Source organism: Schistocerca nitens, chromosome 9, assembly GCF_023898315.1.
Source record: "Schistocerca nitens isolate TAMUIC-IGC-003100 chromosome 9, iqSchNite1.1, whole genome shotgun sequence".
Taxonomy (NCBI): domain Eukaryota; kingdom Metazoa; phylum Arthropoda; class Insecta; order Orthoptera; family Acrididae; genus Schistocerca; species Schistocerca nitens.
The window spans coordinates 250,121,916-250,194,004 of NC_064622.1; the positions used below are offsets into that span (position 1 = coordinate 250,121,916).

Below are 72,089 nucleotides of genomic sequence, written 5' to 3' on the forward strand. Positions count from 1 at the left end.
CTTTAGGTATCATCAGCGGCACCCTTACAAAACATCGGTACGTCGACGATATTTTTCGACCTGTTTTGTTCCACTTCATGGGAGCCGTCCAGGGCTTACGTTTCACAAGAGAACGCCCGCTCGCAAACGGCGAGGGCTTTCCGCTGCTTGTCTTCGTGTTCTCCAAACCCTACCTTCCCCAGCCAGGTCGCCGGATCTCTCCCCAGTTAAAAGCGTTTGGAGCGTTATAGGCAGGGCCCTCCAATCATCTCGGGATTTTGACGATCTAACGCGCCAGTCAGGCAAAATCTGCCACGATATCTCTCAGTAGAACATCCAGCAGCTCTGTCAATCAATGTCAAGTCGAGTAATTGTTTATATAGGGGCCAGTTTGTGAAGCTCTTCGTCTTGAATAAATCGTCCAGTTTTTCTGAAATTGAAATCATTTCTTTGTCTGTACATGTACATCAAATCTACCCATTTCCGTCCCGTCCCGATAACATACTGGTTGTGCGTCTTTTTTCTCCTTTGTACTACAGCGAGAGAAAATATACACTGGCGGGAAAAAAATCGCAGCACCAAGGAGGAGTTGTGCGACATAAACGAAAGTTGGTAAGCAAGTTTCCACTTCTGGAAGATGATGTCTCTTCAGATTTTGTGCCAGTCGTATAATAGCGGCGCTAGTAGTGCCACTATGAGGATGGAAATCAGATTCGTTTTAAATACACCCTGTAACGGTCGTGAGCATTTGAGATTGGACGTGTTGAGTTGATGTTACTCAAGAACGCCTTTATGGTGACAAAAAACGCCTTATCAACACCTCACAGAGTTTAAACGAGGTTTTGTAATAGTGGAACGAGGAGTTGAATGTTCCTTCTGCGATACTACAGAAAGCCTTGCTTGGGATTTAGCCGCTATACATGATTTCTGGCTGCGGTGGTCACGAGAATACTGGCTGTCGCAAGAATATCAGGCTGTGGACGGCCACGTGGAAGACCATAGTGTTCGGTGAATGGCTCTGGCGCATCGTACTGCATCTGTGGCAGCAATCTGAGCAGGTGTTGGCACATCAATCACGTAATGAACTGCTACAAATCGGTTACTTCAAAGACAACTCCAAGCCAGACGGCCTGTAGTGTGCATGCTACTGACTCCAAACCACCGCCGTTTGCGACTTTAGTGGAGACAAGGATAGCTCATTGAAGGGTAGGGTGGATGACTGTTGTGATTTCTGACGAAATCTGGTTTCTGCCTCGGTGCCAGTGACGGCCGTGAGTTGGTTAGAAGGAGCCCATTTGAGGGCCTGCAACCAATCTGTCTCCGTGCTAGACACACTGGACGTATGCTTGGATTTATGGTCTGGTGTCCGATTTCGTATGATACCAGGAACACTCTCGTGGTTATCCCACTCACGTGACTGCGACTTTCTACGTCAGTCTGGTGATTCGACCTGTTGTGCTGTCATTCACGAAAGGCATGCCAGGGGGTGTTTTCCAACAGGATAACGCACGTCGACGCACCGCTGTTGTAACCCTACGTGTACAGCAGTGTGTTGACATGTTACCTTGCCCTGCTTGAACACCAGCTCTATCTCCAATCGATCGCTTGTGAAACATTATCGGACTACTAGAACGTCATTAACACAGTTCAGCATTAACCGTCCCTCGGTTGACGCACCAAGTGAACAGGCATAGAACTCCATCCCAGAAACTGTCGACCGCTTCGGTCGCAGGTTCGAATCCTGCCTCGGGCTTGGATGTGTGTGATGTCCTTAGGTTAGTTAGGTTTAATTAGTTCTAAGTTCTGGGCGACTGATGACCTCAGAAGTTAAGTCGCATAGTGCTCAGAGCCATTTGAACCATTTTTGAACCAGAAACTGTCACACGTCACCTGTAAAACAAAATGCATGCACGTTTGCATGCTTTCACCCAAAATTATAGTGGCTACATAATTTATTAGTGTACCAGCATTTCACATTTGCAATGGCTTATCTCGCCCTTACACTAACCTGTGACCTTGCAATGTTAATCATTTGCATATTTTACCTAGACGAATGTATTCCCGAAATTTCATTACTCTACATTAGTTACTTATTGATGTTACTGTTTTTTTCTCTCAGTATATATGTCTTGTGAGAGCGTAACTCACGGAGCGAAAATTACCCAGACTATATTCGGCCAGTATTTGAGAATGAGAGCATTTACAGACTTCCAACAAATTTTACACATGAAACTTCCTGGCAGATTAAAACTGTGTGCCCGACCGAGACTCGAACTCGGGACCTTTGCCTTTCGCGGGCAAGTGCTCTACCATCTGAGCTACCGAAGTACGACTCACGCCCGGTCCTCACAACTTTACCTCTGCCAGTATCTCGTCTCCTACCGGGCGTGAGTCGTGCTTCGGTAGCTCAGATGGTAGAGCACTTTCCCGCGAAAGGCAAAGGTCCCGAGTTCTAGTCTCGGTCGGGCACACAGTTTTAATCTGACAGGAAGTTTCATATCAGCGCACACTCCGCTGCAGAGTGAAAATCTCGTTCTGGAAATTTTACACATACTTTCAAACCTTTAAGAAACATTCTCTCTCTAGAACACATCACGCAATGATGAAAGGCAAAATGTTTCTCGCTTACTACATTTCAATTTATTATTTCTTTACTACTAACTCCATCCGCAACGCATTTTGGAGATGGCACCCACACGTGTCTACAAAGTTATGGAGACAGGACATTTTATATGTGGGAGATCGATTCTTTAATGTCGAGGGTAGGGGTTTACTGGTGGTTTGCTGATGAGCACTGATAAATATGAAGAAAAATTTAGCTGATAATCACTTTTATTGACACTTTGAACAATTATGTACAGTTTAGGGTATAAGAGAGAAAAGAAGATGGAGGGTTAGATGAGATTGCTGGCAGCCCCTCGTCGTGCGAGATGGAAGGAACTCTGTCGGCGGCTCCCCGCGGCGGTCGCCCCCTCAGCCCCCCACGCCCCCCAGCGCCGCGGTGCCGGTCGTCGTGGGCGGGTCAGTCTGGAGGCTCGGAGGGCGCGAGCGCCTACTGCGTGTACTGCGGCTGGAAGCCGTTCTCGTCGGCGATGAAGTTGATGCTGTAGTCCTTGCCGTCGGCGCCCTTCCACGTGATGGTGCCGCGCACCTCGAGCGCCTCGTTCTCCGTGCCCTGGTTCTTCACCACTCCCTGCTCCTGCCGGATCAGCCCGTCGCTCGTCTTGAACCTGCGGCACAGCAGAGAAAGCCGTCTCATCACCTGCCCTGTAGGGCCACATCAGTACGACTATTTCCTAGGCGTGACGTACCCACACGACTACGTCGTAAGCCAGCTTAGATGGTGCTTGGCGGAGGATACTTCTGGCACCACCGTCTTTTTCCCGTTCCATTCACGACTGACGCATGAGAAGAATGACTGACGATATACACTACTAGCCATTAAAATTGCTACACCACAAAGGTGCCGTGCTACAGACGCGAAATTTAGCCGACAGGAAGAAGATGCTGTGATATGTGAATGATTAGCTTTTCAGATCATTCACACAAGGTTGGCGCCGGTGGCGACACCTACAACGCCCTGACACGAGGAAAGTTTCCAACCGATTTCTCATTGGCTGGTGAAACGTTGTTGTGATGCCTCTTGTAAGGAGGTGAAATGCGTACCATCACGTTTCCGAATTTGATAAAGGTCGGATTGTAACCTATCGCGATTGCGGTTTATCGTATCGCGATATTGCTGCTCGCGTTGGTCGAGATTCAATGACTGTTAGCAGAATATGGAATAGGTCGGTTCAGGAGCCTAATACAGAACGCCGTGCTGGAACCCAACGGCCTCGTATCACTAGCAGTCGAGATGACAGGCATCTTATCCGCATGGCTGTAACGGATCGTGCAGCCACGTCTGGATCCCTGAGTCAACAGATGGGGACGTTTGCAAGACAACAACCGTCTGTACGAACAGTTCGACGACGTCTGATGCAGCATGAACTATCAGCTCGGAGACCATGGCTGTGGTTACCCTTGACGCTGCATCACAGACAGGAGCGCCTGAGAATGGTGTACTCAACGACGAACCTGGGTGCACGAATGGCAAAACGTCATTTTTTTTCGGATAAATCCGGGTTCTATTTACAGCATCATGATGGTCGCATCCGTGTTTGGCGACATCGCGGTGAACGCACATTGGAAGCGTGTATTCGTCATCGCCATACTGGCGTATCACCCGGCGTGATGGTATGGGGTGCCATTGGTTACACGTCTCGGTCACCTCTTGTTCGCATTGACGGCACTTTGAACAGTGGACGTTACATTTCAGATGTGTTACTACCCGTGGCTCTACCCTACATTGGATCCCTGCGAAACCCTACATTTCAGCAGGATAATGCACGAGCGCATGTTGCAGGTCCTGTACGGACCTTTCTGGAAACAGAAAATGTTCGACTGCTGCCCTGGCCAGCACATTCTCCAGATCTCTCACCAAGTGAAAACGTCTGGTCAATGGTGGCCAAGCAACTGGCTCGTCACAAAACGCCAGTCACTTCTCTTGATGAACTGTGGTATCGTGTTGAAGCTGCATGGACAGCTGTACACGCCATCCAAGCTCTGTTTGACTCAATGCCCAGGCGTATCAAGGCCGTTATTACGGCCAGAGGTAGTTGCTCTGGGTACTGGTTTCTCAGGATCTATGCACCCAAATAGCTTGAAAATGTAATCACATGTCAGTTCCAGTATAATGTATTTGTCCAATGAATACCCGTTTATCATCTGCATTTCTCCTTGGTGTAATAATTTTAATGGTCAGTAGTGTAGCTCCGTATACGCTCTAATTTCTCGTCGTGGACGTACGAGGAAGAGAGAAGTTGCTGGACTCCTCTTGAAATGTTCGCTCTCTCCAGTAAACATTTACTTTACGCTTAACGCCTCTCTTGTAGTGTGTGCCACTGAAGTTTGTTTATCATCTCCGCAACGCTTTCGCACCGAGCAAACTATCCCTTGGTATCGCTTTTCTTTGGATCTTCTCTCTGTCTCTCCTGTTAATCTTAGTTTGTATGGGTCCCACACTGATAAAAAAGTACTCAAGACTCAATCAAACAAGTGTTTTTGGAAGCCATTTGTTTCGTGGATGAATTTAATTCCTCCGAGTGAATCTCAATCTGGCATGTACTTTTCCTACCATTTGCTTTATGTGCTCAGCCCCGTTCAGGTCATCCCAAATGGTTACTCCTATGTATCAAATGGCTCTGAGCACTATGGGACTTAACATCTGAGGTCATCAGTCCCCTAGACTTAGAACTACTGAAACCTAACTAACCTATGGACAGCACACACATCCATGCGCGAGGCAGGATTCGAACCTGCGACCGTAGCAGCAGCGCGGTTCCGGACTGACGCGCCTATAACCTCTCGGTCACAAAGGCCGGCTCCTATGTATCTAACGGCAGTTACTGTTTCCATTGATTTACCACCAACTGCGTCATCGAACAGTAACGGATCTCTTCACCTATTTAAAGGCGGCACGTTAATTTTATTTACGTGGAGACTTAACACATGCCGTTTCAAGCTTAGACCATTGGCCAAGAGGAGCGTTTCAGTCTCAGAAGAGAGTACGTTCGGCGTTCCACGCAGACATAATTCTGCTGTTATATAGACAACAGGCTCTTGACAATGTGCGACTGAAATAGTGCGACTACTGGAAACGTACACCAAAGTTCAAGTTCGCGGGCAGTACGATTCTTGTGGCTAAAACCTCTAAATTGCTCATAAATTCACTGTGGAATTCTGGCAGCATATGGAATAAATGCAGTGTCACGTTACCACAGTGAAATGGTGCCCACTATTTGACCAAGGCCGCACAGACGTGTGTGATGCCCGTCTTGTAGGTCAGATTCTGCGCTATGCGAATTCCATCTTTTCGGCAAGCTGAAAGAACATCTGAGGGGAAAGACATTTTCTAACGACGAGGACGTTCACACAGCGGTTCACCAAATGGTCCGCGAGAAAGGAACGGTTTTCTGCTGTCGAACAATTCGTAGACCGTACCGACTATTTTTTAAAGAGACTTCGTGACTGTGTTAAAAAATAGTGCCATGTATCTGTTTCGCTTTGAAATATCAAGCAGCACTCAATAAAAATTACTTGGCCTGCCATAATAACATGTAGCTTATTTTTTGAAGTTCCCCGTACTTTCAGGGTGAACTGCTGGTACCTCAACTAAAATATCCTGCGCATTGCTCATTACGTGTGTCGGTTGATGGCGTCGGTGACATAGCTAAACGTAGACAGGTTCTATGTACTCATTCCGCTCTCTGGACTCATACTTAAAAAGGGTGCATTATTCGGAGATAGGAAAAAACCGCTCTTGCTAAAAAGGAAAATAAGGAGGTTAGTAGAGTTGGAAAATACGCTCTGATTGGGGAGGGGTGGGAAACGAAATCGACCTAACTTTTTCAAAAGAACTGTCCCGGTATTTTCCTTAAAGGATTTACGGAAACCACGATATACCTTAATCTACATGGCCAGACATGGACTTGAGCCACCATGTTGCCGAGTATGAGGCCAATGTGGTAATCATTTCATTACATCGCACACCAAGAGTAGAATGATACGGAAACTGTAAACCTAGTATGGTGTTTATGTGTCCGGAGGAACGTTGAATGGAACGTTGCCTGACGGCAACTGTGTGTTTTCCATCCTAACAGTGTTCGGTATAGGACACTGGGAAGCGTCTACACTTTCGCTAACGATGGTGCATCGACGAAAAAGAGTTGAATTTCATTGAAAATTTTGAGACTGGGCAACTGCTGACTGATAATTGTTAGTTTTCTCTGATGAGTAATATTTCCTACTATGTAGAATAATTGACGACAGTCGACAAATAAAGAATATAAAAGGCAAACAAGCAATAGGAAGTATAGTGTTACTGTAGAAAGAAAACTAGTATGTACAGAAATATATGTAATTTAAAGTCCCCACATCTTTTTTACTCTGTGTGTGAACGTGTGCAGGGGTAAAATACAAGGAGCAAAAGGGTATTTATAATTTGTACAGAAACCAGATGGCAGTTTTAAGAGTCGAGGGGCATGAAAGGGAAGCAGTGGTTGGGAAAGGAGTGAGACAGGGTTGTAGCCTCTCCCCGATGTTATTCAATCTGTATATTGAGCAAGCAGTAAAGGAAACAAAAGAAAAATTCGGAGTAGGTATTAAAATTCATGGAGAAGAAGTAAAAACTTTGAGGTTCGCCGATGACATTGTAATTCTGTCAGAGACAGCAAAGGACTTGGAAGAGCAGTTGAACGGAATGGACAGTGTCTTGACAGGAGGATATAAGATGAACATCAACAAAAGCAAAACGAGGATAATGGAATGTAGTCAAATAAAATCGGGTGATGCTGAGGGGATTAGATTAGGAAATGAGACACTTAAAGTAGTAAAGGAGTTTTGCTATTTAGGGAGTAAAATAACTGATGATGGTCGAAGCAGAGAGGATATAAAATGTAGACTGGAAATGGCAAGGGAATCTTTTCTGAAGAAGAGAAATTTGTTAACATCGAGTATAGATTTAAGTGTCAGGAAGTCGTTTCTGAAAGTATTTGTATGGAGTGGAGCCATGTATGGAAGTGAAACATGGACGATAAATAGTTTGGACAAGAAGAGAATAGAAGCTTTCGAAATGTGGTGCTACAGAAGAATACTGAAGATAAGGTGGGTAGATCACGTAACTAATGAGGAGGTATTGAATAGGATTGGGGAGAAGAGAAGTTTGTGGCACAACTTGACTAGAAGAAGGGATCGGTTGGTAGGACATGTTTTGAGGCATCAAGGGATCACAAATTTAGCATTGGAGGGCAGCGTGGAGGGTAAAAATCGTAGGGGGAGACCAAGAGATGAATACAGTAAGCAGATTCAGAAGGATGTAGATTGCAGCAGGTACTGGGAGATGAAGAAGCTTGCACAGGATAGGGTAGCATGGAGAGCTGCATCAAACCAGTCTCAGGACTGAGGACCACAACAACAACAACATGTGAACGTATATCTCAGGAATTGCTGTAGCGATTTTGACACGGTTTTACTCGTACTAGCACACGCGGAAGGTTTTTGTATGTAATTTTTAACTACATGATTTGAAGCCCCTGGCGCGTTTTTCTACCTGTACGTGAACAACATCATAAACTTCTGTAGGTATTTAGATACCGTTTGCTATTAAGAGACGGACATTTATGATTCAGGTTTGTGTATACAATTTAATACTGCTACCCCAAACAAGACGTCTGGCCGTAGATAGCGCTTCCCGTGCGAAGCAGGAGCGGGTGCCTAGTAGAATATAAAATTAAATGTTGGGAAGTCGTTTCTGGAGGTATTTCTCTGGCGTATAGCATGTACGGAAGTGGAAATGTGGGAGATGATGATGATGTTTGGTTTGTGAGGCGCTCAACTGCGGCGTCATCAGCGCGAGTACAAAGTCCCAATTTTTACACAGTCCAAATTTTTTACACAATTCAATGTAGCCAATGTCACGAATGATGATGATGATGTTTGGTTTGTGAGGCGCTCAACTGTAGGGTCATCAGCGCGAGTACAAAGTCCCAATTTTTACACAGACCAAACTTTTTACACAATTCAATGTGGCTAATGTCACGAATGATGATGATGATAACACAAACACCCAGTCCCCGGGCAGAGAAAAGTCCTCGACCTGGTCGGGAATTGAACCCGGGGCCCCGTGATCCACCGGCAGCGACGGTAGCCACTAGACCACGAGCTGCGGACGGAAATGTGGAAGATGAACAGTTCACACAAGAAGAAAAGGAAAAAGGAGCTTTTGAAATGTGGTGTGGCAGTAAAATGGTGAAGTCTGTGTGGTTACATCTAATAGAAGGGAAAAGGAATCGGGGAGACAAGAAATTTATGGCACAACTAAATTAAAATTAGAGATCCGTTAATAGAGCACATCTTGAAACATGAAGGAATCGTCAATTTGGTAATGGAGGTAAGTGCCTATGGGAGTAGTTATGCAGAGATGAACAGCCATGCACAGAGTAGATAAATGTGGGAAAAAGAAGCTGTTACAAAAATATGCCGACCTCGTCAAGGTGCTGTGATACAAGGTGCCGTAAAAGGTGTCTCGAGGAACAAATTGAGCATAAGAACGCATCTATGAAACCGTCGTTCAACGATGGTACAGACTGTCGAAAGTGTAGAGGCCACTGCCTGCTTCTGGGCATCTCTTTGAGTAGCATGCGCGTGTCTGTACGCCGAACGAACACATGCGGAATTTCATGCAATTGAACTGAATGCAATCAGGATGTCGTGTGGTGCCGAATGCGTCCGCACATGTACAACAACAGCGCAGACACCGATTTGCGCGATAGCGGCAGAGAGGTCGACGACTGAGCTCATATTTGCAGCCAAAGGGGCTGCCTAGCCTCAGGCGTTGGCCTCTATAACTTCAACGCTCCGTGGTGTTGTTTGGTGTCATTTCCAGAGACGGGTTCCTGTCCTCAGACTGTTCCTCAAGACACCCTGTACAACCACTCGAAATTCGTTCGTATACATTTTTATTGTACCCTGTATACCTAGTTGCCCTATTCCGCCGAACTACATCAGATTGAACTTGTGTGAATTATGTTTGCAGAGTGATCCTCTATACCAAACCCTTCAACAAATCCAGGAAGCAGTGAGAACAGCATGGCTACTCCTCAGTCACTTTCAGAATGTCTAGCTGTTTTGTGTGCTGGAAACGACAGTAATTCTGAATACTAAGTTGTACCAATGTGGTATTAGTAGCTGCTTCAGTCCTTCCTCTGACGAAGGAGTAGTGTGAGGAATTCTGGCTGACTAGCAATCGAAAAGAAATGATTTTTACTGGTTGCTGTTATAACCCCAGGCATTAGCAGTGTCTGTAATGAACTTTATTTCTGTAATTATGTTTCTGAAGGTAAATATTAATCAAGAATATAGACTCAGAGACTCTGGTTCGCTCCTCCCAGATGCGTGAAGCTGGACGTTTGTGAGAACTTTCGCTTCAAATAAGGCGGAAAAGTAACTGTTTTCAGATCTTCACCTAAAAAAATGTGGTTACGTAGTACCAGGCTATTTTTAAGAATTCAACAGTGAAAACAACGAAATAGAACGTGGCTGAAGACAGATTAAAAGCAATTCCTACGTAACGAGCTTTGCTCAGAAACAAATTTGTTTCAATACTCTACTATTTCTGAGGCAGGAATGAAGTCTGGTTACAAACACCAGCGCTGAGCAATGAAGAGAAGTCGATATGGATTCTTCAGTACAGTCCAGACTGTGCGTTTCAAGTCACGACAGTCCACCCTGTTTTAGCTTATGGTTTCTGAGGTATTCTCTACGGTGATTTATAGACGGTACAGTTAAAAGAGTCCAGCCCAGCTGAAGATTATATTCTAATGCAAATTATTTCCACTACTCGCCTAGACGTCATCATTATGTGCTTATAAACTTCCGTGTTCTTGTCCTGGATTCCACAGGTTTCCTTTTTATTTTTGAGATAATAAGTTACTGGGCGCCTCGACCTTTACTTCGCACGGTATCGCTGAAAATTTGCAGAATTTTGATTAAACAGTTACTCGTCATCTTCAGACTACGATGTCTATTATAGGTAAATGTTTCCGACGTGGTGTTAATTACCGGACAGAAAGTTAACTTTGACATGCGAAGTAGGTTTTACCGTACATTGCTATGTCATTTCCACTGTCAATGTATCGAAAGAACTGGTGGCGTCTAAATGTTTTCGCTAGTAGCGTAGCGTGTCGGAGGGAACGTCCTATCATCAATACTCGTTTTATCTCCTGGTCCACTCATGTATATAGCAAGAGACAAATGACTGTTTCTGCACGCCTGGGCGCGCCTCTCTTGTCTTCCTTGTACGGTGGCAGTACAACAGTTTGAGAACCTTTCTGAATCAGCTTATCTCTAAATTTGTGCAAAGCCTTTCGCGGGAACAACGTCACCTTTCTCACTAAGATTTCTGTTTACGTTGCCTGAACATGTCTTTAACACTACTTTCGAAAGAACTAAACCGACCGGTTACAAGACAGGTCGTCTCGCATTTCCGACAACCTTCTCCTGCAGGTCCACTTCGTGAGGATCGTAAACACTTGTGTAGTTCTCACGAGTACTCCCACACGAATTCTGTCCGTCGTCTCTTCTCTTCTTGCCTTTTTTTGCAGCCGACTACTGACATTTTAATAGAATTCTGCTAGGTTTGTGAAATCGTAATGTTGAAAAATGCTTCAATGTTTGGGAGACTCTTGGTGGAGGATTACGATGTAAGCTAGCATTGATACACTGTTGCCTTTGTTTTCTCTATAAAACGACGAAACCCTTAGATACGACCTCCATATTTGAAAAAAGAAATATCTCGTCGGGAATGGATATCCAGAATGATTTACGATAGCTTCATACGGGTTGCCGGACCATGTCCTGAACCCAGAAAGATGAGCTCTACCATTCGTGGCAACTATGCACGTCTTTTATATGGACTCGACGCTTTAACTTGCTCGGACAACAACGTAGCGCATCCTACATCAGGAGTAAAACAATGGGGACGGTGAGCTGGCCAGCCCAGATGCGGCTTTTAGGCAGTTTTCCACATCCCACCAGGGAAATACGGGGCTGTTATCCACGTGCCGCCTCAGTTGCAGGCTACGCAAACATGCACAAACGTTATCACGCTTGCACATGGAGATCTACTCTAGACGCAGATAGACACGGGGTATGCAGATGAACAAAAGCCTGGTGACAGTAGATGTTTAGACTCTTTAAATTCCGTAATCACATATATAAACTTTCTGGCCGAATATGCCATACTTAATGGTCGAATAAATTTGTTGGGGAAAACTCAACGTTTGATCCCCATTTGTGGAGTATATGTTCAAAGAGGTTTGCGGTGGAGCATATAAGGCCGCGCTTGGCGTCTTGTCGTGTCTTGTGACTCACTCTGAGGTTTGTAGCTTCTTTGCAGGTTCGATTCACATGTTGACTCACTGTTGACTGAAGTAAGATTTCATTTCCGTGTGCTGCCGCGCAGAGGTGTGACGTCATGTGTTTACGAAATCGAACAAAATTGGCTGTTGGATGCGCTGTTGTGATCGCCCCACTGTGGAAGGCCCTAGTCTTATCAGATTGGTCTGACGGTATCTTGGCTGCAAAGGATATTCCGCAGCACTTGATCTATCTGTTTTTCCTCTTTCTACAGTTGCCCTTATGTTCTTTAGTGAATTGTCCACCGTTCATTTTGTAATAACCGCATAGAAGAGCCGATAGGTGCAGCGTATCCTTTTCCACAGCGAACAATGATTCACAATGTTAGAAAGTCCTCTGCAGCTCTTCATGTGTACTTTGCATGCAACATGGCGATCAGTTTTACCACTTGAGACACAGGGCTGTAATTTGAGAAGGGTGGAGCTCAAGCATTTGAAATCATCAGTCAGTTTTGTAAATCACATCACGTGATTGTGTGAATTTTCGTTCGTCAAAGTCACAGATGGTTTCTGCCTCCGCCCTCGTTCAGTCGCACCCGAGAATCCATCTGTAATAATCTCGATGTGAACGAAATATTAATTTCTGCACTTCTTTTCCCTCTTGTCTGCATAGTCAGTTTTTCGTGATTTGGCAGAGATGTCTACATGGCATCCCAGTTACAACGCCAGTAGTGAGATTCTATGTCAACGGCTTCAGAATCTTTGGGCCCCCTCCCTCCCAGTTTCTCCTCCACGGCTACCCACGTTTCGTATGTTGTTGTTGTTGTGGTCTTCAGTCCTGAGACTGGTTTGATGCAGCTCTCCATGCTACTCTATCCTGTGCAAGCTGCTTCATCTTCCAGTACCTACTGCAGCCTACATCCTTCTGAATCTGCTTAGTGTAGTCATCTCTTGGTCTTCCTCTACGATTTTTAACCTCCGCCCTGCCCTCCAATACTAAATTGGTGGTCCCTTGATGCCTCAGAACATGTCCTACCAACCGATCCCTTCTTCTAGTCAAGTTGTGGCACAAACTCCTCTTCTCCCCAATCCTCTTCAATACCTCCTCATTAGTTATTTGATCTACCCATCTAATCTTCATCATTCTTCTGTAGCACCACATTTCGAAAGCTTCTATTCTCTTCTTGTCCAAACTATTTATCGTCCATGTTTCACTTCCATACACGGCTACGCTCTATACAAATAATTTCAGAAACGACTTCCTGACACTTAAATCTATACTCGATGTTAACAAATTTCTCTTCTTCAGAAACGCTTTCCTTGCCATTGCCAGTCTACATTTTATATCCTCTCTGCTGCGACCATCATCAGTTATTTTGCTCCCCAAATAGCAAAACTCCTTTACTACTTTAAGCGTCTCATTTCCTAACCTAATTCCCTCAGCATCACCCGACTTAATTCGACTACATTCCATTATCCTCGTTTTGCTTTTGTTGATGTTCATCTTATATCCCCCTTTCAAGACACTGTCCATTCCGTTCAACTGCTCTTCCAAGTCCTTTGCTGTCTCTGACAGAATTACAATGTCATCGGCGAACCTCAAAGTTTTTATTTCTTCTCCATGGATACGTTTCGTATAGGTTGTGGTAATCGGATTCGCAGATACTCACCCAAAGGTGTACTGGCCGAGTCCATCGTTGTCAATGCTCTGCTCTAGGATGACGGCCTCACCAGGCTTCTGGGGGCGCGCGGCGACAACGGCGATGAGGGCGGCGGCAACGAGCAGCTGAAACACAGGGCGGCAACGGTAATCAGCGGCGGAATGTGGCGCCAAATACCACACAACACAGCCCCTGGGTCTGATAACGGCCTCAGTTCAGCGAGGAGGAGGTATGTCTTATCTAGTTGAACATAATAACTGATGATTAGATCCAGTAGAGCTATCAAACTGGGGGACCTTGATTACTAAGTTTCACACGGTGTTGCAAATAGCTCCCGACGCTTTCCGGGGGATTACAATCGGACAGTTAGCGGGCCAGTCGAGTTGCTACATGGTGCCTGAGTGTTCGTCAAACTAGGAACGTCTGTCGGCAATCTGCTAAATACGACTGTTGTTATGTGGGAAGGCAGGAGCGTCCACAGCACATCAATCGTCAAGACGTAGAAACGAAACACCTTGGCTCTTGTTCACGGCTCGAGATGACTGGGTGTCTGTGTTGTCCTTATCATCTCATCATCATTCATGAAAGTGGCGAGTCTGGACTGAGCAAAGGTTGGGAATCTGTACGAGCGCTGATAACCGCGCAATTGAGCGACCAACAAACCAAACCATCAAAACATCATCATCTTGTTCATGGTAGCCTGAATGAGTGGACCCAAGTCATGATACGTCTCCCTCTCGACTCATTTTACAGTGTTGATACCATACAGCTGATCGGCACATGCACACTGTTTCACTGAAGTGACTTAACACCAGCGGTGGAAGGCCACATGAGCACCTTGTACCAGTTCTAGACCACCAAAGTGCTCTTTTTAAGGGGACAACTTTTATTTGGTCCAATGAGATTCTGGCTAAAGTTGACACCACGTCTGAACTGTACGTCTCTTCTCGCCACGCAAGCCTGATACGGTTTTACTCTTTACACAGTTCCTCCCATACCAGTGCATTGTGCTGATAAACTATCCCCGTGTATTCAAATTGTTAACTAGAGAGAGGTACCTGCTGCCGACTGATACTTTCAGTTGAACTGTGAGGCCTAGCAAGGTAGCTCAGCTGGTGGCACAATTGTACACCAATGGCGAGAGCCTGGTTTCGATTACCTGCCAGGTACACAGTTATATCCTGTCTTCACAAAGCGTGCACTCTGCTGCTGAGTGAAACGTGCGAGTGAATTGACCGTAGACTTCTTGAAAGGACAATCCTAGGGAGCGATAGAAGACACTTTTTTACAAAATTTACGATAGTCATAGGCCAGAATTACCCTTCAGGGATTTAAATCCGGCTCCTCCAAACCAGAACAGTGTCTCAGTCAAATCGCCAATATACTAAGGATCAGTAAGAAAAGGCTAAATTTCACTCATAACTCTGTAGATCTCCGTGACGGCCATAACGAGATGTTGGATCATAGCTACAGATGATTGATTCATTATTTAATTGATGTTCTAGAATACCTTAGATGGCAGAACGGACTTACATTTCTGTTTCTAAACGGATGCAGAACGATGTAGATAAAGTAGGTTGCTACAAAGGCTTTGATAATGCTCGAGGAATAGGACAAACGTGATTATTAGACCAGAAGGAAGCTAGTTGAAATAGTAATCTTGTCTATGTAGTATCAGCTCAGCATCACTTCATCACTTCACACTTGAAAGACACTGGCCGTTAAAGTGATTTGCAGTCTCGTTTGACGTATGAACTGATTTAGAGCAGCCACAGAGTGAAAGAGGATTTCATTATAGTGTCTAACGCATATAACTTCAAAACATCTTAACATCGGCCCAACCTTACTAATCTTTAGCCCACTACACAGGTTTAAAGGGTGTATTTTATTCCACTATTCATATAGGTCATACATAATGCTGTAGCCCCGCATCTCGTGGTCGTGCGGTAGCGTTCTCGCTTCCCACACCCGGGTTCCCGGGTTCGATTCCCGGCGGGGTCAGGGATTTTCCCTGCCTCGTGATGGCTGGGTGTTGTGTGCTGTCCTTCGGTTAGTTAGGTTTAAGTAGTTCTAAGTTCTAGGGGACTGATGACCATAGATGTTAAGTCCCATAGTGCTCAGAGTCATTTGAACCATTTGAACCATAATGCTGTAGCACCGTAAGCCTACAGTATACACACCGCAGCGATTTTTAAATAGCTGGAAGAAAAATCAGGAAACAAACGTACATAAAAAAGCACAAGAAATGAGCGGGATGTGCTATTTCCAGCGGGACCAATAGTGTAAGGATAACAAGTGGAGGAGAATATCATATTTCAATATAACGGAAGCTCGTTTGGTACTAAAGTGTAATTGACATTACACAGAGAAAGAATATGAGATGCATCTGATACTTTGGCAGGGGTCAGACCATGTAGCAGAAAGTCAGTAAATGAAATACAGTTATTATTTGTTCTGACAAGATGTCATCTTCCTTCCACTCATTGCCTCGTATACGACGTTAATGTTTTTGTGTGAGCCGTGGTATTAGATTCACCACAGTGGAGAAGTATGCTTGAAGTACACTTCCTTTTATTTTCAGTTTTTAAGTTCAGTTGGAACACCGACTGAAGATTACACGTTCCCTTCAAACTCTGCTTCTGCCAGGACAAAGGTGTCCGCAGATTGGCGGCAACAAAACCATAATTAGAAAGTCAGTGCGGTCATACCTTTTATTTAAGCGAAGGTAAAAAACGTGGAAGCAACGAAAGTGTGCGTTCTGGTAGGGGGGAGACTCGTGAATGAGGTGTAAACGTTATTCCCAAGTTTCGCAACCAGGGGCTCCTATCGGTTATTAAGAGTCGTTAAATTCGAAACTGACGCGGCGAAAATGTGTATTGAAGAAGCGACTGCGATTTTAACGTAACTCTTAGGAGAAGCCTTTCTGAGGGAGTTCATTCTCGCCGTTAAATGGTTTTATATTTGAGTCTCTGTTCCTTTGGCTGGTTTCATTATGCCTCGCATATGTTACCATCATATGGCAATCTTATTTAATCTACCAGGAAGTGTCATATGGTAATCTGTTCACTGCAATAAATACATGAAATAAATTAATTTATGTATTTTAATCTGGTTATGGTTTTGCATAGAATTGTTTCTCCACCTGTACTTTGTAATACCTCTTCGTTTAGTACCTTATCTCTCTACATTATTTAAATACTTTTTGTGTGGTAAGAAATCTACATTTTGTTTTCTATGACTTACCTCAGAGCCAAGTTACATTACAATACATAGCACTGCTCCAGAAATACGTCTTCCTCAGTTGCAAGCCAGTTCTTTGTGTAAGTATACCGTTTATGTTGAAGAAAGTTTTCTTTGCATGTCTCAGTCGGCCTCCCATGTTTTTGCTTTAACTAATTTCGCATGTTCTATTACGTCTTCCTCAGTTTTGATATTAACAACTTCCGCTTCAGTTTTCTATCATTCTTCATCATTTCGACTCAGTTCCGTCTAAAGTATGTCCTAGATAGTCTATCCATTCATGATTTTAGATGAGAAGTCTTATGGTTAGCATTTCTATCGGTTTCACTTGTAGTTATTTCATTCTCTTCATTGTTTCTTCGACGTAGCGAAACTTGCGATACTTACTCCCAATTCGTATATATTCTACTATATATTCTTATAAATTTCTCTGCATTTTCAAAATCAATTGATTTGATATCATAAGATGGTTTATCTGCCCCGAAAAATGCTGTGAAGTCACTCTTTTCTTTATTCTGTCAGATTCACCTTTCTGGTACATTTGCCTCCTTTGGAAACACACTACCCTGCAATGTTTATATTTATTCTTTTTTTTCACTTCAAGATCTTATGAACTTGTGAGACATGTCAACTACAAGTTTTCACATTTATCTGATAGTTTTGTTTTAGGCAATGTTACCAGAGTTGTTTTCATGAAATCTGACAGCCACTAAACTGATCCAAAAGTATTAGATATCAAATCAGTTAGCCTTACGTGCTAGTGATTTTAATTCTTTCCTATATCATCTGCCCACACTTCTTTTGTTACTCAGCGTGCTGTCAAAATTGGAAAAAGCACAGAAGCATCTATTTCTTCCACGTCAACGTTTTCCTTTAACGTTCTACGACAGGCTTTCTGTACTTAGTGGAGTCTATCTGTTTCCTTTTGCACTCAACACATGCTTCCAGCTGCATAAATATATACTCGTAAAATGACCCTTAGTTCAGACTACAGTATTTATAATCTTAGCGGCCAGTATCGTAGACTAACGACGGCTACCTACAACAAGGAATTGCTCTATTCGGAGTGACTACATGCAGAACATGGAGGTGATCATTTGGAACAAACAGTTACCAACAAATAAATGTTGTTGAGGTTCCTTCTTTGTGTCTGTATCTTTCATTACAGTTCAGCATGCAGTATAACCACTTACATTTAACCGCTAGTTTCCACTCGTATTTGTTTTGTAGGGAAGACGCAAAATCGACGTTGTCAACAGATTCAGTTTTAGTGGATAATTTTCACGTTCATCGTTTGTTAATTATAGATCTAAATGCTTTTATGCTAATAAAATTTCAACGATTAGCTATGATAAATATACGAGTTGTTGCTTTCTCACAATGAATAAATCCTAAGTAAGAAACTGGTATTTAAACCGTATCAGTATTTTCATGTTCTTTTGAGAACGCTTAGTTGCATGGACTAATTTCGCTTCGGCTTGGGAGGCGTGTATTTCAAAACTATTCGTTGAAATCAATACAGAAGGTAGGGAACATCGAAACAAATATATTTCAAAGAGGAACATATAGTCTCTGACTTCAGCTTGCGACGTTAGGGAGCATTTTGCAAGTGGCGCTGATCTAAGCAGTTGTCTTAGAGTCGCTGACAGTATACGTGTACTGACATCCTACTATCCAGAGTTGAAATGTTTGGACACTTCTGAATCCATGTGGTACTCGACCTGGTATTCATTAACAGCGATTCGGTGTTAATGTGTGGGCCGGCACTCCTGGTGATAGGTTGACTGGACCACACATTCTTCCACGGACAGAAACATCTCATTTGCATGAAATATGTGTTGCGAGAACTGCTGGTGGTTGTACTTCTGAATTTTAGACATAGGGTGTACTTGTAACATGACAGGACGCCAGCTCATTTCAGCCGTGGCGTTAGGAATCATCAGAGAACCATCCTCGGAAATCGATGAACCAACGTAGGTGGCTCTGTACCGTAGGCATCCACGTCAGCTGACCTTACATGGGTGGGTTTCTTCCTCTGGGAATCATATGAAGCAGCAGGCGTATGAAACCGTCGTGGGAACAGAAGATAACGTCTCTAGAATTGCCGTCCTGCTGGTACCATAGCGGAGATGCAAGGAATCTTCGAACGGACACGGCAGTCAACGGTCCGATGCTGTACTGCGTGGATACAGGCCAATGGTCGCACATTCGAGCAGTTCCTGTGAATGTCATTGCTGTAATTGTTCACCTGTCTAAACAGGAAAGTGTGTTCTATTCCCATCTATATGGGAGTCTTCCATTTCAAAATGGGAATGGTTAAGCCTTATGTGTAACTATTCCATGTACGTCAGAGCGTGTCTGTGGTTGAGTTTTCCATGACAATGAAAAACGGAAAGGACGTTCAAATTACCACAAATAGTGACATCTCAGAACTCGAAACATTGCGATGAGTTTATGGGTGATCAAATTACCGACTGGCTACGGGTGATGGTTATGCCTTCGCCTAACAATATTCGAATCAGATACTACTAGATTTGGCACAATCTCGCTCGTGGGTTCGGGTGAGTTAGATGGTTGTGAAATGGTAAACCTACTTACTACAGCTGACAAAGATATACATTTACTAGTGAGAGGTTTTGCTGATCATGGAATCATTTCCTATAGAAATGTGATGCAGTCATATCAGATTCCGCAGTATCCAGTGGCGTTATTTTCATTAGCCTGATAACTTCTTCCATAAGCAACTAATAACCTACTGTCGAGAGAAGTAATGACACATTTAAATTCTCTTTGTAAACATGAAAATGAGATGGTTGGACAATAATACGAACATTCGAAGGAAAGTGAATAATGCAGTATCAAATCAACCAGACGATTCTTACATTGGGGCCATGTGATGAAAAAATAAGCTACGATTCACTCATTGTTGTTCCCAAATGCTTTAGTTTCAAACAAGAAAATCAAACATTGTGAAGTTTTAATGCTGACAGGAAGAGGCTTCGCTGAAAATGTATGCACCGTGTAAAGAAAACGATGAAATACTCGTATACGTATATCGACCAGCTGACAACAAAAAAAAAAAAAAAAGAAAGGTTGCTGGGCCCACAAGTAAGTTAATGCATCGTTTTCTACCCAGAGGTGCAGAATTTGGTCTCTAGTCAGGTGTATAACTTTATCCTAACTCTTCTCTTTTGACAATGGAGAATAATTACTCTGGTGCGGTTTCTACGTTAATCTCTCCTTAGAACTGGTTACGCTACCCCGTTCTTAGGTTAGCGAATAGGAAGAGCATTGAACCAACAGTAAGTGTCGTAGCACTGTGGTCTTTAGCGACTAAGATTTTCTGACTTCGATATTCAGTAAGTGTTAATTAGACGGGATCTAGTAAAACTGAGGTCAAGAAAGAACACTGTCTATATCTATGTTAGGACAAGTGAGCTCTAAAGTTACCTTCCGTAAGTGGTAACCAGTTGGGACAAAGATATTTGGAGGTGAGGAAAACGCAGTCGGAAGTACATCTTTGTTAGACCAACTGCGATCCAAAATTATATTTAGCAAGCAGTAACCAGGTGGAATACAGTAGGAGTGTGGTGAGGAAAGCACAGTATCTGAAGTACATCGATATTACACCAACTGCAATACAAATTTAACTTTAGTAAGTGGTATCCAGATGGGACCTAGGAACAGTGAAGTGAGGAAAGCACAGTACCTGACGATCAAAAATTATCTTCAGTGAGTGGTAACGAGATGTTATGGTCAGATCCCGATGAAGAAAGCACAATATCTGGAGTATAACAAAGTTAGACCTACTGCAAATCTAATTATCATGAGTTTTGCTCACTTAGTACAGTTGAATGTCAAAAGGCACTTTCTTTGCTCTAAATAGGTAATAAAAGCCTTGGAACTCACCAGCTTCATGTTGGTTGTTGGCTGGGGAGAGTTGTGCAGCAGACGAGTCAGATTGCAGAGTGCAGAAGTGTGACGGTACCCCGTACAGCCAGGTTTATATAGCGGGCGCTCTGGCGACCCCACCAGGATCGTCTTCCTGTCCCGTCGCGCCCAGAGCCGCGACATTCCCCTTCCACCAGGTCCCGATCCATCCCATAACAGTGCGCGACCGCCTCCGCCGTGAATCAGGGCCTGGGCCTTAAAGCTGACACTTTTAGAATGTTGTCCACTTTTTCTCCCAGATCCGCACGCATCTGCCGCTGAGTTACGCTCCGGGCAGGACTGCGCTCGCGGCGTGGGATAGGTGAACCGCGAAGGACGCCCTGGCTGTAAAGCAGTCCGCCGTGGCAATTCGTGGCTGCCGGCTGTTCATGTCAACAGGTGAATCTGAAGTATCGCAATGTGCGGTGGTTCTAAAGAACTCTGTAGGTGGTACTAAAGTATTTCTTTTCTTTGAAGAAATGAATGACTTTGCAGTGAGTTGTTCAATAACCGTGTGTTGCAGCAATGCGGACTTTCTATGTACATTCTCAGGAAACCACTGTAAAGTGCACGGCAGAGGTTGCTTAGCATTGTAACACGTATTAGGGTTTCTTCCCGTCACAATTGTGTGTGGGCGTGGAAGGATGGAACATGAAAGAAAGATTAGGGTTTATGTCCCGTCAACAGCGCGGTCGTTAGAGGCGGGGCACAAGCTCTGATTACGAAATGATCGGGAAGAAAATCAGCTGTGGCCTTTTCAAAGAAACTACCACGTTATTTGTCTGGAGCGATGTAGGGAAATCACTTAATACTTAAATCAGGATGGCTGGAGGAGGATTTAACCTGTCATCCTGCCGAATGAGAGTCTAGTGTGCTAACTACTGCGCCACCTCGCTCACTACAGTGCAAAGAATGATAGTTTAAAGGTCCCCTTGTACTCTGTAAATACTCTGATCATGTCTTCACAGCCCCTACTGTAGTGATGTCTAGGGTTTTGAAAAATTTCACAGACTCCTTGGCCCTATACAAAACGGCAAAGTGGATCTACGGCTTCCATTCAGTCCCCTGTTGGCCATTCTGGTGTGGTAGTTGGAGATAGGAAAACGAAAGTCGAAGTTTTAAATTTCACGTTCAACAAATCGTGCACACAGGAAAACCGTGCAAACATAAAGTAATTTGATCATCGGACAGATTGCTTTATGGACGACATGGTAATAACTACCTCTGACGGAGAGAAACAACGGAAATATTTCAAAGCAAACAAATCACTAGTCAGGATGGAATCCCAATTCGGTTTTACAAAGAGTACTCTAAGCACTGGACTCTTACCTAGCTTGCATTTATCGTGAATCTCTCTCCCAGCACAAAGTCCTACACGACTGGAAGAAAGCACAGGTGACTGCATTATATAAGTAGGTCAAAATAACGGACCTGCAGAATTACAAACCAATATCAGTAACTTTGTTTTGCAACAGAATCCTTGAACATATTCTCAGTTCGAATATGAGAAACCCTCTTGAGACTGAGAAGTTTATATTCACGAATCAGAATGGTTTTAGAAAGCATGACTCGTGCGAAACTCAGCTTGTCCTTTCCTCACACGATATGCTGCTGACTGTGGATGAAGTCCTATAGGACGATTCCACATTTCTACGTAGATTTCCGGAAAGCATTTGACACTGTGGTCTTTTGCAGGCTGTCAACGAAGGAATAATTTCACTGATATGTGAGTAGCTCGAAAACTAGAAAAATAATAGAACCCAGCATGTTGTCCTCGACGACCAGATACAAGGGTTTCGTGAGGAATGCTCCAGGGAAGTATGAAAGGACTGCTCTTGTTATCTATACAGGGTGTTACAAAAAGGTACGGCCAAACTTTCAGGAAACATTCCTCACACACAAATGAAGAAAAGATGTTATGTGGACATGTGTCCGGAAACGCTTAATTTCCACGTTAGAGCTCATTTTAGTTTCGTCCACCTACGTTCAATGGAGCACGTTATCATGATTTCATACGGGATACTCTACCTGTGCTGCTAGAACATGTGCCTTTACAAGTACGACACAACATGTGGTTCATGCACGATGGAGCTCCTGCACATTTCAGTCGAAGTGTTCGTACGCTTCTCAACAACAGATTCGGTGACCGATGGATTGGTAGAGGCGGACCAATTCCATGGCCACCGCGCTCTCCTGACCTCAATCCTCTTGACTTTCATTTATGGGGGCATTTGAAAGCTCTTGTCTACGCGACCCCGGTACCAAATGTAGATACTCCTCGTGTTCGTATTGTGGACGGCTATGATACAATACGCCATTCTCCAGGGCTGCATCAGCACATCAGGGATTCCATGCGACGGAGGGTGGATGCATGTATCCTCGCTAACGGAGGACATTTTGAACATTTCCTATAACAAAGTGTTTGAAGTCACGCTGGTACGTTCTGTTGCTGTGTGTTTCCATTCCATGATTAATGTGATTTTAAGAGAAGTAATAAAATGAGCTCTAACGTGGAAAGCAAGCGTTTTCGGACATATGTCCACATAACATATTTTCTTTCTTTGTGTGTGAGGAATGTTTCCTGGAAGTTTGGCCGTACCTTTTTGTAACACCCTGTATACATAAATGATTTGGCAGATCTGATGGTCAGCAACCTGCCGTAGAAGAATGTATCTTAACGCGGATGAGCAGGAAGATCAAACCTATAATGTTCGGTTACGGTATTACTAGGTCCTGTCAAATCGTTTAAATATCTGGGCGTAACGTTGCAAAGCTATATGAAATGGAAAGAGCATATGAGAATTTTGGAAGGGAAGGCGAATGGTCTACTTCGGTTATTGGGACAAGTTTAGAAAATAGTGGTTCACCTACAAAAAAGGCCGCATGTAGGACACTGGTGCAACCTATTCTTGAGTACTGTTCGAGTGTTTGGGATCCATACCAGGTAAGATTGAACTAAGACATCGTAGCAATTCAGAGGCGGGTTGCTAGATTTGTTGCCGGTAGGTTTGAACAACACGTAGTCTTACGGGGATGTTTCGGGAACTCAAATGGGAATCCCTGGAGTGAAGGCGTCATTCTTTTCGAGAAATACTATTGAGAAAATTTAGAGAACCGACATTCGAAGCTGACTGCCGAACGATGCTACTGACGCCAACATACATTGCGCGTAGAGACCACGAAGATAAGATGCGAGAAATTAGGGCTCATACGGTGGCATGTTGATACTCGTTTCTCCCTCGCTCTATTTGCGAGTGGAAAAGGAAAGGAAATGGCTAGTATCGGTGCAGGATACCCTCCGCCACGCACCGTACGGTGGCTTGCGGAGCATCTATGTAAATGCAGATACAGATGTTGGTGTTTGAAACTCTGTATGTGTAGTCGGCCTTCAAATGTTTTCCAGTGCAGGTTTTTTTCATCATCACCTTAACGCTGTCTCGTGGGTCAAACAAACCTGTGACCGTTTGTGCACGTTCAAAGTCCCCTATTAACCTTATCTCGACACTTGAACATTATTCTCTGCACAAAAGTTTTATAACCAGTCTGCTTTATGAGCTGCATTTTCCCATTATCCTTCCAATGTACGGCAGTGTGCCCCTTTTATTAGTAACGTCAGAAATTTTGTCATCGTTACGTTCCGTATCCCCGTAAACTCTTACACCCAGGTACATGTTTCAGCGATTCAATTTGTGACTCAAGGATATTTTGCTCACAGGATCCTATTTTTCTATATTTTGTTAAGTGCACAGTTCTACATTTCTGTACACTTAAAAGCACAGTGCTAGTCTTAATACCACTTCGAAATCTTATCAATATCTGTCTGGATATTTTTTCAGCTAATATTTAATTACAGAGAATTGTGCCATCTGAGAAAGTATGAGGCCACTATTATCATTTTATGCTAGGTCCTTAATATGCAATATGAACAACAAGAGCTCCAGTACAGTTCCTGGGGTACGCCTGAAGCTCCTTCTATTTCTGCCGAAATACAGTAAAAAAATTTGTCTCGAATGAAAAAACAGCCGACAGGTGCACTAAATTACGTTTATTTTAAACCTTGGCCATGGTTTCTGCTGTAATAATATAGCATTCTTCAAAAATGGTTCAAATGGCTCTGTGCACTATGAGACTTAAATTCTGAGGTCATCAGTCCCCTAGAACTTAGAACTACTTAAACCTAACTAATCTAAGGACATCACACACATCCATGCCCGTGGTAGGATTCGAACCTGCGACCGTAGCGGTCGCGCAGTTCCAGACTGTAGCGCCTAGAACCGCTCTGCCACTCCAACCGGCTATAGCCTTCTTCAGAAGTCATACATACTAATAAATGAAAGATGTCTTAGCCTATTCGAGACAATTTCGTAACGGTTGCTGTTGTCGCTACCATGATGAAACTAATAAAAAAGATTATCTCACGACCGAATGTCTTTGCATCAGTCCGATAGATAGCTTAGGCTAGAGTCATACTTAGAAATATGTGAGATGTCAAAAAGAGGAATTCTAGCGACATTTCGCTTGCAGAAATGAAGTGGAAGTTTCATTACCACTCTGCAAATAAAATGCGCAATGTTGGGAAGAGTAATGTTTGCCTCTTAATCTCTTAAGTGTTACGTCTTGGGAAGGACACGGTAAGACGTCCTGCGTGCTTGCTCACATGTGCCAGAAGATCAAGGCTATCGTGTACTTCATTTAACTAATGGGTAGGGCACTCTCATTATATTACATTCTAACAAAGCAGACATTCTTTTTTTACGCTATGACCAAAACAACTGTTCGATGTAAACTATATGAAATACCCTCATTCGCCGCATCTGATCAAATTTGCAATGTGAAAACAAGAATGAGTAAATAGTTACAATGAAATCGTAAAGTAAGGCCTATAATTTGGGGAATATGAACTTTTCTGAGGCATTAAAATTGGGCATCTGTCTAGAAATCAGTTCAACGCCTTCCGATGACTCTGATGACCAGCTGTCGTATGCGTAGAAGCCTCGGTGACAAATCAGTGCTCCATCTTGTTATCATTTCTCCTTTAATTTCCCAAAGTGAATAGAAGTTGTCTGGAAGCATTTACTAGCGAAAGCTACGCATACGGAATTTGGAGATAAGTGTGGGATGAACATACTGGTTTACTCATCAGAAGAAATGCAAGATAGATTTGATTTCGTAAAGAACATAAAAGAAGAAAATCCGAAGTGCGAAATAAAAAAAGGAGGCAGTTGCATATCCAGTTCCAAGAAAAAAATTTCAATACCTAAATTGAAACTGGAAGGTGTAAACAGTGGTAATATATAGCAATAATAATACTTGAAGGAAAGAGAGGTAGTAGAGAAAGGGAATGTTACATACAGAAAACTGTTTTTTTCTAGTATGTAGACCACAGTTTATTATCCTTATCGCTTTTGGATAAATTCATAAATGAGTAACGCACTGCTGTTGCCAAATCCCTCTATTTCGTAGTTTTGGGAGAGGATTGAGAGACATATCAAAGCCACTGTACAGTGACGTGACAAAAGTCGTGGGACAGTGGGATAGTGGGATTCATGTGAAAAGTTTTCCGACGTGATTATGGCCACACGACGGGAATTAACATGCCGTGAACGTGGGATGGTTGCTGGATCTAGACGCAGGGGACATTCCGTTTAGAAAATCGTCAGGGAATTCAGTATTCCAAGATCCACTGTGTCAAAAGTGTGCCGAAAACACCATAGTCAGGAATTACCAATCACCACGGTCAACGCAGTGGCCGACAGCCTTCACTTAACGACTGAGAGCAACGGCATTTGTATGGAGTTGTCGGTGCTAACAGACAAGCAATACTGCCTGAAATGACCACAGAAATCGATGTGGGACGTGGGACAGTGCTGTGAAATATGATGTTAATGAGCTATGGCAGCAGATGACTGACATGAATGCCTTTGCTAACAGAACGACATCGTCTGTAGCGCCCCTTCTGGGCTGCTTACCATATCGGTCGGTACCTAGACGACTGGAAAAAGCGTGGCCTTATCAGCTGAGTCGTGATTTCAGTTGTTAGTAGCTGATGCTAGGATTCGAGTTTGGCGCACATCCCACGACTCCAGGGACCAAACTTGCCAACGAGGCACCGTTCAAGCTGGTGGTGGCTCCATAATGGTGTTGGCTGTATTTACATGGAATGGACTTGGGCTTCTGGTCTAACTAAAGCGATCATTGACTGGAAATTGTTATGTTCGGCTACTGGGATACTATTTTCAGCCCTTCACAGACTTTATGTTCCCAATTTTTATAGATGACGATGCGCCTTGTCATCGGGCCACAATTGGTCACGATTGCTTTGAAGAACAATTCGAGCGAATGATTTGGCCACCCAGACCACCCGACATGATCCCATTGAACATTCATGGGATCTTATCAAGAGGTCAGTTTTTGCACAGACTCCTGCACCGGCAACACTTTCGCAATTATGGACGCCCATATGCACAATATTTCTGCAGGGGACTTCCAAAGACTTGTTGAGTGTGTGCCATGTCGAGTTGCTGCACTACATCGGTAAAAAGTAGGTCCGATGCGATATTAGAAGGTATTCCATTTGCCACTTAATTGTGGAGTCTGAACCTTGAAAAACTGGCTCTCCCATTTAAGACCAGTCAGTTGGTTCAGTCCGTCTCGCAGTTCCCTAGTTACAAGCCTATCACTGTGTCTCTGAATCCGTTTCGCGTCCAGAAGAGAGAAAGATAGTTCAATTTATGATAACGGTCGGCTCGTCCAAAACAGTTTCGTACACTTATCCTGCAACAGAATTTCAAGTGTTCACGCCACTTAATATCAGTTCATACGGCATCTGTATACTTGAGTTAGCTGCTTCTAATAACACGATCTAACCATGAGTGACGTAAGCGAAAGTTAAAGTAGTTTTGGCTTTTGTTTTCCAGTATTTGAGGGCATTTCTGTCTTGCGCGAGATGCCGTTCGTTGTAAAATCTCTCTAGACAGCGCTTCCGAACTCCCTACGTGCACAAACACACAAGCTTTGAACTAAGCGAATTTTTCTTGGCATAACAAACCCTGCTAAAGTCAGCGCTTTCTCCTACAGTTTTATGTTGAGTGGTACGCTTTCCTTCTTCACGGTTTATACGGAAGAGCATAATGCCACACTGTGCATTTATTTATTTATTTATTTATTTATGCATTTATTTTACCTGGCAAGATTAGGGCCTTCAGGCCCTCTCTTTCACCTAACCAGGCATACTCAGATTCAACAAATTTCAGTTTCTACAGAACATTAAGGACATATTACATGTTATACAGTATTAATGTTAAGAAAAAAAATAGAGATTATAAACGTAGTACAATGATAATTATAACAATCAAAAGTTAATTATAACAATCAAGAATAATAATAATAGTAATAATAATAATAATAATAATGACTATGTATATGAAAGTAAACATATTTTCCTTTTATGAATGTCAGTCCTATTGCTAGTTGGGAATTTTCTCGTTATATTCTTGCAGCTTGTGAGTTATTCTCATCAAGCAGAGACATAAGACGATAGAATGGGGTGAAAGAGATATAGAAGAGGTAGATAGGTTAGAGGAAGAGAAATAGAATGGTAAAATTCGAAGCTATGATGGAGAGGAGAAAGAAAGAGATGAGAGGGGCCCAACAATGGTGGCTATACCGTCCCTAATATGTAAGTCTTGAGTTCACTCTTGAATGTTGAGTGGTTCCGGATAAGACGCAGATCACAGGGGAGCGCGTTCCATAGTCGTATGGCTGAGATGGAGAATGACATGGAGAAAGATTTTGTGTTATGTAAAGGTACAGCCAAGATGCTAGACGTATCCGATCTGGTATTGCGGTTGTGGAATGATGATAGGTGTTTAATGTGAGAAGATAAGTATTGGGGGCACCAGTGGCTAAGAAATCGATGAAGTAAGCACATCGTGTGGAGATCGCGTGCCTTATGTGGGCGTATCCAACCTAGCTGGGAGTATGAAGGACTGATATGATCATACAACCGTATATTGCATACGTATCTAACGCAAGCGTTCATCACTAGCTCGAGGCGTCTCGAATTTTCACTATTTGTGCCGTGTTGAACTACATCACAGTAGTAAAGATTAGGCAAGACTAGTGTTTGGACTAATTTTTGTTTAACATGGGTTGGAAATATTTTTCTAAATTTCTGAATTGCATGTAGGGAGGAGAGCGATTTCCGGCAAGCTGTAACTGTTTGTTCTTCCCAGTTTAGGTGTTCATCCAAGATTATTCCAAGGTCTTTTACACTGTGCTTGTGATTACGTCAAACTCTTTTTAAGTATCTACTTCGAGTCTAAGGGCACATCTACACCACTTCGTGAGGAATTTTAACGTCGTGAGAGATGAAAATTAGAAAGAATCAAGGCACTTGAAACAGTGCAGTAAGAGATGCCATTTTTGTGCTCGTCAGTCCGAAGTCTGGTCAGATACAGCTCTCCAGTTTACGGCTCTCTACTTTATGCTATGCGTGCTCTTCGTCTCAGCAAAATTACTGCTTGTTGTAGATAAGCCTCGGTCATCTACAATTTTCACCCCTTCTCCACACCTGACATGCACATGCACACACACGCTTTCCTGCACAAACCGACTAATGATTCCTTGGGGGGGTCAAGTTGTGTGTGAATGAATCATCCTGCTGGTACTTAAAGGTATTTTTTTATTTGCCGCCGATGCTGGCGCTGCAGTGTATATAAAGCAAGACCTTTATATACGACTGAAATATTTATTCGTACTGTAAAACAGAACACCAAATAATGATAGTACGCGTCCCCGGCTCTGTTTGAAAATGGGTGTGGAGATCGCGTAATTCATTCAATTTGTGTCATACATTTCTTTTCTCCCCAATTCAGTTCAGTACCTCCACATTAGTTATCTTATCTACACATCTAATGATGTTCGTAGTAATTACGTAATTAGTATTACAAAACAATGGCACATGCGTGACCTGAACAGTCACAGCTGGTCTTTCCGTTTCAAATGACGTGTATGTGTAATACTGCAATTCGTGGTGGTAAGTTCACACTACTTAATCTAACTTAAACTAACTTACCCTAAGGATAACACACCCACCCAAGCGTGAGGGAGGACTCGAACCTCTGACGGAAGGAGCCGCACGAACCGAGGCAAGACGCCATAGACTGCGCGGCTACCCCGCGCGGCAATGCTGCAGGGAACTGTTGATGGCTATATATCGTCGTTCGCCAGTGTTGGGTGCTGCGTGAGATGTCACTGTTCTCCGGTGAAACTGATGGCCATCAGAGCCCGAATGGCGTGAAGGGCCGTCCTACTTGAAGGAGGTTAGTTGCTGGGCAAAATTGTAGGATTTACTATGCAAATTGTTTTGCTAGTGCAACGGGGCATCCGAAGAGTATCAAACGAATCGAAATGCAACGTTCGGCCACGAATGCAATGTTATTACATGACAGCAGACGCGTACTCAGGATGTGAGCTCTGCCTTCTGGTGCGGCCTAGGCGACTTGCACTTATTTCAAAATGACCTAGATACTACGTAGTCTCCCTTCTAAAATGTGACCGTCAGTGTAGGCGGTGGCAGCTGGAAATGTATCCCTCATCCCTCTTGAATAGTGAGACTTACACCACGGACGTGCAGTCCGCGGCAACCTAATTGAGAGGAACCTACACTCCTTGAAATTGAAATAAGAACACGGTGAATTCATTGTCCCAGGAAGGGGAAACTTTATTGACACATTCCTGGGGTCAGATACATCACATGATCACACTGACAGAACCACAGGCACATAGACACAGGCAACAGAGCATGCACAATGTCGGCACTAGTACAGTGTATATCCACCTTTCGCAGCAATGCAGGCTGCTATTCTCCCATGGAGACGATCGTAGAGATGCTGGATGTAGTCCTGTGGAACGGCTTGCCATGCCATTTCCACCTGGCGCCTCAGTTGGCCCAGCGTTCATGCTTGACGTGCAGACCGCGTGAGACGACGCTTCATCCAGTCCCAAACATGCTCAATGGGGGACAGATCCGGAGATCTTGCTGGCCAGGGTAGTTGACTTACACCTTCTAGAGCACGTTGGGTGGCACGGGATACATGCGGACGTGCATTGTCCTGTTGGAACAGCAAGTTCCCTTGCCGGTCTAGGAATGGTAGAACGATGGGTTCGATGACGGTTTGGATGTACCGTGCACTATTCAGTGTCCCCTCGACGATCACCAGTGGTGTACGGCCAGTGTAGGAGATCGCTCCCCACACCATGATGCCGGGTGTTGGCCCTGTGTGCCTCGGTCGTATGCAGTCCTGATTGTGGCGCTCACCTGCACGGCGCCAAACACGCATACGACCATCATTGGCACCAAGGCAGAAGCGACTCTCATCGCTGAAGACGACACGTCTCCATTCGTCCCTCCATTCACGCCTGTCGCGACACCACTGGAGGCGGGCTGCACGATGTTGGGGCGTGAGCGGAAGACGGCCTAACGGTGTGCGGGACCGTAGCCCAGCTTCATGGAGACGGTTGCGAATGGTCCTCGCCGATACCCCAGGAGCAACAGTGTCCCTAATTTGCTGGGAAGTGGCGGTGCGGTCCCCTACGGCACTGCGTAAGATCCTACGGTCTTGGCGTGCATCCGTGCGTCGCTGCGGTCCGGTCCCAGGTCGACGGGCACGTGCACCTTCCGCCGATCACTGGCGACAACATCGATGAACTGTGGAGACCTCACGCCCCACGTGTTGAGCAATTCGGCGGTACGTCCACCCGGCCTCCCGCATGCCCACTATACGCCCTCGCTCAAAGTCCGTCAACTGCACATACGGTTCACGTCCACGCTGTCGCGGCATGCTACCAGTGTTAAAGACTGCGATGGAGCTCCGTATGCCACGGCAAACTAACTGACACTGACGGCGGCGGTGCACAAATGCTGCGCAGGTAGCGCCATTCGACGGCCAACACCGCGGTTCCTGGTGTGTCCGCTGTGCCGTGCGTGTGATCATTGCTTGTACAGCCCTCTCGCAGTGTCCGGAGCAAGTATGGTGGGTCTGACACACCGGTGTCAATGTGTTCTGTTTTCCATTTCCAGGAGTGTATCTAGAAGAGGGGGCGAGACACTGAAAGCCATCCAGATGCATCAACACATAGCGTGAAAAGACTATGGTACGAGGAGTAGAATAATATCGTCGTGTAGCAATATACCTGAGCTAATAGAAGGGTATAAATAGAACCATAAAATTAGTGCCAAGACTGGCAGCGTCAGAAAATATATGTAATATAGCTGAGAGACAAACATACGTACGGCGAGGAGAACGTCAACACCCTGCAGTTGCAGCTACGACATGAGCAAAGGAAAAAGCTTCACCACTACGTGTGGCTTCCTGCATACACAATTCACAAATACGTAGGTAGCAAAGGAAGGACGAGAATAATATATCTCTAAATTGCTGTTATTACTGAGAGTAGGTACCACATTAAATAACTGAACTTAACGACGTCATTAAACCTTGGTGAACTAACGATCTATGTTTAGTAATTATAGGACATGTCGAGTGGGATGGACGGTCTGTTGAGCACAGCATATGGGCTTAAGAAAAAATATGGAGGTAACGACAAACATCAACTGAATTGGAGGTCATGTAGAACACGAAGTGAAGGAAGCCAAATAACTCATGGCGCAGGAAGTAAAGAGGACATATGAAGAAAACTGGTACAGACAAAGAGAGTATTCCTTTCCCCAAAGAAGCCTGTTAATGTCAAACATAGGTCTTACTTTCGGAAAGAAATCTATCAAAGCGTACATCTAGAACACAATGTATGGAAGTGACTCATGGATATGGCAATCGACGCGTTCGAAATGCTTTGTTAGAAAAGAATGTTAAAAGTTAACTACTCCAATAGGACCAGAAACGACGTTTTTCGCAGAGTCGGTGAGAAGAGCTACATTTGGAAAATGCTGACAAGGGACAGGCTGATAGGACTTGTGTTAAGACATCACGGAATAACTTCCACGATTGTGGAGGGAGTCGCAGGGGACGAAACTGCAGGGAAGTATGGAGATTGGACTGCATCTAAAAAATTATTGAGCACATTGGATGTGAGAGCTACTCTGAGTAGTGGAGGTCTGAGCAGGAGAGAAAACTGTTGAAAGGAGTCTACTGGGGCACACTTGTATGTGGCACGCGAATATGATATGAATATTAATGTAAACTAAACTGAAACCATTATACTATAAACGATGTATATCTCTCAGAGGCTTTATAATGCAGATCGCTGTCTGTGTACGACCGCAGAGCCAAAGATGCCGTTTCTGGTCTGAGATTATTATAGTCTTGGAGTAAGAGAGCCCTTGGCGGTCAGTTGTAGGTAGCTGCCTGTGAGCTAAAGACGATGGAGTAGGCAGTTCTTGTGGTGTGTTTTGTGAAGCCATCAAGTGCTGGATTAATTTAGGTATGTCAATATTGTTGAACTTGGAAGCAAAAGTCTTCGTACAAACAAGGTAAAGATGTTCAATAACTGTGATTTCTGTTCTTGCCAGCGCGTGAGTATAGATGAGTTGGCTGATAATTTGTAATTGTTGAGTATCCCGTTGAATGTTTGATAAAATGGCTCGTTAGATATTTTACTTTGTAATGTCTCTAAGATTTGTTAACAGAGCTATGTGTAATTTGATGATTTGCATTTATGTTGAATTAGTGAGGTTGGATTATACTTGCTGTTTAAATCTCATTGTTTGTGAATCAATTGTGATAATGTAACTCCAATTGTCAGATGTTTCTGAAAAGCCAAACTTAACTTGCAATATAATTTTTACTCAAACGCACCATAATCAGTACCGCCTCCCTGTCAAAGGTCGTAAGTTTTTCAAAGAATTTGGATTTTCTTAAATGTTCTCGTTTATCAGCCAAAAGAATTTCATGTGCATTTCAAGTACTTTGGCCAGCATTGCACACTGCTGAACCTGTGGCTATCATATTTTTTCAAGAGCGACCAGAATATACCACGTTCCGCCGTTGCTGCTTTAGAGGTAAGACAATTTAATTTATTTGTTATGTGCACAGGGACCAAAGTTACCAGTACTGAACAGGGCTAGAGGATTCAGTGCCTAAGGGGCCGAATGTATTGTGCAGTGACTGTATTTCTTTATTGGTATTGGGAGTTGCATTGCCCAATCGATTCGTATTAAGTTTTGCTAACAATAAAACAGTGTAATTACACCACTTGCAGGTACAACATGCTGTACGATAATTCGAGTTTTTTATCCAGTCCACAGTTCAGACATTCAATCAATGTAATCTTAAAAAGTTTATTTTTATAAAAGAACGTTAGACTGTGTAGGGCCGTATCAAGCCATTCAGAAATTTGATGACATAAAAATTTTATTACCAAAATAAATGTCGTCGCGTTTATATTTTTAAATTTATGATATCATTAGGGTGATGCAAACGCATTAACAGAGGCATATAAGGACATCGATAAAAACATGGCTACAGCGAATGCACTTGGCTTGTAAACCTGATTTTACATGCCTATTGGACTAACAGAATATATTGGTTGTATCGAAATCGTTGTTATTAGAGATGACGGAACTGCCTTGTATTAATGTTTCATTATTCCTACTAATGCTAATTAAAGTGAGTCATAGCATCCAGGCCTGAAATAGTAGCACTCACAGTCACCTGTGTACTCCAAGACGAGACGAAAGGCTGAGCAACATGTGAAACAAATAAAAAACGAATAACAGCAATTGGCAGCAATGCGTCGCTGGCAATATTTTGCAATTACTACGTCGCTACTGCTTTCTAATTTGCTTTGTTCCTTACGCACGTGTTCACTTTAACTCAGCAACCTTCTATAAGAGAGGACAGACGTTCCTTGCTGATAAATACCAAGTCCGTGCCATTATCTTTAAGCAGCAACTGACTGTAGTGACGAGAGAGCTGCCTGACTGGGGCTTTCTGAATGCCGTAATGCTATCTACTCATCCCAACAGGCACTGCGTTGCCGGAGTGACTTACGTCGATCCAATGGATGGGAGACACAGAGCCAAAGTAGGAAGGTAGCGCCGTATGAGGGACGCTCTGTCATCCCTGCTGTTGTGCCAGGAAGCCGTCTGAAGTGTGACAACATTACAACAGATTGGCATTCAGCACGGCCCCCGTGTAATAACGACAAGCCTTACTGAGCCTTTCCTTTTGCTTCATTTTGAGGGTACTAGCATGTGGTTGATTGCTGGTTGTTATTGTATGGTGGCTCAATAGTGCCAGGCTAGCGATCCTTATGTTTCGACTTCAATCCCACATTATTATCTGTCACTTTTCACTTGGCAGTGTTCGTTAACTCGAAAGATGCTGAGATGCATCGTGAGTCGGACCCCGCATTAAGCTCTGTGTCCTATATAACTAGCCTGATTAGTCAGCTCAAAGGTCGAAGGAAGGCTAGGTCATACCACCTCCAATTGGGCCAGTGAAGGACTGTGCTTTTCACACCAAACTTCGGATTGATGAAAGATTTATCTTTTCTCTTACAGTTTATTCTATAGGTTATACTGCTTCTGTACGAAATAAATCTTCAAAGTAACTGAATCATCGACGTCTCGAACAGAATCTATGTGTGTATCCTTCTCTCGTTGTCTGAAACGCAACAATTTTCTTTAAATTACCTTTACAGTTGTTTGGTCGCGGTTCGGGGCAGTTGGTGAGTGTGGTGGGCAAAAATTTGCTAAATGTGGTGCAATAAATACAATTAGGTGTATCTGCATAAGATAATGTTAGTACCAGTATCGAGGGAACAGATTGAGGAGTACGTAAGCGAGGATACTCACTAATACGTGACGTTGTGGAGAATATAGCGTTTTCTAAGAGAACTAAGGGTTTCACATCGCACATTATATTGAGATACCTGTCAGCTACAATCACCCACTTCCATGCACCACAGTATGGATGAAACAGGCCGAGAGCTCTACCACCATTACTTTGTAGCGTGAATAAAACAGTAAAAACATTTTCACACATACGGTAAAGTCAGTAGCTCATATATTACTTAACGTTGTCTAAGAATTTTTATTGCTCCACAGTTCGTCGATTTTTGCTCGACACACAAACGCAATGCCACGCCCTGGGACCGCACTCTCTTACTCAAAGCATGAGATCAATCAAGGGCTATCTGCCACCACATCACGAATGGGTGGGATTGGATGATCATGGAGAAAAGTTTGTCAGTACATACACCAACAAGCCTTTTATGTATATACATAGATTAACGCTCAGGAGAAGACATAATTCCTGTTAAGGACTTAGCAAATGATAATTAACTATTTAGTATAATAAGATAGAAGTTACACGGACAGTAGATGAATCATCCTGAAATTTGCGCTTCTGGTTAATTCTTCTTCTTCTTAGGCCTTCCCGTTGGAGCGGGGTCTGCTTTTTGGGTCAGTGCACGCCATTTCTTACGGTCTTACGCTTCGTCGGCATTTATGCTTCTTGATCTTAGATCTTCGTTTATAGTGCCTAGCCGTCGTAAGTTAGGTCTTCCACATTGTCTCTGGCCTTCAACAGTGAGGTAATAGGCTGAGCTGATGACTGAAGTAGACGGTGGCCGTAAGATGTGTCCTTACCATTGAAACATCTCTTCTTGCATCTCCTTGTTGATTGGAGCCAGTCCAGCTAGTTATTGAGGTGTCAGCCATGGTCGGCTTGCGTTAATTCCGTTTTTGCCGCCCGGAGTGGCCGAGCGGTTATAGGTGCTTCAGCCCGAAACCGCGCTGCTGCTACGGTCGCAGGTTCGGGCATGGATGTGTGTGATGCCGTTAGATTTAAGTAGTTCTAAGTCTAGGGGACTGATGACCTCAGATGTTAAGTCCCATAGTGCTCAGAGCCAATGCCGTTTTTCCTTTTGGGCATTTTGTCACCATCGAGTGACGTCTTATTCCTCCCTCAGTTACTATCTGAACGAGTTGCTCACTTTCCTCCGTCAGTGGCAGCAGCAGCATTTATCGATACTAGTACTGCTGTAACTTCTTTGGTGTGGCAGTTATATTTCCATGTCATGGTGTGTGCGGGCAGTTGGTCGGTTGCGACGGAGCAGCGAGGAAGTCTCTGCGACGTGTGATCAGCCTGGGACCACTGGCGACGTGCAGACGCGGTCGGAGTTATGTGGCACTAGCTACAAGAACTGCTAAGTTCTGTCGCCCACCGCATCTGCATATTGGAGTTGAGTAATCAGTGAACCTGTCATAAAAGCTCAACCGTTGTGGCATCTCTTCATTGATTGCTGGTTGTTGCATCCTAGGCTGTCCCCGCAAGCAGCAACGTGATGGTGTGTTGGAGTTGGCAAATTTTGCAGCCGTCTCCCTGTATGATGTTTAACCTTTGAAATGATTATAATTTATTAGTGAAGTGCACCAGCGGTATCTTCTGCCTTGTGAACGTTAACGTTCCAGTTACCTGCCCTGGTCGTTAGCGTAGCTTTGCGGCAGTGTGTTGTCCTCGCCGTGTTGATGCTGTCTAGCATGGCGTGTAGTTCGACAGCTTGGTGTTGTTCTCTTTTTCTCTTTTGAGTGTTTATTGTGCCTTGACTGTGTTCATACACCAATTATTAAGACATAATCCTGCTGCAATCTTCGTCTTCACTGGTACTTTTGGTTGTCGTACTGTTGGTCGGGTGGAAGGGAATTGATTAGGCGGTTTGTTGGTTCGTCAGCCGTCCGTACATCGTGCTGCAACCCGATTGTTTAGTGTTACGCTTGGCTGTCTGTCTCACCTAAACTGTGGTTAGAGTTTCCTCCCCTGGCCGACCCTTGGAACACTTCTGAGCACCACTGTTTGTTGTTTGTGATTGTCATTTTATATGGTCGCAGGTACTGTGTCAGACCTTCAGCCGTGTATTAGTATTGTCTGTTTTATGTTTAGTATAGGGTCTTCAGCCGAACTTCATAACAACTTTAAGATTAGGCCTTTAGCCGTGTTTCATTTAAAATTCTTGTTACTCTATATTTCGGCCTTCATCTGCGTTTGTTTCAGTTTAACATGTAAATCCTTGTCTGTAAGCTTTCTCTTTAATTATCGCGAATTCTTGAAACGGCTTTCAGCCGTGTTATGTAAATGTTTATCTTAAGGTTGTCTTTCATTATTCTCGAGTAATTGTTTGGGCCTTCAGCCGACAAGATACTTCAAGTTTTCTTAAGATGTTTTTTTGTTGTACTGTGTAAAAGCTTATCTTTAAAGTCTCTCTTTTATTAGGAAAATAAATTTTTTTTTAAATTGTGCTTTCAGCCGAAGAATTAACTTGAATTTTCCTTAATATGGCCTTTAGTCGGAATTTGTAAATTCTTGACTTTTAAAGAATTTCCTTAGCTTACCTCAAATATTATTTCGGCCTTTAGCCGAGAAGATATTGTAATTTTACTTAAGTTAGACCTTCAGCCGTTACTCTAAATCCTGGTGTTTTAAAAGCAATCATTCAAACTTATTCTGGAGAAGTTACTTGGGCCCTCAGCCATGAATTGATCTTTGTTGTTTTAACGAGAAAACTGTGCATTGGTTTGAGGAATAAAGTTGTATGTTCTTGTATAACTAACAGTAATTGACCTTGGCTCCTTTCCACAACCTGATCCGCTCTGTCCTGAGAAACCTGATTTCAAGGCGGTCGAGCAGAGAAGTTGCTGATGATCTATTCAGTGTTCGCATTTTCTTGACATGTAGAGAATACTCTGCACTTCTAAGTACGGGCCATCACTCTGCACTTTATAATACAAGAATCCTCACCATTGTGCGGTGCACCTTTTATTTTAGGTAGGCAGGCATCTTAGCACAAAGAATACATGTGACGTCTCTGAATCTCGTTCGAGTTTTTGCGCGTACATCCTCATTCACATAGCCGTCACTCTGTAGTCGGAACCCAGACATCGGAGTGCGTCCACCTTGGTAAAAGGAGTCACACTGATTAGTCTAGTTCAAAATGGTTCAAATAGTTCTGAGCACTATGGGACTTAACTACTGAGGTCATCAGTCCCCTAGAACTTAGAACTACTTAAACCTAACTAACCTAAGGACATCACCCACATCCATGCCCGAGGCAGGATTCGAACCTACGACCGTAGCGGTGGCGCGGTTCCAGACTATAGCACCTAGAACTGCTCGGCCACTCCGGCCGGCGATTAGTCTAGTTTTAGGTGAGGAGTCTTGTGGATGTATAAACCGAGACCAAAGCTTTGTAGACGATCATATCATGTTTAGACTTGAGTATCAAGATTCTGCCTGGTATTCACCGTTAGCATTACATCGTGAACGTACAGCATTGTCCACGATAGACAATTCTGTAAGCCGCGCCTTATGGTATCACGTGGAGGCAGAGCTGAACTTTGATGAACGCCAATTGTCCCAAGCAAGTTGTCAGTCAGTCCTGCAGATCATCGCAAACCGCTGCTGGTGCTTTTGTCCAGCATTTTTACCCAGTTTATGTGCCAGGAACCTGATGATCGCGAAGATCACACCAAATCATCTGGTATGGTACTCGCTGAAATGAACTATTGATCTCAAGAAAGGCAAGATGTAGTGATTCCTTTTCTTGAGCAATTTCTCCATTAGCTGGCTTGCAGCAAAAAATGCATGTGCCGTGTCACGTCCCTCGACAAACCCACATTGATTTATTGACAGCTGGACTGTCATCAACGATGACTGCTGCTCCAGCGCCTGAGGACAGGCAGACCCTAACTAACGGGCATTGAAAGGGTTGCCTAACCGTCAGCCGTCAGGCGCTGCAGCAGCTGCAAGGCTGAATTGTTATCTAAGTTTCTGACAGGTTGATTATTTTTATTGTGCTCAGCTACGGTGAGTGAGTGGCACCGAGAGTGTTGCGGAGCTGGGGGACTTGGAACACTCCCCCCGTCTACTCCTCCGCTGCATCACGACAGAAAATGGTGTGAAACGGGTGGACCGAAAAAGAACAAACAAACTTTGCTGCTTCATATCGCATTCAGATTTCGTCAAATGATTTTGTACGGTCCCTATTGGTTCCGCCCTGTATACCAAACCAAAAATTGTGGTCGCACTACACTCCGAAGGACAGCGATCTCGTCTAGTGGAGTTGCAGCCCCAAGATGTTCGTACAGTAGAGTAGAAACGCCCGGGAGGTAGCAGCAGTATCGAGTGTTGTGAAGAACATTGTCCTGTTACTCATTGCACTCCGATCACGAAATGTGTGGGAATCGACGCCCCAAGGGAAGAGGTGGTTTCATTGACGCTCTTTATGTCACCTCTTGTGGCCTTTCCGTGTCGATTCTGAGCGACGGTGTGTCTGATATGTTTTCGTCGATCACCCACAAGAAAACCGAGTGATTTCAACGATGGGTCTCACGATTTTGACCTCCATCGCAGAGGCGTCAAAAGAAGGAGTAAAATGTGGGTAAGAGGGGCTGTGACGAACTTACCATCGCGTAACTCGTCTGCGGTGGCAATGGGCAGTAATGTGATGGAAATTGGTGCAAATAAATCATTAATTCACCTTACAGCTCACATGATATTTTTTTTGCGTGTGTCGACACCTCGATGTGTGAGGTCTCGCCAAGCCTGAGGGCGACGTGGCAGGCGCCACGCGTTTGCGCCATTAGAGACGAGGGTTGCAGCAACTTGCAGCAAAATTTCAAACTTATGCGCCGAAATGGGAGGTAATTACTGGCTTTGGAAAAAGTGACCCTTTTATTGGGTTGCTCAGTGTGATACGTTCCTTTGCTCAAGAAGTAATTTCCTTTGTATAATTTTTTTCTGAAGGTAAAGATAGTAGGCATTCTCCCATTGTCATCTTTTGCAGTTTTAGTATTTTTGTGAGATGCAGCTATACACAGTTTTTTGACACCATTTACCATTTCCTGTTACCTGATATCGTAAGTTTGTAAGAATGAAACGAATGTTGTATATGGAGACTACAGCGTCACATGTCTACGCGGATGTGACACCTTTTCCTGTCAAAAATGGCTCTGAGCAATATGGGACTTAACTGCTGTGGTCATCAGTCCCCTAGAACTTAGAACTACTTAAACCTAACTAACCTAAGGACATCACACACAACCATGCCTGAGGCAGGATTCGAACCTCCGACCGTAGCGGTCGCGCGGTTCCAGACTGTACCTTTTCCTGTCAGAAATCGTCTATTTGTGTGGAATTAATTGGAATAAAATCAGTTGCAGAAGCATGCATATTCCTGTGACATACATTAGCGAGGGAGTAGTTTGCAACATAGCTATATCGTTGGTGGGATTCCGTTTTACAATGGATCTTCGGTGTTGACAGCTTCGTTCCTTTAAGAATTTCAGGTCCCGAAGAGGTAGTATTTACGTTATCATGATCTTTCCTTTTACTACCCTGCTAATTTCTCGGTCTGATATACTTTTGGCATATTTTCAGTTTTTCTCAGATCAAACAGTTCATTGCATGTACCTCTCAAATATTTCATAATACGATAATCTTCGTTATTATAACAAAGCAGTTTATAGCTATGGGACGTCTAGGATTTATCGTAACGACAAGAAAGTTTTAAACCCAACAACAGCACCTTGCATAAAATTCAAAAACTTCGGTAGTGTCAACATGACAATATGTAACACCAGCATAGTCTTTTAACAGGAGATAATGCACACCCTACTTTGCATTTGAATCTACCAGTTGCGGTACCTTAACCAAGGTGCCATCTCTTTCGATCATTTTATTTATCTTTTCCTCCCTATCGTGCACGAACTGTAACCTAGCAAACAGCTCTTGTAGTGGCTCCCTGATCTCGGTGATATATAATTTTCAGCCATCTTTAACATAATTTGTAAATATTAATGTAAAATGAACTGGCTACAATTAGCAAGGTTATTGTCCATATAAGCCAGTGATACACCTTTAACAATCAACAGGACGTTGAAACGCAACGTTTCTCTCTTATGCATTTATTTGTAAACAAGAGCTTTATCTTTCTAAGGCTTCAGTATGCTTGCAAATATGAAGCATATTTTAGTACTGTGTTCTCATTGCTGGTCAGGTAGTTTGCAAGTACTGTCCTCCACAGGTAATTTGCACTTACATCTCAGTTTTCTAAAAAAGCTGGTGGGTTCTTTCCATGGGAATGCCTGTCACTTTACACTAGATTAAAACTCAAGTACCGCCCATAAAGATATGTCAGTGTTAGACACGCATATTTGCGAGACAGTTGTCATGGCTGTAATAGTCGTGGAACAGCCGAGTAACCGAGGATATTGACTTCACCCTTTGCTTCGTGGCTTGCGGAGGACTGTCTGACAGTTTAACAGCAGCTGCAACACACGACGTGTAAACCGCTTATCGCGCTAGAAGAAGAAATGTTTCGCTTTAAACAGTATTTTGTGGAAGGCTTACTATAAAACTAGCATTTTGTAACCAACATTACTGAGTGTTAAATGTCGTTTCCGATCAAAGAATGAAAGACCTTTGAACATTCACTGTATTTCTTACCATCTATTTTATGTTACATCTTCTTTATCCGCCATTTATTATTTTTCTTATTTTTCACGTATTTTCCCGTCTGTGGTTGCGGACCTTCTCCTTTCATTATTTTAAATTATCCTAAAACATTTTCGAGGTTTATTATTTCTTGGAATGGTGATGTATGTCTTAGCTGGTGCCCTTTCATTATGCCTGAGAGGTAATTCATTGAAAGATAAATTTTCGTTTTTATTTTTGTGATAATTGATGATACCCACGTTCATTTATGTGATTTTTCATTTTATTATTGACGCCGCCGTTATTTCGTCCTAGTAAGCAATTTATTCCTATCATTTTCTCGTTCTATTTCTTTCCTACTTTTCACTTCCTTTCTAGTTGTTCTCTGTCTGCTCTCTCTCTTTTTTTGTCTCCCTCTCTATCTCTACCTCATTCTCTGTACAGTCTCTTCGATTTGTTGATGTAGCACGAAATCTAATTTATTCTTACTATGTTGTATCTTGTTGTTGAAATTTGTTCATTTTATTTTTTCCACCCAAAATGTAGCAGTACGGAAATCTAGAGAATGCAAATAACGTGTTACAGTATTTACATCTCTGAATTATATCGCCTTACACCACTGGTTTCCTTGTGTGAAATTTGTACACCTGTACTTATGAAAGGCGAGACACCCCGTGTAGTTACAGTATAATGTTCGTACAAAGAAAGTGCATCAATTTACTATCCTCCACGTAAATCGCTGATGTAGAAAATAAGTACAAAAAGAAATAATGTACTGTTCTCTACGACATCAGGACATATGAAAATGCGAGATAAGGAGTTCTGACCATACGTTTTGTAATGACAAAAATGAAGTATGAACTGTTCCAGTGACACGAAAAGTGTAATACAGGTTGCTGACATGTAACTGACATGTAAAGGTTTCATATCTAACGAGCAGTCGGAGTGTGAAATGAAGCACATGTGAAGTGCAGGAAATTTAGTTCTATTGTTTAGTATGAACATTGAACCAATAAAGGAAAAGACCGTATAACATGAATACAAGTGTATGAGAAAAAAAGGGAGAGGGAGAGAGAGAGAGAGAGAGAGAGAGAGAGAGAGAGAGAGAGAGAGGAGGGGGAGGGAGGAAGAGAGAGAGAGCGCTACATCAAAGACGGTGATACGATACTCTGTTGCCATTCTGACTGAATGTGCTCAAGAACATGGGAAACTATTTTGTGGAACGTACGGAGTGAGTACCCATCTGTAATTATCCTGCTGAAGAATCCTGGTAGAAAAAGAGAGCGGTGACACAGCAGAGGGAATTGCAAGAAATCTTCAGAACTCCACAAACTGAACGAAGCAGCAAGGTGGTGAGAGACACTCCACTTGTATTCGGTTTGATGGGACCTTGGTTCATACACCTGTACGACCACTCAGGTTTAGATTTTCCGTGATCTTACTAAGTTCTTTAATACGAAAGTCAAAATGGTTGCTTGAAAAGACACGACCGATTTCCTTCCCCAATTTGAGGCTGTGCGTCTCGACTGACCTAGCTGTCGATGGGACGTTAAATCCTAATCTTCCTTACAGAACTCTATTTTCGGTCCATTATTTTAAACAGTTTCACACGTCACTTTTGATATTAGTTGCAATTATGACTGTTTGTAAATGTGGAGATATTTAAAATGTATGAACACGAGATGAAAAATCCTAGTTTAAAGGCACTTTAAAATGTTCCGTTATGGGATACATTGTTGTTGTTTGACTTTTCGAATTAACCACTTTAGATGATTTCATATGAGTGGTTTCACCTGGTAACTCTTTTAAATTCATCTCCAGTTTGAGCATCTATCGACATGTTTAGTTTGGAGTAAATACTGTGATTATTCTGACAGAATTTCCTCATTGCGAATGTACAGGTTTGTTGCTTATCTTTATCATCGCAGTGCTTTGATCTGACGTACGCGTAGATGAGCATCTTGTAGCTACGTACGAACATATTTGTTACGCAAAATGCAATGACAATGTTGTTCACACATCTCCAGTCTATGTAATTTTTTCATTGCGATGAATACTTGGCTATTGTAGATTTCCCTTTACAGAATCTGGTCCATCCATGCAGATAACAGAAAGCTTGGAATGGAGCAAGGAGAGTCCTTGCTGGATGTATTTGGCAGTGGCTTTCCTGCACTTGGTCAATACAGGGGATTATTTCCACGTCTACTTGTTCATAATCTGGAGCTGATTAACATAGTGTGTGTGCGCGTAGCTGTTTGTGGGTGACTTGGAGAGTAATTATCAAGTCTATGCTGTCGTTTACTTTTCATTTCCTATTCTAATGACTCCCGCACACAGGCGATATGTCGCCGGCAGCCTCGGTAGCAATGTTTGCTCTCTTTAACAGCGTTCAACACAAGGAACTTATTAAGCTATTTCAGTCAATATTCCGAATAACAATGCGTCGTAAAGTCCTATCGCGTGAAAATAAATGTTGTGTTTGGCAGTCGAATAATGCTCATAATATGGAACGCTGGGACTTGAAGTTTATCAGACGTATTTTAGAACGTTTTTAGTACCCACGTACCGAAAAAACTTACCAGAAGTGCCTGCAATATTAAGGTTATCATTGATCAGTTCATTATTTACCTTTAAACCGACTTCCTCATTTTCCTGTTTCACATTTCACCCTCTTCGATGTAGTTTTTATCTTGTTGCTGGAGGTTTTTTCTTCAATATACTCACATATTTCCATGATCTGACGACGTTGCATAGAATTTTACATTGCTATTTATGATTTAATCCAGTCGTCATATGTGATTTTGATGCTAAATAAAATCTCCTCTTAGTTTGCACTATATTCTGATTCTATTGGTAACCCAGTGTCTAGTAATATACTTAGCTACTTATTGCCGCTAACATTTTTAATATTCTAAGTAACTTATCACTATGTTACGGAATGTATTGTTGCGTTGTGTTCTTCACCCTTGTTTGAAGTAGTTATGTATTAACTCTAGCTTATGTTGTGCATGGCTCTTCATCTCAGTATATATGCAAGAACATACACCCATTTAATTGTTTGTACCTCGCATTCCATGAATTCATACATCTGCAACGTAACTTCAAAATACGGATCAAGGCAAATCTCTTCTGAAACTAAGTGGAAACTTCTCCATTAAATTCGCTGTAGAGAGTGGTTCGCTTTCCCTGAAACCTGAATAACTTTCAGTTCTAACGTAAAGTCCTTACTCCAAATTGCCGTAGCGAAAAACGAAACTAGACATAGCTAGACAAAGGGGTCGCAGTCAGCCAATAAAACTGCCACACACAAGTGATTCATCGCCACGGAATTATGGGGTTTCCTGGGAATTACGATCAACCAACGATTCATCATTGCCACCCGTGACTGGCGCATACACATGCGATCTACATATTCAACGAGAGATCTAGTGACAGATTACAGCAATCGGCCGCAGATGGAGCTGGTTGTTTGGAATGCACATTGTGGGGCTCGTTTCTTTTTAGCCATATTCCGTGAACCAGAAGTGGGCCAGAGGCATTACCACAGTGACTTTCTGACGGAGCTGATGTAGAGACCTAATGTCAGCAGTATGGAAGTTGATGACTTGAGACTGGCATCTCAGACATCCTTACACAAAACTGTTCTCAGTTCCAAGGGACGTGGTACATACAGATGGCTTAGCTGTGGGGGCCCTCTCGTATTCCATTTGTGGCTGAAATATTCTTGGACAACCTTGAACAACAGTTTTTGAATAAGGAAACTTTGGGTGCAAATTTTAAATTTTAGTTCAGATATATGGGTAATGTGGGGAGGTAGTAAAAGAAAGCTCAAAACATTTTTTTAATAACTTAAACAGTCAATATAAAAAGCATTCAGCCCACACTGGAGATTGGAAACAAATCCATAAATTTCGTAGATCTAACCAAAGCATAGTTAGATACAATACAATTTACTGCCTCAACCAATGTCTGTAACCTTATCCTGGTTAACCACATATTGCACAGGAAACAAAAATTAAAAATTATACCCCTCCTTTACTCTCCATCTGTTGTTACTTCCATTGTCTACAGGAATTTAGAACAGTTATCACGGAGTATAGCCAAGACAATGAAATCCTTCAATTATAGGTTTTCCTTGTATGTGTGGAACACCACAGCCCAGTGTATTTTCAATGGTATAGTTAAGACCCTATTACTAGCCAACAATAAGGTATACAAAATTTCTTGAGCTAATTGCTATAAGTTTTATGTTAGTCAGTCGGGCAGAGAGATAGCAAGTTGGTTGGCTGAACACGAACACAGCTGAATGTTACAAAGTTATGATTCCACATTTTTCTTAGCGTGTATTGAGTGAGAACCATAGCTACTATCCATAGTCCCGTGTCCTCCATTTAGCAAACAAAGACCAAAACTTAATCTGTAGGACATCCTGTAAATCAAGAAATATCCGACTACAGTCCAGATTTTATTTTAAACGACCAAACACAGCTCGCCACTTCCCCTCTTCTAAAATTCACTTAATCCTTACGGTTTTCCAATGCTTCCCATACTGTTTTATTCTATTCCTTCATTTTTCTTGTATTTATTAACTGTGATGGTCTATATACTCCATATAGTCTCTCCTTTACTCCGTATCCGTATCGTTTCCCAATCTATTCTTCAGTACTCTTGTCTTGAACTAATTTTATTTTATTGTGAGTATTAATTTAATATGTTATATAGGCCATGTTTTTTCGAAGTCTAGGGTTAATTTCTTTCTAGTGCGTTCCCGTTATGTTTATTTATTGTTTAACATTTTTAATAGCATTACTACTGCACTGTCAAAGATAACATTTACTTTGTGTTCGCACAACTCCCACAATATGTAGCACCTTTTTTCAGTACTGTTCGTGAATACTGTACACTCTTTGATGACGATAGTCGGAATTTGATGGTGGCCTCGTAAGCCAAAAACCTGTTAACAAAATAAATTAATACTGTAGAACACACACAATATTGTGATTCTCATTTATAAATACGAAGTTTTTCTACCAAAAAGCGATGGAAGAATCAGTTAAAATCCAATTGATATATTGTGGAGAATACACTTTATTTATCTGCATGTACAACATCAGAAAGACATTTACGTTCTTAACATAGTATGTACAAAATTTAATCTACTGGGTGTGACACTTATCGCGGCTCAGTGTACTGCCTATATATTATAACTATATACTGTCAGAGATGTTGTGATGGAGGGAATGAATAGGGCAGTTAAAGATATAGTAAAAGAAAAAGACAAAAATATAATTTTTGCAGATGATATGGTAATATGGGGTGATAAAGAGGTAGATGTACTGTTACAGCTTGATGCGTGGAAGGAAATAATGAAAAGGTATGGATTAAAAATAAATTAAGATAAGAGTGAAGTAATGGTATTTGGAAGAGAGAAAGGAATCAACGTAAATATTACCTTGAATCGAGAACCCCTCAAAGTGGTAGAAAGTTTTACTTATTTAGGGAGTGAAATATCTAGGGATGGAAGAATAACTAACGAAATTAACAGGAGGTTACAGAAGGGAGGCAATTTCTAACAAACAATAAAACACCTGATTTGGTATAATGAAGTTTCAGAAAGAGCAAAACTCCTTATGTATAAGAATTATTACATCCCTATTGTCACCTATGGTGGAGAAACATGGACAATGACAGAAAGGGACTGGAGCAGACTGCAAGCAGGGGAAATGAAATTTCTCGGAGCAGGTAAGGGAAAAACAAAAATGGACAGAGTAAGGAATGTAGAGATTAGAAAGAACCTCAAACAAGAAAGTATGAGAGAGGAAATTGAAAGAAAGAGATTAAGATGGTATGGGAATGTTAAGAGGGTGCATGGGCAGAGACTCCCCAAAATTATGGAAGAACTAAAGATGGATGGGAAAAGACCTAGAGGGCGCCCAAGAACACGGTGGAAAATGGGAGTAAGAATATCTGTAGAAAGGAGAGGTGTGACCTGGCAGCAAGTGGAGGAAGAAAAGTGGTGGGAGGAGCGAGCCAAATGGAGAGAACTCATCAGCACCCAGACCCGGCAGTAGCTTGAGCGGGATTCGGATATAGATAGATAGACTGTCAGAGAATATCGGGCAGTGACACATTTTGTACAAGCGTTGTTACGTTTTCTGCCTGTCTCTCTGCCACATAACGATGGTTACGGTTCAACATATCGTTGGCTATGATGTCATTAGCGACGGAACACTAGTCTGTTGACATGAATATAATAATTACAGTATTTATCAACTGGGATTTATCATTATTTGTAACACTTTTTCGTCAGTGAAACAAGCCTGTGACCATTTCCGCTTTTCTTCGTGCATCCCTCGTTCTACATCCTTTGTCCAACGTATTACCGATTCTACGTGGGGTTTGTAGTAAATAGCCTCTCCTAATGGCAAAATGACAACAAATATTGCTCTGTCATTTTCTTTGCCCCCAACCGTACATCAAATATCAATTCGTTGTTACAATTAGCTGTTTTTATGAAGGAACTGATATCTAAAATGTTGGGATGATTACATTTCAAAAATCATTGACTACTGTCGCTATTTGTGAGTCTGTACTACAGTAGTAAGAGGGCACTGTGTTTTCATATCTCGTGAAATGCTGCAAGTAACATTTGTGCATTAAGTCGTGGTGTTTTGTATCAGGTTGATTTATGGAAAGTTGATTATTTATTGGGTACTACTTATTCATAGATAACAATGTCACCCGCGAAAAATCTGAGACACCTATTAGAGTTAGGCGAGAACCCATTGGTGTATAATACGATAATTTAATTTTTTAGGAAGTAGCCTTACAAGAATTTTCGGAGATAATGAGCTACTAAATGATACGCTGCCCAGAGTAACGAACTGCATTTCTTCTATAAGGTAGAATCGAGTCACAAGCCGATCCATATACCCCATTCGGACACATTTTACGTAATAAGGACCGGTATCCTGTGTTGTTGTTGTGGTCTTCAGTCCTGAGACTTGTTTGATGCAGCTCTCCATGCTACTCTATCCTGTGCAAGCTTCTTCATCTCCCAGTACTTACTGCAATCTACATCCTTCTCAATCTGCTTAGTGTATTCATCTCTTGGTCTCCCTCTACGATTTTTACCCTCCACGCTGCCCTCCAATGCTAAATTTGTGATCACTTGATGCCTCAGAAAATGTCTTACCAACCGGTCCCTTCTTCTTGTCAAGTTGTGCCACAAACTCCTCTTCTCCCCAATTCTATTCAATACCTCCTCAGTAGTTATGTGATCTACCCATCTACTCTTCAGCATTCTTCTGTAGCACCACATTTCAAAAGCTTCTATTCTCTTCTTGTCCAAACTATTTATCGTCCATGTTTCACTTCCATACATGGATACACTCCATACAAATACTTTCAGAAACGACTTCCTGACACTTAAATCTATACTCGATGTTAACAAATTTCTCTTCTTCAGAAACGCTTTCCTTGCCATTGCCAGTCTACATTTTATATCCTCTCTACTTCGACCATCATCAGTTATTTTGCTACCCAAATAGAAAAAGTCCTTTACTACTTTAAGTGTCTCATTTCCTAATCTAATTCCCTCAGCATCACCCGACTTAATTCGACTACATTCCACTATCCTCGTTTTGCTTTTGTTGATGTTCAGCTTATATCCTCCTTTCAAGACACTGTCCATTCCGTTCAACTGCTCTTCCAAGTCCTTTGCTGTCTCTGACAGAATTACAATGTCATCGGTGAACCTCAAATTTTTTATTTCTTCTCCATGGATTTTAATACCTACTCCGAATTTTTCTTTTGTTTCCTTTACTGCTTGGTCAATATACAGATTGAATAATATCGGGGTATCCTAGTGCATACAAATCTTTCTGTAAGTTTATGAACACCAGTTCCACTCAATTACCTCTTACGATGTGTGGAGAGCGACGCACTTGTTATCCATGTTTTCAACATCCGTGCTGGGTGCAAGGAAATGTTATTTTCTGCTGCATAGGTGATCTAGTTCGAATCGAGAGCTTGTTCTACAGTACCGTTAGAAATAAAGGTGGAAGAATTGGACGATCTGTTCAGTTCTGTGTTGTATAGATTTATTCTACGCCATTTTCCAATCATTGGAAGGAATCTGTGCTAAAAATAAGGCTAAGAACGGTTTCACTTCTGCATTTGTCTTGGACCAGTTACTTAGAAATCCTTCTGATGGCATTTGGTGCTGTGACATACCGCTAAAGTCTGGCATTACGTCACTAATATTAACACGTGTCGTCTACTCCTCACAAAGTTTGACCTATTATCAGGGTTGAACACATTAGCTACTCGTCAATCAATTCTGCTGACACCAGGTCGTGGCAATTGCCCACTGTCAGACAGATTACCTGTTGATGGCATCTTGATTGCCCGTTGACCTTTGCCAGTACCACCACTGCAACTTCCCGCAGCTGTACGCACTTCGTCAATTTGGGGATACGATTACAACACACAAAAAGTAAGAGGACTTCTTGGTGAAATTTTGTCCCTTTTCACTTGTAACAGAACAAAAGCACATGTTATTGCTAAGTGGCAACACAAGTCACTCCAGAAGAATGAAACTAACGAGTGATATATTGTTAGATTTAACCACGTACGCTTTCGCGGTAGGTATCATAATGATTAGAATGCCCCTGGGCGATATCCGACCCTTTTGTATAAAATATTTTTAGATTTTTTTCACATGGGTTTAGTTGAACCACTCGAGGATTGGTAAGAGGTCTGTTCAAAAAATTCCGGAACTTTGCCTACACAATTTTTCTGCACTTACGTTTTACTTATTGTGCATGGTCTCCTTCGAAATACTCTCCTCCAAGATTAACGCACAACTCTGAACACCGTTTCTACTTATGGAAGCAGTCTTGCTACACCTATTGCTGGATCGCGCGAAGCGCCTCCTGCGAATTCTCTTTTATTTCGTCTATCGTTGCAAATATTCGTCCTTTCAACGGGGCTTTCAACTTTGGAAACAAAAAAACGTCCATAGGGACCTGGTCTAGAGAGTGCGGAGGATGACGCAGCAAAGTGATTTGGTTTTTTTGTCGAACAGTCCCGCACCGACAGGGATGAACGTGCGGGTGCGTTATCGTGATGCAAAAGACATGCATGAATTCTCGCGCCACATTTCAGGCCGTTTCCTTCTCACATTTTCTCGCTGGCACCGCAACACGTCACGATAGTACCATCGGTTACCAGTTTCTCTCTGTGTCACGAATTCATGATGAACTAATCCTTCAAAGTCGAAGAACACTATCAGCATGGCTTTGAAATCTGACCTGCCATGACGATTTTTTTTTTAGGTAGGGGGGAGGGGGGGGACCTTGCCCGAACCATTGTGAAGACTGAACCTTGGTCTCAACATTATAACGGTAGATCTACGTCCCATCACTCGTTATGATTCTCTCAAGGAACATCTCGTTCTGATTTGCGCGATCCAAAAGCTCTTTACAGATTGCAAGGCGAAGGTCTTTTTGGTCTTGACTCATGAGCCGTAGGACGAACTTGGCGGCAACACGATGCATTCGAAGGTGCTGCGTCAGGATTTCATGATATCATCCAATTCTTCTGCCACCTCTCGGCCACCTAGTCTTCTATTGGCACGCACAATTTCGTTGACGTTTCTGACATGAGCGTTGATGTTGAAGGGCGTTCTGAACGAGGGTCATCTTTAACTTCCGTCCGGTCATTTTTAAACCGTGTGAACGATTCGTAACACCGAGTGTGGCTTAGGCACTCATCTCCGTAGCCTTCCTGCATAATTTGGTGTGTATCTGTAAGGGTTCTCTCAAGTTTCACGCAAAATTTAATGCAGACACGTTGCCCCTCTAACTCTGCCATCTCGAAATTAAGAAACTGTGCCACACAACGTTCTACTGAATACAGCATTGAACGATTACTAACAGACATACAACAACGACACTTCCTGCAGTAACAAGTTAAACACAGACGTGTGCAGGGATACCAGCCACATTTAGCTCCAACACACCATTTCGCGCAAAATTACAGATGTTCCGGAATGTTTTGAACAGACCTCGTATGTTCATTAGGTATAGATATTGCCGCAATACGATACTCAAAATTATTTCCTAGCAGCTCGAAACTGCGAACTCCGCGGATTACTCGCACGGATCTGCCAATACGTTTTCGACGTACATTGAGGGATACCTCCTAGCATCGTGTCGGACCTTCTTTTACCCCGTGTGGTGCAGCAGCTCGACGTACCACGGTCTCAACGAGACGTTGGAAGTCTTCTGCAGAGATATTGAGCCATGGTGCCTCTATAGTCGTCCATAATTGCGAAACTGTTGGTGGTGCAGGATTTTGGCTCGAACTGAACTCTCGGTTATATCCCATCAGTGTTCGATGGGGTTCACACCGGGAGATCTGGGTGGGCAATTCTTTCGCACGAACTGCCAGAATGTTCTTCAAACAAATGGCAAACAATTGTGGCCAGGTGACACGGAGCATTGTCATCCATAAATATTCCATCGTCGTTTGGGAACGAGAAGTCCTTGAATGGCTGATAATGGTGTCCAGGTAGCCGAACATAACCATTTCCAGGCAATTACCTGTTGCATTGGACCAGAGGACCCAGTCCAATCCATGGAAACACAGCACACACCATTATGGAGGCACCACCAGCTTGCACAGTGCCTTGTTGACAACCTCAAGCCATGTCTTCGTCGGGTCTGCGCCATACTCGAACCCTAATGTCAACTATTACCAGCTGAAAACGGAACTCATCTGACCAGGCTACAGTTTTCCAGTTGTCTAGCGTCAAACCGATACGGTGACTAGTCGAGGAGAGGCGCTGCGTTGTCGTGCTGTTAGCAAAGGTACTGACGTCCGTCGTCTGCTGGCATAGCCCATTAAAGCCACATCTCGCCACACTTTTATAACCGATACGTTCATCGTACTTCCCACATTGATTTCCACGGTTATTTCAAGCACTGTTGCTTGTCTTTAACGCTGACATCTCTAGCAAACGCCGCTGTTCTCGGTCGTCAAGTAAAGTCCACGGCGTTGTCCTTGGTGAGCTAATGCTTGAAATCTGATATTCTTGGCACACTCTTGACACTTTGGATCTCGAAATATTGAACGATTTTCGAAATGGAATGTTCGAAACGTCTAGCTCCAACTACGAGCTATTTAGAATATCGGTCTTGAAACTTATACTTTATAGAACAATCCAATTCAGTGCTTTGTTGTTGTGACCCGCACAGATAGCTGCGCCCGTTTTTTTTATCTCATTTTGTTCGTTTTTGTTCGTTGTATCTGCTCGGGGCGGACTTCGCAAGACACCCGTTTCAGTTCGTCGTTAATCCATTAACTCAGTTTATTACAGAGGGCAGCTAACCCTCTGACCGAACACGCTGAGTTAGCGTGCCGGCTATTAGCAAGCCGCTTCTGGGATTCGAGGAGATTCGCCGGCTCCGGATCGAATCCGCCCCTTGGACTAATAACGAGGGCAGGTTACCAGCCAGCCTGCATGTTGGTCTTAGGTGGCTTTAATTCGTACTTAGTAACCATGTATGCATAGCCTAATGGTCATTCCTCGCCTGTGTGTGCCTCTAGACTTTGAACGGGATTGAATAACCTAATACAAAATTGAGTAAATACACTAACGAAAATGGTCAAATAACATACGAGAATGTAACCGAGTAACGACTTCAACGACCGAAAATTTTTGCGTAGATTCGGCCTGGAGTTTTGCTCTGTTCCTAGTCAAAAATAGAGAGACAGAGTTAATGCTACTTGCTTACCCGTTGTTGATTAATATAACAATATCGATAACGTCTGAGTTGGTTATCTTTGGTTGTGTGATGACGTTACTTATTACTGGTGAGTGTTGTATTGCTGTATGTGCCATGTTTTGGTTCTTGGATGATGATGGCCCGCACGCCCGCTGCGATGCACGGTGATGTTTCCTTTCATTTGTGCCCTGTACAACTGCAGAAATTTTTTTAAAAAATCGGCTAATTCTGTAACCCCAAACAAGTGTGTAAGAACTACACTGACAAAATGGGATGGTATTACACCGTGAACACCTTGAAGGAACGCTACCAAACCGATACTCCAGTATTTCCGTGTCTGCAGGATACGAGTTTTTTAAAATTTCATCACGCAAGCTTATTTTTAGTACAGAAGAAAAAGCCAAACCTACAGATGAAGAGGGGCACGACTACATGATGGTTAATGGGTGTGTCTAACGTTACTAGAGTTTTTCAGGTGGTGGTCACGACAAAGCATACGTCAGGGATGTGCACGTGCAACCTTTCACAACCGTTCGGAATTGGTCAACGGACAAAGCAGTAACATGAGAGCACCACTGCACCAGATCTCACACACAGCTGGCTGTTGTGCAAAAACTGTAGAAAGAATGGTGGCGAGAAAGGACAGTGGTGTGGGAAGCAATAGGCACGGGTCCTTCCAGAAGGACTTCGTCTCCAGAAAATTGCAGTTCACACGGCTAGAATGAAAGACTACTGAAGTCTGAGATGAACTTATAGGCAGATTGTCACTACGAACCACAGGAACAGTTCTGCTGAAACGATTATTTTCTACTTACCTATTTTCACAGACTTGCAATAGTTTATAAATGACAATAGAAGTCAGGCTGGACTGTTATAAAATGGATTAACTGATAATCATTACTTCGGCTTATTATGCCATTCTCTAGTGATGGCTCAATATGAAGTGCGTCATCGCATGATCGTTCCCGTGTCCTCTTGAAAGGAACGACCCTACATTGACGAACGTCGTTGTGAGAGAGTGTCATAATTGGTCGAATTTTCGGTCGTGAATAAACAGCTTGTAGTTCAGACGGAAATGTCTTTTCTAAAATATTGCTCACGCGTCGTTTACAAGTGATATCGCTCCACAGACGAGATGGACTTGCATGGTGTGGAGCCAGAATCAATTGGGACATTGATGGGCATTCTGTACTGTTCAAAAATGAGTTTCAATTTGCTTTGTGGCGGTCATATCGATGCCATCATGTCTATGGACGACCTGGAAAAAGGCCACGGGAACACTGAATTTCTAGACCCATATCTCTCTAACCCTGGTATGTGGAGCTATTGTACACGACAGCAGCTGATTTGATAACTCTTGAAGGGAGACTGAATGATCTCCCGTATGTTAACGGAATCGGAAACCTCGTTGTTACACCGTTTATGAATAAGCCCGAATGGAATAATCCAGCAAGTTAATGTAAGACCCCACACCTCAGATGGTTCAAATGGCTCTGAGCACTATGGGACTTAACATCTGAGGTCATCAGTCCCCTATAACTTAGAACTACTTAAACCTAACTAACCTAAGGATATCACACTCATTCACGCCCGAGGCAGGATTCGAACCTGCGGCCGTAGCTGTAGCGCGGTTCCAGACTGAAGAGCCTAGAAGCGCTAGGGGACTGCGGGCGGCCTCCACACCTCATTTGACACCACAAATGCCTTGAGGAATCAGTGCATCAGTGACTTCCCTACTCAGTCCCCTAAATTTGTCGCCTGTAGAGCCAATGAAGTTCTGCTACCTAGGCAGTAAAATAACCAATGACGGACGGAGCAAGGAGGACATCAAGAGCAGACTCGCTATGGCAAAAAAGGCATTTCTGGCCAAGAGAAGTCTACTAATATCAAATACCGGCCTTAATTTGAGGAAGAAATTTCTGAGGATGTACGTCTGGAGTACAGCATTGAATGGTAGTGAAACATGGGCTGTGGGAAAACCGGAACAGAAGAGAATCGAAGCATTTGAGATGTGGTGCTATAGACGAATGTTGAAAATTAGGTGGACTGATAAGGTAAGGAATGAGGAGGTTCTACGCAGAATCGGAGAGGAAAGGAATATGTGGAAAACACTGATAAGAAGAAGGGACAGGATGATAGGAAATCTGCTAAGACATGAGGGAATGACTTCCATGGTACTAGAGGGAGCTGTAGAGGGCAAAAACTGTAGAGGAAGACAGAGATTGGAATACGTCAAGCAAATAATTGAGGACGTAGGTTGCAAGTGCTACTCTGAGATGAAGAGGTTAGCACAGGAAAGGAATTCGTGGCGGGACGCATCAAACCAGTCAAGTAGACTGATGACCAAGACAAAAAAAGCGAGAGAGAGAGAGCATCTCAGTGGTGCATTTTGTTGGTGGAGGGCAGAGGATATACGTTCTGGCCAGAAATATTCATCAGCTGACAGTTTATGTTTAAGTCGTGGCAGAAATTCCTCAAGAAGCCATTCAGAGGCAGTTTACCTACGTGGCACAACGAAATAACAAAAAAATGGCTCTGAGCACTATGGGACTCAACTGCTGTGGTCATAAGTCCCCTAGATATTAGAACTACTTAAACCTAACTAACCTAAGGACATCACACACATCCATGCCCGAGGCAGGATTCGAACCTGCGACCGTAGCGGTCGTGCGGTTCCAGACTGAAGCGCCTTTAACCGCGCGGCCATTCCGGCCGGCAACGAAATAACAATAGCGTATTCGTGGCCACGGGAGTAATAACTAATACTTACATTAATGATGCATATCAGTCCTGAAAGGAATAAAAGTTCAATAATTTTTCAGGAAATAGCAGTTTCACAGCACTTTGTTGTTTCTATTTTATGTACTTACATTGCATTCTTTGCGACAAGACTGGGTGTAAACCAATTCTGAGGCACTCTTCGTGGTAAGCACCCAAACAACCTGAAACCTGTCAACATCACTGACCACTGTCTAAAACTGCGCTGCGGTATATCCTTTACATGACGAGCATGCACAATGCTTCATACAAAGTTGAACAGTACTTCATGATGCAGCAACAATCAGACGCCTCGAGTTCGCTGCCATCGATCACCTTCCATACAGTCGCGACACTTGGCCCCATCCGATTTGCATCTGTTGCCAGATCTTCACATTGATAGTAATGAAGCGGTGCGTTCAGAGATGAGGTTGAGGCCCCGCCAACATGATAAAAACGTTCTACAGTTACGGTATCAACTAACTGGTCTCTCGTTGGGAGAAATATGTTCTTCGCCAAAGTGACTATGTTGCGAAATTAATTTTGTAGACACCAAGAATAAAGATGCACAGTGTTAATGAAGTTTGTTTTGTTTAAAAGGCGTTAAGAGGTATCACGTAAAAAAGTTGGGTGATTTACTTTTCGGCATACAGTCGTAGATGTACCTCCAGCGGAAATTTTAATTTAGTTTTTGAATCCTCCCTCTTCTAACTGGCTTGACGCGGCTTCTCTTGTGCCATACTTTCTATCTGAAAGTAGCACATGTAACCGACGTCCTCAATTATTTGCTGAATGTATCCCAATCTCTGGCTTCCTCTGTGGTTTTTACCCTCTACGTCTCCCTCTACTCCCATGACAGTTATTCCCTGATGTCTTAACAGATGCCCTATCGTCGTATCCCTTCTTCTTGTCAGTGTTTTCCTGATTTTCTTTTCCTCGCAGATCTGCAATGAATCTCTTCACTGCATACGTTATTAGTACACCTAACTGTCAACAATCTAATGCAGCACCACATTTCAATTCTTCGATTCTCTTGTTTTCCAGTTTCCCACGTAAAAAAGTTATGTGATTTACTTTTCGGCATACGGTCGTAGATGTACCTCCAGCAGAAATTTTAATTTAGTTTTTGAATCCTCCCTCTTCTAACTGGCTTGACGCGGCTTCTCTTGTGCCATACTTTCTATCGGAAAGTAGCACATGTAACCGACGTCCTCAATTATTTGCTGAATGTATCCCAATCTCTGGCTTCCTCTGTGGTTTTTACCCTCTACGTCTCCCTCTACTCCCATGACAGTTATTCCCTGATGTCTTAACAGATGCCCTATCGTCGTATCCCTTCTTCTTGTCAGTGTTTTCCTGATTTTCTTTTCCTCGCATATCTGCGATGAACCTCTTATTAGTACACCTAACTGCCAACAATCTAATGCAGCACCACATTTCAGTTCTTCGATTCCCTTGTTTTCCAGTTTCCCACAGTCTATGTTTCACTACCAAACAGTCTTGTGACCAAACGTATATTCTTAGAAATTCCTTCCGCAGTCCTATGTTTGATGATAGTAGACTTCTCTTGCCCGTGAATCTTTTTTCCAGTGCATGTCTGCATTTTACGTGCCACTTGCTGCTTCCGTCATGGGATATTTTGCTGCCTAGGTAGCAGAATTCCATAACTTCATCTACTTCGTGGTAACTACCCCGATGTTAAGTTTCTCGCTGTTCTGATTTCTGCTACTTCTTATTACTTTGGTCTTTCTTCGATTAACTCTCAATATATATTCTCTACGTATTGGACTGTTCATTCCGTTCAGCAGTTCCTGTAAGTCTTCTTCACTCCCACGGAGGACAGTAATTGCATCAGCAAATCTTATTATTGACATCGTTTCATCTTCAATTTTAATTTCACTATTGAATATTTCTTTTATTTCCGTCATTGCTTTTTCAGTATGTATGTTCAACAGTAGGGGCGAAAGGCTAAATCGCTGTCTTACACCATTTTTAAACCGAGCATTTCGTTTTTGGTCTTCCACATTTACTGTTCCCTCTTGGCTCTTGTACATACGATATATTACCCGTCGTTCACTATAGCTTACTCCTATTTTTCTGAGACTTTCGAGCATGTTGCACCATTTGACGTTGTCAGAAGATTTTTCCGTGTCGACAAATTCTTTGAACGTGTCTTGATTTTTCTTTAGTCTTGTTTCCATTATCAACCGTAACGTCAACATCTGGCTCCTTTACCTTTCCTAAAGCCAAACAGATAGTCATCTGACACATCCTCGTTTTCTTTTCCTTTCGTTTGTGTATTATTCTTGTCAGCAATCTAGATGCATGAACTGTTAAGCTAACTGTGTGTTAATTCTCGCACTTGTCAGCTCTTGGAATCTTTGGAACTGTGTGGATGATTTATTGGATGATGGTATATTGTCAGACTCATACATATTCTACACATCGACGCGAACAATCGTTTCGTTGCCACTTTACCCATGATTTTAGAAATTCTGATAGAATGTTGTGCATCCCTTCAACCTTATTTGACCTTAAGCCTTTCAGAGCTATTTTTAATTTTGGATCTCCTATACCTTCTACATTGACTCATATTTCTAATTCTGTCACATCAGACAAGTCTTCCCCCTCATACTGTATTCTTTCCACCTACATCTGCATCTACATACAAATCACACGTAAGTGCCTATTCGCTCTCTCCTCTGCGTTTAAGAGTGGAAATCCCGTTGTACTCTTATTGTTACCACCCTTGCTTTTAATTTTACCGATGACTGTTTTGACATTTTGTATATGCTGAGTCAGCCCCTCCGACAGTTTTTTTCTGTTTCCATTTCTTCACATATTTCATGCAGCCATTTCGCCTTTGCTTACCTACACTTCCTGTTTATTTCATTTCTAAGCGTCTTGTGTTTCTGTATTCTCTGAACGTTTTTGTACTTCCTTCTTTCATCAGTCAACTGATGTATTTCTGCTGTTACCCATAGCTTCTTCGCAGTTACCTTGTTTGTTCCTATGTTTTGCTTTCCAACTTGTAATCACCCTTTTGAGAGATGTCCGTTCCTCTTCAATTGTACTGGCTAGTGAGCTACTTATTATCACAGTCTGTATAGCCTTGCAGAAATTCAAACGTTTACTCGCCATTACTGGCTTAAATTTAATACAGAACTCAGTCTTTTTCCTCTCTCATTCCTAGTACCAAGCCCATATTTCCCCGTAACCCTTTCTTCCACTCCTTCATCTGCAACCGCATTACAGTCCACCATGACTAATGGATTTTCATCTCTCTTTACGTACTGAACTATCCTCTCATCTTCTGCTTGCGACGTTGGTATGTATACCTGGACTATCGTTGTCGGTGTTGGTTTGCTGTCGATTCTGATGAGATCAACTGTATCACCGAACTATTCACAGTAACACTCTCTCTGTCCTACCTTTCCATTCATAACGAATGCTAATCCCGTTATAACATTTTCTGCTCTGTATTTATGCCTTCAGCCGCGTTTGCTTCAAAATCTGTGGCCTTAATATGTAAATCCTTGTCTGTAAGGTTTCTCTTTAATTATCTTGAATCTTTAAAATGGTCTTTAGCCGTACTGTGTAAACATCTTAAGGTTTGCCTTTAATTATGTTGAATAATTGTTTGGGCCTTCAGCCGTTAAGATACTTCAAGTTTTTTAAGAAGTTTTTCTCTTGTATAGTGTAAAAGTTTATCTCTAAAGTCTCGCTTTTATTATGTAAAGAAACTTATTTTATTGGGCTTTCAGCCGAAGAATTATATTGAATTTTCCTTAATACGTCCTTTAGGCAGAATTTGTAAATGCTTGGCTTTTAAAGAATTTCCGTAGCTGATCTGAAATATACGATTTTCTGGTGCTGTTGACATTACCCCATACTCATATGTCTAGAAATTCTTACCGTATTTCCATTTTACTACACTACACTTCTGACATTTCACGCTCAGACTCGCAGAACATCATCGTTATGTTAGTTATTCAATCATTTTCTTATTGTTACGTCTTACTTGGCAGTCCCCTCCCGGAGAGCTGAATGGGTGACTATTCCAAAATCTTCTGCCAATACAGAAACCATCATGATGCTTTTTCAGTTACAGGCCACACGTCCTCTAGAGACACAATGGAAACTAATCACAGGTTAGTCTCAGCAAACATGCGGAATGCAAATGAGCGTGGTTCTCTAATACAAATTCCGCATAAGAAACCCTACGCAACGCAATCTGGTGTCTTAAACTGACCCTTTTGCGATTCCTGCATGAAGTGCTAGCTTCAATAGCTAGCTAGTAATCTAATAGACTGGTCAATAAGAAAATATCCTTTCCACAATAATGATTCTCAGGAAAAAGGGTAGGAATGTCTGATGAAGTGATAAATGCTATCCTACCATCACACTAATATACTTTTTGACTTAATATATTATTACACCAGAGCAAAATTTTTAGAATAACCATTGTCATGACAAAAGTACAAACTAATCTGCAAACAGAGAATAAGTGACAGATTTATGGGAAATCCCTCTACCTGTTTATACTGCACAGAACTCTCCTAAATTCCTCTAGTGAGAATTAAGAGGCGAGAAGATGAAAAATAAAAGACGAATTGAATTAAGGAATCGTAAATCGTATACCATGCCCCGCTACTATCAATGTGAAGCGGTATGTTAAATGCAAAACCTAAAAAGCCCCGAGCTGTTATTCTGGGAGCTCTAACAGCACATCAGAACACCACAAGCCGCAGCCGCGTGTATTACCGACTGAGAGATGAAGTCGGCTGAGCTATAAACAACTAGCCTCCAATCGATGCGCATCCTCAAAAACTATGAGTACTGTCCGGATGACCGTACAGGCAAACAACTATCAGAAATTCTCTGCGGCAGGAGTGGCGGTGTGACACGACCCACTAGCACGACGGTCACGAAGCAAATCCCTGAGAGTTACTCCTCTACAGCACAAAGTGAGATAAAAGGCGGTAATCTTTAGCTGACATTACTGTCATCTAGGCAGTCTCAGCCATTGTGGGGAGCTTATTCTCGAAGCTTCTCCGTATTTCTGGCGCTAACGCTTTTATGGGCGTTCGGTGCGAGCGGCGCTACACCGACGGCTCGCCTGGAGTTGGGTGGCCGTTTCCGCAAATTGTCACTAAAAAGGCCCACCGTCTGTGGCGCCGAGCCATGTCCTTTTTGTTCACGGCACGCTCCTCTTATCGATAAACGGCTTTCTGCTGTCTTGACGACTGAGAGGGTTCATTGCCCCGTGCTCTGAATCGCGAAATCAAGGAAGGAGCCGCCGCTAGCACTTGAACACAAAGGCCGAAGGTTCACGATGGTCCTCGTTAGCGGTCACTGGCCTGTCACACAGAAAGAACACACGCCACACATGCATATAACTGATTCGCCTCTATCCACCACATTCAGTGCAGATGCACAATTACGTCCGACCTCCTGCGGGAATCTCAAAGTAGCGAGCATAGAGGACATGGACAGGAACTGCAGATAGTTGACGGTAGGTGGGAATGAGGGTCGTCGGGAAGCGTGCCGAGATATATATAATAATTTTTTCATAATGCGGGGCCACAGCCATAATATATTTCTTTAAATACAGTACCGCCATTAGACTGTTGTTTATTTGCAGTGTTACATTTAGGCTTACATGACCATGATTTCGGCTTCAAAGTGCCATTACCAAGTGTTTTAAGTGTCTAAGTGTCTAATAGTGTATTTTAAATACGAGAGTACGCCATCTTAGGCACTGTATAACACTTAAAACACTTGATAATGGCACTTTCAAGCCGAAATCATGGTCGTGTAAGCCTAAATGTAACACTGCAAATAAACAAGTCTAATGGTGGTACTGACTTTAAAGAAACATGCCGAAGCAATCCTTGGAACTGCCACAAACACTGTGTCCGAGCGGCGCGATGGTTAACTCAATTTCCTAGGAAGCAGGAGATTCCATGTTGGAATCCCAGTCTGGACACAGTTTCACTTGTTGCTACTGATGCAGCACAAAGTCCTGATGCAGCTGAAATCATTATCCCTTCCCTTTCCTTTCCTCTCTGCCCCCTCCTCCTTCATTTTACGTAAAATGTATCACACGTGGTGATTCCACGCGGTAGCTGTTCTTTCGGAAACAGCACGAGACATGCGCCCCGCTAAACAGACATACCACACCTCTCGAATTTCACACTCTTATCACTTTGTACGCCACTCCCTAACCGAAGCAGCGATGAAAACTTGATTACTAGCATGATGACCCTCAGGGAGGCGGAACAGTGATCATGCTCACACATCAATCATTGAAGAAATCGGGACGTTGCCGAGTAATTAATCGTACCTTGTCGGGTTGGCTGTGAGCCGCGCGCGGCTCGCGGTCATGCCGTTTATTGCTCGTCATCTTGTTGTTGTGGTTCTGTCGCCTCCTTTTTTCTTTTAATTCGATTGACTGGCGTCACTAGGTTGCTGGTTTACTTGCCCGTGAGTGGCAGAAGCAGCGCTTATCGATAAGTGCACTGTCGTACTATCTCTGCAGCGACCGCCAGTATTTCCGAGTCGCCGTCTGTCGGGAGTTCGGTCGGGACGCAGCAGCAGTCAACTTCAGTAGGGGGACGGACCAGCAGTGCAGTTGGGGACGGAGCACCAGTGAGCTGCGGGCAGCCAGTGCTCGCCGATCGCTGTTGACACACATGAACTGTTCGACGGAAGGAGATTGAAGTGGGACGACCGTTGGTTGGTCGTTCGGTTGGTCGTATCATCGGGCGATGTGTATTTGGTCTTTTGACAGCTTCTGGGCCTCTTCCCTTGGTCATCTTGCCGGACGTGGGTCGGTTCCTTCCTTGTGCAGAGATGTCGTGGCCAATGGGCAAGAGTTACCTCCGTATGGTTGGGTCCGAGCCAATGTGCCCGGGTCGCGTGTCTCTGAATTCCGAATGGACATCGAGTTGAGTCGGGTTGGAGCTCCAGTCAGCTTCGGACAGCCAAGACTCGCCAGACCGTTGCCGACACTCATAACTTGAGTGGGAACGACCTGGGTTGGTCGTTCGGTTGGTCGTCTCATCGGACGACGCGTATTCGGTCGCCGACCGCTTGTGGAAACTCTGTGTCTCCAATTGATTCGTCCTTGTGGTTCCAAAGTGATTACTTTTCCGATTGTTCGTGTTCTTGTGCAAGTGCTTTTACCTTGAACCGTGTGTAGCTTCTGTGATTTCCACTGAGCAGATAAATGCTGTTCGCGTACTGGAGTAGGCAGTTGGTCGGTTGCGACAGAGGGAATTGATTAGGTTGTTGGTTGGTTCTTCAGCCGTCTCTAGGTCGTGTTGCCACCCGATTGTTTGGTGTAACGCTTGGCTGCCGGTCTCACCTACACGGTTGTTAGAGTTTCCTCCCCAGGCCGACCCTTGGAACACTTCTGAGCATCACTCTTTGTTGTTTGTGATTGTCATTTTATTTTGTCGCAGGTACTGTGCCAGGCCTTCAGCGGTGTATTAATGTTGTCTGTTTTATGTTTAGTATATGGCCTACAGCCGAACTGCATGACAATTATTTTAAGATTAGGCCTTCAGCCGTGTTTCATTTAAAATTCTTTTTTGCTCTGTATTTAGGCCTTCAGCCGCGTTTGTTTCAAAATCTGTGGCTTTAATGGCTCTGAGCACTATAGGATTTAACTTCTAAGGTCATCAGTCACCTACAACTGAGAACTACTTAAACCTAACTAACCTAAGGACATCACACACATCCTTGCCCGAGACAGGATTCGAACCTGCGACCGTTGCGGTCGCGCGGCTCCAGACTGTAGCTCCTAGAACCGCTCGGCCACACCGGCCGGCTGTGGCTTTAATATGTAAATCCTTGTATGTAAGGTTTCTCTTTAATTATCTTAAATCCTTAAAATGGCCTTCAGCCGTACTGTGTAGATGCTTATCTTAAGGTTTGTCTTTAATTATTTTGAATAATTATTTAGGCCTTCAGCCGTTAAGATACTTCAAGTTTTCTTAAGATGTTTTTCTGTTGTACTGTGTAAAAGCCTCTCTTTTATTATATAAAGAATTTTTTTACTGGGCTTTCAGCCGAAGAATTATCTCGAATTTTCCTTAATATGACCTTTAGCCGGAATTTGTAAATGCTTGGTTTTTAAAGAATTTCCTTAGCTGAGCTGAAAAATTATTTCGGCCTTGCCGAGAATATATCGTAATTTTACTTAAGTAAGGCCTTCAGCCGTTACTCTAAATCCTGGTGTTTTAAAGGCAATCATTTAAACTTTTTCTGGTGAAGTTACTTGGGCCTTCAGCCGTGAATTGACCTTTGTTGTTTTAAAGAGGAAACTGTGCATTGGTTTGAGGAATAAAGTTGTTTGTGTTCTTGTGTAGCTAACAGTAATTGACTTTGGCCCCTTTCCACAACCTGATCCGTTCTGTCCTGCGAAAGAAGATTTCAGGCTGCATGTCGCTTGATTGTCTCCCACAGAGAAAAGGAAATAGGAGTACCTAAATACATCATATAGAATTAGTCTAGAAGAAGACATTACAGTATCCCTATATACAACACAAACTATTGGACACATAGACCTTAACTCCGAACAAACAAACGAAAATGCATCACATGAATACAACACAACAATTACTTATTCTAAAAATTGCTTAATGTGGCACACATTATGGTGCCCGATTGACTTCTTTGACGTAAGGGATTCCAATTCAGGTGCGTTTGCGTGGGCAGTACTCCTCATGCAGAAAGACCCGTTGTAAACGAAAAGTAATTTGTAGCACTTTTGTTGCCATTTCTTCGAGAGACAGTTGGACCTGACAAGCAGTTTGTCCAAAATGTTGAATACGAGCACATGTGCATTTCTATCTGAATGTGTCTTCCTGCTCCGGGCCGCTAGATGTATTGGTTAAGGGCGTCCTCGACAACCTTTCTTGTGCTGCACCCTTGACCTCGGCAGAAAGTCTACAATATTTATGATTAGATCCTGTGGCTGCGTGATGCGGAGCATATTCACCGGTGCCTGACGTACGACACCATGGGGAGCCTCGTTTAATACATCTTGGAAACTGGAACTCTTTCAGCAAGAAGTCCCAGGAAGTACGTTGTTTCGAGCACTTTATCCACGATAGATTGCCTAGGTCCTTCATAACCCGTTCTGCATGACTGGAGCTCGGATGGTGGGAGGATATAAAGACAGGCCTGACATTATGTCTCTTTAATGTGTCTTTCCATAGTGTCGCACGAAATTGCGGACTATTATCTACGTGTCCCACTTGCGGGAGGGAGTCATTCCAGGCGGTTAATGCGGTTACTCCACGAATTTGGACGCTAGTTCTGTGAACACAAGTATGCGACAATTCCTCCTCTTGGTCCGACGCAGAAGTCCCACCGGGTCTGCTCAGTCAATGTGTTTCAATTTGCAAGGTACAATGGGGTAGAGGGATGCTTGTATACTGGTCGTTGTTTATTTCGCATTCTGAAAATCTTTGCAGATGGACAGAATGCGTTGGATTCTTCTCTCGATATCGTTGAAATATCCTATAGCCCCCAATTTGAGAAACCATTTCCTCGCTCCAAAAGTGTCCGTAGCAGTAAGGAATACACACACGCCACAGCGAGTAGTTCACTCTCCCTTTATGGAACAAGATCCTCTTTTTGAGTGGGTAAAATTGTCTAATTACCGCCTCCTTCCTGTCCTTCTGCTTCTCTTTTAGGTCAGCGAGTCCAGGCTACTTATCCTGCTCTTAGAGTGCAACATTTCTCATAAAATTGCCTCCTTTTAGCTCTTCGTCTGCAATTTTGACGAATCTTATCGGAGATCGCGATAGAGCGACGGCGATCGTGTTAGAGCTCCTTTTGATATGGCTAATCTGGTTCAAAATGGCTCTGAGCACTATGGGACTTAACATCTATGGTCATCAGTCCCCTAGAACTTAGAACTACTTAAACCTAACCAACCTAAGGACATCACACAACACCCAGTCATCACGAGGCAGAGAAAATCCCTGACCCCGCCGGGAATCGAACCCGGGAACCCGGGCGTGGGAAGCGAGAACGCTACCGCAGGCTAATCTGGATATCGAATTCTTGACGTTGGAGCACATATCTGATCAGTCTCCTGTGATTCAACTTAGGCGTGAGGAGGTATTCCAGATCTTTATAGTCAGTATAGTGAGGTGTCTTTCGACCATATAAGAAATATCTGAAACTCTCGAGCCCTTGCATCACCGCTAGTGCTTCCAACTCTATGGCTGAGTAATTTTTCTCACTCTCTGTGAATACACGGCTCCATACCGGGATGGCGCCGTCCATGTATTTCTGTAAAATCACCACGCGTAGTCTGAATACGAGCTATTCGTCATTATGTAAAAGTGCTCGCCAAGGTCTGGACGTAACAGAATAAGCGCCTGTAACAGAGCCGATTTGAGGGCCAGGAATTGCAGTTTAGCTGCCTCGTCCCACACCCAGGGTGTTTTCTTCCCTGTGAATTCGTTCAGTCCGGACTGCCCATTGTTTTAGTATGCACGAACCGTTGGTAGAATCTACTACAAGAAAACCACGTAACTGCAACTTGGTTGGTGTGGTACTTGCGCTATTGCCTCTCTTTTTCCGAGGCCCGGTGAGATGTCACCTCCCATTATTATATGATCCAGGAAGTGGGCACGTGTGGAGCCGAAACACGACTTCTCTACATGCACGGTTACGCAGTGTTCCTTAAATGAGCGAAATCTTGTGCATCAAAATCGTGTTGAGCCCATGACTTTTCCGCAATCCCCCTCAGAAAGTTACTGAGGATATCATGAAGATATCTGATACTCCAATCTCTCTCATCTTATCTACCGTGCACCTACGACGAGCCGAATCGACCTGTCTTTTTTTTTCGACAGCCTTTGTAAGATTAGGTCAATGTAGCTGGGTCAATTACGCTGTCCTCTAACATCCTAGCGATTTCACTGGCCACTTTATCCCGGTAGATATGCGAGATTACGTATGGCGCCGCAAAGGACTTCGCATATTGTTTTACACGACAGCGGTGCACGAAGTTTTTGATGGGGCCAGGCTTGGGTAAAAACATGTCAGAGTTTACCGTCAGAACATTATGTAGTTTCTCTCTTTCTTTTTCCTCTATGTTCTGAGCGGATTCTCTGTCTGATTACATTGTTCAATGCTAGCCTTTTCGTCAACCTGATGACAATCTCACTTCCCTTGTTTAGAGCGACCAAGCCTCTCCCTAGGTCGAGTATCTATTGGTGATCTTTCAAGAAATTCATACCAATGACAACGGGCCTTGAGAGGTTTGGCACCACTAGAAAATTCGATGCCAGATGGTGCACGTAAATTCCAGCCTATTTTGCAGCCTTAACTTCGGTATTTTCCCTGTGATCGCACGTTTTATGTTCGTCTCGCGCATGGTGAGAGTCGGTCAACTTCTATCTGCTGTACTGTCATGCTCAAAAGTACCCGACAAGACCTGAATTGTGTTTCGCCTGATTTGCATGCAGCCCATATAACATAACTGTCTTGCAGATCCTCTAATCTCGCTTCGGTACAGTCGCCTAACTACACAAAACTGTTACTGAAGTGACCACTAGGGACACTGCTCTGTCTGACAATTAACACCAGATGTAAATTAATGCCACATTAATACAAATATAAGAGAACGTCCTTAACACTTGCAAACTAAAAATTTATTACAATAAGTGACTCTTCTAAACTATTACCACTCTCATTAGTAATTTTACAGAAATGATGTCCGCAACTATAACACGTCAACTATTCCGTCATCTTTAGTCAAAACTACATTTTCTTGCGAATAAGAGATTTTGAAGAATATTTGGTCTCAAAAATCTCTAAGATTACCCGAAGTGTTCTAGCTGTCTAAAAGCTTTTCCAGCCATATGTTAACTCTCGTTCATTAAGCGAGTGGTTTTGCACAAACTGAATAATGAACTAAGTAGCCAAAAAAACCACTATTACCAGCGTCAATCGTTCTATCGAAATTTCATTGTCAGTAACGAATTCACTAGTAATTTCACTATTTTCATGATGGCACGTTTGTCTCTAAGTAGTTCGAAAACAACCCATCGCACTTGTTATCTAACACAAAGTACAGCGACGACTGGGAATCGATCCCCGCCCGTACCGTTGTTGATCACACACGAAGAAAGTTAACTATGGAATTATTTTACCCCAGTAGCTAGGAGTGGCAAGGAGTGGCAAGTGAACGACGGTTAACAGATAGTTGAAAAATATTTTAGAGAACATGAATGTGTTAGAGCTACAGTCATTGTTTATGCCAGGCACTAATGAGAGTGGTAACACTTTACAAATGTGCTAATTGTAATAAATTTGTGTTTACGAGAGTGAAGGAGTGCCTCCGGTATTTCCTGATATTAATGGTATCGTGGTATCAATTTATATGTGGAGTTACCGCAATACAGAACAGTATTTTCTAGTGGTCACTTGTAGTAACAATTAAATATAGTCTAATGACTGTACCAAAACGAGATTAGAGGATCTGCTAGGAAGTTACGTTATGCTGACTGCACGAAAAACTTGTGAAACACAATTCAGGTCGTTCGGATATTTTGAGCGTGATAGTACATCTTTGGAACGCCTTTGCACGATGATCGCGCATCCGTACATTTCCCACCTCAACCGAAATTACTGAATGGAGGTCATCCCTGCTTACCTCCTCCTTTTCTTCCTAGAGTAATCCTCACATGTCATCGTATCTTATTAGTTGTATCTGACCATTTCCGAATCTATCATCAGAATCATTACAAACCGGCTCCGCTCGTCTTTGCCGTACCACGATTTGGAGGGCCGTTAGACACGTTCAGTCCCCTGACTTGCACTCTCTTGCCATTGCACTGAACGTACAGCTGGCCGCGCCATACGTTGCCTGCCTGCTGGCAGTGTCTTCGTTCACGACAGTTGCTATTCAACCTACGGGGATTGTTCTCTCTGTAGTGTTGGTGTTCGTGATTCGTCCTTTCGTGCTGTCCCATTCTTCCCTGTTGCACACGATGTGGCTCACGTCTGTTGTTATTTCCCCGTGTTAGGTTTTTATCCTTTACCCCACTCGCCCTTTGTCTGTCATGGGCTTCTTATTTTTCCAGAAATAATTCGAGTTCCCTCAGCAAACTTTTGAATGCTTCTGTGTCCTCACAACATTTTCCAGCTACTGGTTGTGACAGATGGACGATAATTGGGTATAGCAAAAGCGAATAATTTCTGCACCGCTGTAAGGCGTGCCTAGAAACTGATTTTTTTGAATAAACGCGTGAGGCATCTTTATTTCACTCTTATAGCCTGACGCCTCGAGACTGGGTCACGTCGTGCTCTCGTGCTTAATCTTATTATGCGTCTCCTTCGACCAAGAAGTCTCACGAAAAATGTCTTGGAACAGGTCATATGAACTACAATGCGTTGCTACGTTCCGCATTTTTTCTGCCGTGGTGCTCTCTGGGTATGTACAAATGAAATCCAGCCTTGCACTGAGTGGCCATGAAGATGAGATCGATGTTGCAAACTGCCCAATCCAGGCCTTAGGGCGTGCTGATTTGCCCCCTTCCCTGAAGTATGAAATTTTAAAATACTTGAGAAATGTTTGTAGTCGAAAGCAGGTTCTTTTCTTCTGGGAGACTCTGCGACATGCATGTCTTCAACCTGATGGTCCACATTCTGTCTGCAATGACTACTGTAACGTACTGAAGTCTCGCTAAAGTCTTACGACCTTGCTTCACACGTCTGGCAGTAGTGTAGCGGCTGAGATGCACTTGTTGCAGACCTACCAGAATTCTGTGCACCAAAATGTACTCCGATATGTGTTGGTATTGATTATTCCGTTAGTGGTATGGTACTTCGAACAGGTTTGTTCAAGTGCAGATACTCGATCATCTATATTCGAAATCTTACACGAATTCTGCTGGCCCGTTTCCTGGTCCTGTTTCAGTTCGGTGGTGAGTGCCTTTATGGTTTTGTTTGTCGTCAGGATTGCATGTTTTGCTCGTTTGTTTGCAGCAAGTGCAAATTTCGTTGCTCCCGTTGCATCCATCCTAGCCAAAAGTGCATTCCTTTTCGCGTGTGCGGCAGTCTTTTGTGCTTGCGCACACTTTTTGACGGATTTTTTTCCATTTTGTCCCCGATTTCATTCACCTGCGTTCCGCTGTTTCTCTATTGCTTCCCTTCTTTTTTCGGCTTCCTCCCATTTTCTTACCATATCTTTGAGGAGAGCTGTTACGCGGATTTTGTGGCGGTTCTCAATGGATGCTATTCACCGGGGAGGCTAGTCTGGGCTGTGGCGCTCTATTACATTGACACCTGCTGACCGATCTACTCTCCGTTTTTAACGGGTTTTCAATCGTTACGATCGCCTCCTCATGCTCCCTACGCTCCATTTCCTCAAACTGCGCGTTGCTTGACTGCCATAGTGCTCCGTGTTCGTTGACGAGCTTTTCAGAACAGGAATTGCCAACATGTGGACTTGAATGTTACTCGTTTGTGAATTTCATATCATTTCCCGAAAAGTCCTCACACCTGTCGCCTAATTGCTCCATTGTATGACTGAGTCTTTCATAGTTCTCCCCTTTTAACAGTGGCACTTTTCTCCTGGTTAGCATTCAGTGGTTGCTAACTTCACCTGAACCTCGTCTATGGAATGCGTGAACGTACCACATAAGGTAAGATGTAATTATCTAATAAATCCCAACAAAAATTTCCCTTCCAAAATTCATATACATACACACAAGTTCACAACGCAGTGGCAACGCTGATGTGGCAGGTCGAAGTTCGACACACACACACACACACACACACACACACACACACACACACACATACATACATACACACACAAAAAGTTTTGTGTGTTGTAGAAACAAAGAAGCGAAGAATTACCGTGGAAGGCAATTACTAGATGGGAATTTATTAAAATTGCGCCTATAAGACAATAGCTGACGCAGTATTAGGAACAGAGAAAACAAGAGGAGAAAAAAAAACAAAGTTTTCCTTTGATTGTTGGAGGAAACAAAAACCTTATGTGTAATCCGAAGATTCTGATGGGTTCTTTCCCATGGCAAAGGATCACTAATTATGAAACCAGCCACAGCCTCAGAGACAACCCGTGCGGAATGAAAATGATGGGAGCATGATGAGGTGGAACGAGCATATGAGAGCTGTGGCTGGGAAGGCGAGCGGTCGACCACGGCTTATTGTGAGAATTTTAGGAAAGAGTGGTTCAAATGTAAAAGAGACCGCATATAGGACGCTGCTGGGACCAATTCTTGAGTACCGCACTGTTCGAATGTTTGGGATCCGTAGCAG

The 72,089-nt window shown here is 43.1% G+C and overlaps 1 protein-coding gene across 1 annotated transcript; it reads right to left on the bottom strand.

The window, feature by feature from the left end:
- Positions 1–2,793: 2,793 nt before the first annotated feature.
- LOC126203717 (endocuticle structural protein SgAbd-6) lies at positions 2,794–20,923 on the bottom strand. Its single transcript, XM_049938092.1, has 3 exons — positions 20,744–20,923; positions 13,604–13,719; positions 2,794–3,209 (listed from the first exon to the last, which is right to left on the bottom strand). The coding sequence occupies exons 1-3, from the start codon at positions 20,906–20,908 to the stop codon at positions 3,032–3,034; spliced, it is 459 nt and encodes a 152-aa protein (XP_049794049.1). The 5' UTR covers positions 20,909–20,923; the 3' UTR covers positions 2,794–3,031.
- Positions 20,924–72,089: the final 51,166 nt, after the last annotated feature.

Excerpts from the sequence above, each read along its gene's own strand:
- LOC126203717 (XM_049938092.1), bottom strand. The coding sequence starts at position 20,908 with ATGTCGCGGCTCTGGGCGCGACGGGACAGGAAGACGATCCTGGTGGGG. Across the intron at positions 13,720-20,743 it reads CAACAACCAACATGAAGCTG|CTGCTCGTTGCCGCCGCCCT; the intron begins GTGAGTTCCAAG and ends CCTGTGTTTCAG. Across the intron at positions 3,210-13,603 it reads CTCGGCCAGTACACCTTTGG|GTTCAAGACGAGCGACGGGC; the intron begins GTGAGTATCTGC and ends GCTGTGCCGCAG.